The 72,089-nt window shown below is 40.4% G+C and overlaps 2 protein-coding genes across 2 annotated transcripts; both read right to left on the bottom strand.

Moving 5' to 3' along the window:
- Positions 1-2,499: 2,499 nt before the first annotated feature.
- Positions 2,500-3,698, bottom strand: LOC134223173 (uncharacterized). The gene is made up of 3 exons (XM_062702321.1): positions 3,553-3,698; positions 3,204-3,494; positions 2,500-3,145 (listed from the first exon to the last, which is right to left on the bottom strand). Exons 1-3 carry the CDS (start codon positions 3,567-3,569, stop codon positions 2,566-2,568), a joined length of 888 nt encoding a protein of 295 aa, XP_062558305.1. The 5' UTR covers positions 3,570-3,698; the 3' UTR covers positions 2,500-2,565.
- Positions 3,699-14,814: 11,116 nt separating this feature from the next.
- Positions 14,815-69,339, bottom strand: LOC134223172 (zinc finger protein sens). The gene is made up of 6 exons (XM_062702320.1): positions 68,812-69,339; positions 50,177-50,315; positions 49,959-50,111; positions 49,187-49,896; positions 38,490-38,640; positions 14,815-16,813 (listed from the first exon to the last, which is right to left on the bottom strand). Exons 2-6 carry the CDS (start codon positions 50,313-50,315, stop codon positions 16,329-16,331), a joined length of 1,638 nt encoding a protein of 545 aa, XP_062558304.1. The 5' UTR covers positions 68,812-69,339; the 3' UTR covers positions 14,815-16,328.
- Positions 69,340-72,089: the final 2,750 nt, after the last annotated feature.

The following is a 72,089-nucleotide window of genomic DNA, read 5'->3' as shown; positions in this document are numbered from 1 at the left end:
TACAGTGGAACTTTATATAGCGAACAAATGTCACTTTGAAACGATTTGTGCTATGAGATCAGAAGCAATCGCAACAGACTGTTCGACTTAAACAAGCCTCACTGTACCCATTTGCTTTTTTGGCTTGCGTTTCATATTTTTCACCTCATAATTATCCTTCTCGCTTCGAACCGATGAAATGATGACTCTCGGGAAGGCAGGTTTTTCGAACAGTTTTTCAGCTTTCAGTCCCATTCGGCTGCGTCGGTTGTCCCGCCCGTCACCCTACGCTTCGAAACCAATAGCCGAAAAAACGCTATTTTAGCGACCCGACAGCGGCCGCGGCAATCCTTTTGCAGCCGGGTGGCGGGCGGCTGGCCGTGTGCAGCATCAGGTGCATATCTGCGAGATGCAATTGCAGCCACACTCATTGCCACCACCGCGATCGATAGGACCAGCAGCGCGCGCGGCGGGAATAAAAACAGATGAAGCCTGCACACGCACTCACACATGTACTAGCGGCTCCCCAGTTTCCAATGTGAGGCCTTCGATCAAAAACAGAACAGCGTCGAGCGGTCATTCGCTTCCCGACGAGATCCCAATCAGGTCCGAAATTGATGAATTACTTCGGCTTCGGCTCGGGCGATTAGGGACGCGCCTCCAGTCAGCGCACGCAACTTGTAGGAAACGCAACTCGAACCTCTGAACTCGGTTTGGGGCTCGATGCATGGCACAAAGGCGCTGCAAGTCCGAAGTCATGAGCAAAATCATTTCAATATTAGCACATGAAGCCGGATTTGCTCAAACACATAGAAATTCCGAAGAAGGTCCAAAACATTTCTCGTGGATATTCCACAGACTTTTCCTTACAAAAAAAAAACAAATTTAACCGTGGAAGTTCTAAACTATTTGTCGTAGAAATTCCAAAGAACTTCAAGAATCAAGCTTTGGAAGAAATTCCGGATTAGGTTATTACTAGGATAGTATTGGGATACAATTAGAATACCGATAGAATATAATTAGAATAGGATAAATAACATCGTAATCCTATCCTAATCCTATTCTAATTCTATCCCAATCCTATTCTAATCCTATCCTAATCATATCCTATTCCTATCCTAATCCTATCCTAATCCTATCCTAATCCTATCCTAATCCTATCCTAATCCTATCCTAATCCTATCCTAATCCTATCCTAATCCTATCCTAATCCTATCCTAACCCTATTCTAACCCTATCCTAATCCTATCTTAATCCTATCCGAATACTATCCAAATGCTATCCATATACTATCCTAATCCTGTCTTAGTAATATCCTAATTCTATCCCAATTAGAATTAGGATAAGATTGGGATAGGATTAGGATAAGGTTATGATAGGATTAGAGTATAATTAGGATTAGGATAGAATTAGGATTTGATTAAGACTGGATTAGTATAGGAATAAGATGTCAAATTTTCACTTTACTTTGTTTTTTTAGCCACAAATACGTCGCGTTACCTCCTGTGTGCATCGTCGGCACATGTAGATGGCCAAAAAAATCTGTTTGCATTGCCCAGCCAATGAACCGAGGAAGCTCCGAGGATAATTGGTCGGCGGAAGACGGGTACTACAAAGCAAAAGTTCGAAGAACGCGAGCATTTCCACCGCGCATGTCTGCCTTTGACGGATGGGATACGCAAAAAAGGATTACAACATTTTTGGCACCAGATCGACCGAATTTCGCGAACAGCTATTGATCGCCGGCCCATCCGCCAATTTCTTTTCCACCTCCAGCGCATCCGGTGGATGGTGGGGGGAAGGAAATTAACCATCTGACTACCACCGTGGACGGCCAGATTGACGAACCTGAACGATGATGAAAGGATCCGCGACGGCTGCTGCCGTCGATCGCAATTCGGGGAGAATGTTTTAATTTTTCGATTTATGATTTTCCGATATGCACACGGTTCTGCGTTCTTAGTTTTTTTCTCTCTTGCTCGAGTAAAAGCGCGGATTGATTGAGAAACGGGTAATGAACTAGCAGCCGGCTTTTGATCGATTCCTTTGGCGGTCAATTTGCGGAAATGCTGAAAATTTCTCGATTCAATGAATGAGTCCTTTTGCGCAACAAAAAAAAAACAATCGCTTCACTTCGGGTGTCTGTAAAGGAAAAGAAAGAATCGTTACGATAGAAATTAAAATTGTTGATATCTCACTAATTAAGCTACGAAAAAGACAGCATCCGCGGCGAGTAAACGATTGAAAGGGGTCAATAAAGGAAACCGACACTAGTTTGGCGGAAGATCGTAGTTATTGAAGGGATGACAGCTGGTGAGCGGAGTAATTTTCTTTATACTTAAACACAACGATGAATTTGATTTCGATCACACTTTTTCACTTGAGTGCATAGCTCTTAGGCCATTCGAAGGAATTAATAATTCGTCTGAATTTATTCCAATTAAATAGAACTACCGTTCAAGACTCCTGCAATCTAGAAAACCCATCAAAATTCGGGTAGAGTCAAAACATGTACTGTCGTTATACTTTGTATATCATTGCTTTATTGCCATAAACACGTTAAGAGTATGAACACACTAACAATTTTCAAATTGATTTTTCCTCAAGTTCTTCTTCCAAGTCGTCAAGCACAATTACGTCCTTTAGGTTAACCCAAAATCTGAGCAAAAAATTAATCATTTTCTCAATGAGGGTTTCCGGTTCTTCCGGTTCAGGGGGTATTTGTTTCCTTAACCAATCGTATCCGTTCCAGCTGACGATCACAGTGTCATAATTTTGCACAAGGATAATTGCTAGCAACAACAAGATTATCACTACCGACATGACGTTCCAGATAGCTTGACAGGTTGACGAACCCCGCCGTTGTTCTTTCATCGGCATCGAAATATCATCCTCATGAACGTTCATAAAACTGCATCGGCTGGCGCCTTTTTCCAGGCAGCCTTCTTTGCAACAACCCGAAGAACTGAGAACGCCCTCATCACCTTCATCGTAGGTGTAGCTGAACACGCAATGTTTTTGAAGCGCTCCAAGATCGCCGCCGTCTCCTATCGAGGAATTGAGGATGTCCATTAGTTCCTGGGTGGGCGGTTTGACAAGACCGAACTTTTGCTGGATCGATCTGATAAGCTCACCCTCCTGGTCAACGATACGCTGAAAAGCTTTCCTTTAAAAAATATTAATTTGGTAAAGTTGAACAAATGAAACAGATGAAATCTACTCACTGTTCCGTAGAAATAAACGAATTCGATGGCACTTTGACTAATTCTTTGCATGGCAAAGCGGCTCCGGGCTCTGCCGATACGGCTTCTGAATCGGTTTTATGTTGGACATCTTTAGGGGGGTTAGTCTTAACTTTGCGACCATTTAGGTCGAACACAACTGGCTGGACGTCCGTCAGCGACAAATCAGTGCTGGACGGTTTGAGAATACGGGTTGGAGGCTTCAGCATCTCTTTGCTTGGACTTCGGAGCGGAATTTTGGACGGCGTCACTGAGCGCTGCAATTTTGTTGTCCTACAATAAATGGTTTAATTCGTTAAGCGACTGAACAAAAATATTGGGAAAAGCTTACTTTTTTAGACCATTCATTATTCCGTGTTTGTGAACAAATTTGTCACGCAAAAAAGAGCCAACTTTGATGCTGTGTAAAAATGTTGATCGATGGTTCAAATTAGGTTCAAACTTGGGTTCAAATGGAAGTTCAAAAACAAATCATGCATAATTTAACTCTGATCCTGGTCCAAACACCCCCACAAAGACTTATGTCACATACTTATGCCTACTACTCTGGTCTCTCTTCAAATGTCGAATACTTATGCCTACATTTTTCAAATTAGTGATATAAAAGCTACAAGATGAACGTTCCAAACTTTCTTCCAATTCAAGCAAGTTAAGGCCTTCGTTAGCTTGAACAGTAGAAGCATGAGTACCCACTAGAATGATTGTTACGTTGAGTAGTTTTTGTAAGGGCTTAAATCACTTTACCGATGTAAACTATAAATAAATATTTGCGAGTTTAAGAGTTGAAGAGTTTCTTAGTGCGAAGGATCGGAAATGCTTCTTATCAGGGTTCGTAATGCTCACTCAATCTCAGGAGCACAGGATGCTCCCTCACGAAAATTTTCGGGGAGAAATCGCTTTTCGGGGAAAACCCGGCCTGGAGGTGGAGAGTAGACTGGCCCAGGATACAAAAAGTCGTCCGATTCTACGGGGCACCCTCCAGGATTTTGCCATTGGGTAAGAAAATCATTCTCTGAAAATTTGCTGAGCTTATGCAATAACCGATCAGGCTGAAATTTTCAGATAATTATTATCTTACCTGCAGGCAAAATGCTGGAGGGTGCCCCGTAGAATCCGACGACTTTTTTTCTCCCCATACTAGGCTGGGCCACTCTAGTGGAGAGTGATAATATTTTTTCGCTCACTTTGATTGCCACCAAACGTTGGTTTGCTCTTTTTCTTTCATATTCCAGTCTTTTCGTGGCATCATAAATGCAAATGGTAGTAGCTTATGTGGAACAAATAACTTAACGCTTTTACGTTGATAGCATGGTGGTGTGGCTAGAGTAAGTGCATCCTCACAGTTATTATTGTTACTATTCTGGGTTCAAATCCCGGCGCGGCCATACAATTTTGTAATTCTCGCGCTTAGTTTCATAGGGGCGTAATTGTATAGATCAATTTCTCTTCGTCGATGTTTATGTTTTATGATGTCGATGTTTTTATTATTGTACCGAATTGCGAAATTGTGTGAAGAAGGATGATTGTATCTTGCACCAGAATCAATAAACACGTTTGTAACTTTTGAAACAGTTGAGTTATCAACAAAATATAAAATCGATTAAGAGAAACCGATCAATACAGTTACGCCCCTATGAAACGCGAAAATTATTTTGCGATAATTCTTCCGAAAATTGATTGAGAGATAAGAGTGATGAATCGAAATAGGTTTTTACTCCAATAGACAAGATTTTCGTTTATCTTCCAAGGCTATTTCTAGAGTAAAGATTGATGGGTGGAAGATAATCCTCAACAAAAACAACGAAAAAAGATCCTCCTTGGACCGAAAAACGCTTGCTATGGTCTCATTGCGTGTTGAGAATGAAGGGCAAATTCTTCAACTATAGCATCTATGCCCCAACGAACGATAAGCCTGATGACGTGAAGGATGAGTTCTATGAGAGCCTTGGTAAGGCCTACGGAGAGTGCCCAATACACGATGTAAAGATTGTCATCGGGGATGCAAATGCGCAGATCGGAAGAGAAACTTTCTTTCGCCCTGTCATTGGTACGGAAAGCCTTCATTCCGCTACAAGCCTACCAACGAAAATGGTCTGCAACTTGTAATCTTTGCTGCTGCCAGAGGTATGGCAATAAGCAGTACCTACTTCGCAGGTAAAAATATCCTCAAACATACATGGCAACATCGAGTGGAGACACTTGCTCACAGGTGGACCACGTGCTGTTCGACGGGCGACCTTTCCCGGATGTTATAGATGTAAGGTCCTTCAGAGGTCCGAACATCGACTCGGATCACTACCTTGTAGTTGCAAAAATTCGAGCGCGACTCTCCAGCGTCACGAATTCACGAAACAACAGAACGATGCGTTTTAATATCCAACGCTTGTCAATTAAAGGAGTTGCTGAACAGTACCACCAACAGCTGGACGAGCGGATAGGAGATGCCACCAGATCTGGCGACGTCAACAGATTGTGGGAACATATCTACGAAGCTATGACTACAACAGCGCATCATTAGGATTGCAGACGAAGTGTCAACCTCGTTTGTGATCTTAGACGAATTGAAACAGGGTGACCCAAGCAACCAAAAGTACGGATAAGAAGGGATGTTTTGGCTTAATCAGCTCGCATTTTAAGTAACTTTTTGTATGGTTGGAGCGCAGAAGTGAACTTTGAAGTTCCGTTAAGGGGCTTGGAACTCAATGTAAACCAAGAGTGAATCAATTGGTTCGGTTAGGAACAAATTTAAGTAAAATCTGAACTTTTGGTTGCTTGGGGATGCACTTTCGAATTTATTGTTCTACATTGCACTCGAAGGCGCTATTAGGAGATCTGGCGTGCAGAGGAACGGCACTATCATCACACGGTCGCATATGCTCCTGGGTTTTACGGACGACATCGACCTTATTGGAATAGATCACAGAGCACTAGTGGAGGCTTTTGTCCCACTGAAGAGGGCTCTGGCGAGGATAAGCTTTACCATTAACTCTACCAAAACAAAGAATATGGTGGCAGGAAGAGATAGAGGAAGATCTAGTGGTGTTGGTGCAGAGGTAGTGCTTGATGGGGATGTGCTTGAAGTTGTTGAAGAATTTGTTTATCTTGGAACGCTTGTGACAATGTGACAATGACGTTTCCCGTGAAGTGAAAAGACGTACTGCTGCTGCGAATATGACCTTTTACGGATTACGTAACCAGCTTAGGTCCCGCACCATTCAGACGGAAACGAGATTTGCTCTATACGATTCTACCAGTGGACCTCTTCATGTCCATGAAGCATGGACGTTGAAAGAGGCCGACCGGATAGCTTTCGGGGTTTTCGAGCGAAAAGTGCTGCGTAAAATGCACGAAGGGAAACTAGAAAATTGTGTGTGGCGCAGACGCATGAATCATGAGCTGTATCAAGTATACAAGTACAAAGAAGAAAATATTGTGAATCGTATAAAATACGGCTGACTTCAGTGGGTTGGTCACTTAGTGCGAATGTCGGAAGAAAAAATAACGAAAACAATATTTAGCAGAGAACCAGATAGGGGCCGACGACTTCGTGGAAGGCCACGAACACGCTGGCTGCACGCGGTGGAATCGGACCTGGAGACCCTGAACGTTCAGGGAATATGAAGCTCTACAATACGCCAGGCATAGGTGTATCGAAGCTGTAGCCAACTAGGTAGGTATGGTCTCATTTAAACGAAAAGTCAAAACCCTGTATTCTTATTAAACGTCGTTGGTGTCCAGGACACCAACATCGTTGATGAAGCAGGAACGCAAGAATATCCACAAGGCCACATGGAAATCACCTAATTAAGTAACAGAAAACCAAATCGACCACGTTCTAATCAACGGTAAATTCTTCTCCGACATCACGAACGTACCCTCTTACCGCAGTGCGAATATTGAATCCGACCACTACCTCGTTGCAGTATGTCTGCGCTCAAACTCTCGACGTTGTACAACACGCGTCGGAGGCGTCCATCGCGGCTAAATATTGGGCGGCTACAAGACGGCGTAGCCCAAGACTACGCGCAGCAGCTATAAGTGGCACTCCCAACGGAAGAGCAGCTAGGTGCAGCATCTCTTGAAGATGGCTGGAGAGATATTCAATCCGCCATTGGAAGCACCGCAACCGCTGTACTAGGCAAGGGTGCCCCCGGATCAGAGAAACGACTGGTATGACGGCGAATGAGGGCAGTTGGTTGAGGAGAAGAGTGCAGCATGGGCGAGATTGCTGCAACACCGAGGGCGACTGATGCACGATACAAACGGACGCGGAACAAACAAAACTCGATTTTTCGGAGGAAAAGCGCCAGCAGGAAGATCGAGACCGTGAAGATACGGAGCAACTGTACCGCGCTGATAACGCACAAATGTTCTATGAGAAGTTAAACCGTTCACGTAACGGCAACGTGCCACAGCCCGATATGTGTAAGGACATAAACGGGAACCTTCTTACAAACGAGCGTGAAGTGATCCAAAGGTGGCGGCAGCACCACGAAGAGCACCTGAATGGCGATGTGGCAGACAACGGTGGCGATATTGTAATAAACCTGGGAACACGCGCGCAGGACATGCGACTTCCGGCTCTGAATCTCCAGGAAATCCAGGAGGAGATCGGCCGGCTGAAAAACAACAAAGCCCCATGGAGTTGACCAACTACCAGCAGAGCTGTTTAAACACGGTGGTGAGGCACTGGCTAGAGCGCTGCACTGGGTAATCATTAAGGTTTGGGAGAAAGAGGTTCTGCCGCAGGAGTGGATGGAAGGTGTTGTGTGTCCCATCTACAAAAAGGGCGATAAGCTGGATTGTAGCAACTACCGCGCAATCACATTGCTGAACGCCGCGTACAAGGTACTCTCCCAATTTTTATGCCGCCGACTAACACTAATTGCAAGAGAGTTCATGGGGCAGTACCAGACAGGGATTTATGGGTGAACGCTCTACCACAGATCAGGTGTTCGCCGTTCATCAAGTATTGCAGAAATGCCGCAAATACAACGTGCCCACACATTATCTATTTATTGACTACAAAGCCACATATGATACAATCGATCGGGATCAACTATGGCTGCTAATGCACGAAAACGTATTTCCGGATGAACTGATACGGTTGATAGAGGCGACGATGGATCGGATAATGTGCGTAGTATGAGTTTCAGGGGCATTCTCGAGTCCCTTCGAAACGCGTAGAGGGTTACTGCAAGTGATGGTCTTTCGTGTCTGCTATTCAACATCGCTTTGGAGTGAGTAATGCGAAGGGCACGGATTGACACGAGTGGTACGATTTTCAAGAAGTCCGTCAAGTTATTTGGATTCGCCAAAGACATTAATATCATGGCACGTAACTTTGAGATGATGGAGGAAGCCTACATCAGACTGAAAAGTGAAGCTAAACGGATTAGACTAGTCATCAACACGTCGAAGACGAAGTATATTATGGGAAGAGTCTAAAGAGAGGTCAATCTAATCCACCCACCACGATTTTCTATCAGAGGTGACGAAATTGAGGAGATTGAAGAATTCGTGTACTAAGGCTTACTGGTGACCGCCGATAACGATACCAGCAGAGAAATTCGGAGACGCATAGTGGCTGTAAATCGTACGTACTTTGGACTCCGCAAGACGCTCCGATCGAATAGAGTTCGCCACCGTACCAAACTGACTATCTACAAAACGCTTATAAGACCGGTAGTTCTCTACCAACACGAGACCTGAACGATGCTCGTGGAGGACCAACGCGCACTGGGAGTTTTCGAAAGGAAAGTGTTGCGTACCATCTATGGTGGGGTGCAGATGGTGGACGGTACGTGGAGGAGGCGAATGAACCACGAGTTGCATGAGCTATTGGGAGAACCATCCATCGTTCACACCGCGAAAATCGGACGACTGCGGTGGGCCGGGCACGTAGCTAGAATGTCGGACAGTAATCCGGTGAAAATGGTTCTCGACAACGATCCGACGGGAACAAGAGGGCGAGGTGCACAGCGGGCAAGGTGGATCGATCAGGTGGAGACGACCCTCCGCAGACTGCGTGGTTGGCGACGTGCAGCCATGGACCGAGCTGAATAGAGAAGACTTTTATGTGCAGCACTGGCCACTCCGGCCTTAGTCTGGTAATAAATTAAACAAACGGACGCAACTAAGTAGCAACCATCTAACGCAGTGAATACGATTTACAGCTGCATTTGAGCTGTGTTTTACACTAAAATAATTGTTGCACCATCTCTGTACGGCCTAATTCCGCCAAACGAGCTATCCGTTGATTTGATCGCTTGTGTGTTGTCTTAACGTGTGTGCAAATTCATTCGTTGCCCACGAGAAAAAAGGCAAAGTCATGGCCTATTATTCACTAGCAAATGTTGGCAACCGTTATACTGATGATATTTGCATATCTGTCATCAATGCACGCTGAAAGTGGATTGCCCAATTTCTAATATATCTCACCTTACATTCTCCTCACTAAAAAAGAAAAAAAAATCATTGAATTGGGATTTTCAAACTCAACTCCCATAGGGAGCATCCATAAATTACGTAACGCTTAGAGGGGGAGAGGGGTTGACCGAAGTGTGACAATCCATACAAAAATTTAAAGTGATTCATACAAAAAGTATGACATAGGGGGGAGGATGGTTTGAAAATGGCAATTTTTTGCGTTACGTAATTAATGGGTCTTGTAATATTCAAAATCATCCTAACTCAAATTTGAATTCAAATATTTCAAACCGAAGTTTTAAGCCCAAACCAACATTGGAACGATTTCATAATGGAATACTAAAATCAAACATTCATATAAAATGTTAAAGTTTTTCTTCAATCTCTTCATCTTCCATGGCTCTGCATTGCAACTGGTTCATGGTTGAAAAACAAGTGAGATGAGAAATCAAGTAACTTATTTCGGCGGAGTGTCTTCGAGGTCACAACCCAAAACTGCTGGGCAAATCATTCAATCTGACGCTCAACCACAGCAGCTTCGACGTCACATATGGAAACCGATGAGAAACCAAATCATTTATGCTTCGTCTTTTCAAGTCAAAACCGTTGAGAAACAACACATTTTTTTCAAAAAAGCGCTCTTCCGAGCGCCTTCGACATCACAAACCAAAACCAATAATAACCAATCCATTATAAGTCGAAACCGATTAGCAAATCATTCAATCCAACGCTCTTCCAGAGCGTCTTCGACACTACAAGTCCAAACCGGTGACCGAATCATTCTATCCGACGCTTGTCCAGAGCGTCTCCCAAATAACAATTTCCATGCTTCTTGGATTTATCTAATTCTTGTGGCGGATTTATACAGTAATCACCATAGCTGGTTGCTCAGTTTTATTGTCAATCTTATTGCTATGAAAAAATCTCTCATAAATATGCTGAAAAAGCTTCAAACGTCAAACGCCTATTGATCTTATTAGCGTGTAATAAAGAGCTTGCTAAACCCTATTTACGTAGCTTGATAAAAGCTACAATTGTTGGTCGTAATGTGATCAAATGAATTACCCACATAAGGATATTTTGCATTGCAAAGAGCTTCTGACAATGTTTAATAAGAGCAACATTTTTCTGATCGAAATCAAATTCTGGGATATTAACGTTGCCTAAAGTTGTTCAACGGGCTGCTAATTTTCCCTTATGCTCTCTTCGGTTAGTCGAAATCAAACGTAGGGCTCTGAAAATATGTTTTCATGTGATAATGTTGGTAGTCAAAACTCACTGAGACCCTGTCGACAGATGTTCACGTTCATGTATCCTCGTCTCCAGATAATTTTGATAAGGGTTGGGAACTCAGCCATGTATTAAATGAAATCAAATGAGCACCCGATTGGCTCAACCACGTGGGAGCATCCGGACTCAGGTCATTGTTTTTTGCTGAATGCTTCCTAAAACTTGGTGTTTGCATTTAAGTCGACAACGATTATGTTCTTCTCAAGCCACTGAGTCAACTCACAAAATCGTTTCTCAATTCTGCTGCTGCTTTTTTGTCAGAATAGGTATTTTTGTACGAGAATTCAAAACATATAAAAATCTCAGATTGCATCTCCCTATGGCAACTAATGCACGAGTGGATGCCCCCACTGAGCCTCTTGAAAGGAGGCTTCCGAGCCTCTTGAAAGAAGGATGCTTCCGAGCCTCTTGAAAGAAGGCTGCTTCCGAGCCTCTTGAAACGAGTCTTCCGAGCTTCTTGAAAGATGGCTTCCGAGCCTCTTGAAAGATGGCTTCCGAGCCTCTTGAAAGAAGGCTTCCAGGCCTCTTGAAAGGAGGCTTCAAGCCTCTTGAAAGGAGGCTTCCAGGCCTCTTGAAAGGAGGCTGAGCCTCTTGAAAGGAGGCTTCTGAGGCCTCTTGAAAGGAGGCTTCTGAGCCTCTTGAAAGGAGGCTCTGAGCCTCTTGAAAGGAGGCTTCTGAGCCTCTTGAAAGGAGGCTTCCAGGCCTCTTGAAAGGAGGCTTCTGAGCCTCTTGAAAGGAGGCTTCCAGGCCTCTTGAAAGGAGGCTTCTGAGCCTCTTGAAAGGAGGCTTGAGCCTCTTGAAAGGAGGCTTCTGAGCCTCTTGAAAGGAGGCTTCTGAGCCTCTTGAAAGGAGGCTTCTGAGCCTCTTGAAAGGAGGCTTCTGAGCCTCTTGAAAGGAGGCTTGAGCCTCTTGAAAGGAGGCTTCCAGCCTCTTGAAAGGAGGCTTCTGAGCCTCTTGAAAGGAGGCTTCCTGAGCCTCTTGAAAGGAGGCTTCTGAGCCTCTTGAAAGGAGGCTTGAGCCTCTTGAAAGGAGGCTTCTGAGCCTCTTGAAAGGAGGCTTCCAGGCCTCTTGAAAGGAGGCTTCTGAGCCTCTTGAAAGGAGGCTTCCAGGCCTCTTGAAAGGAGGCTCTGAGCCTCTTGAAAGGAGGCTTCTGAGCCTCTTGAAAGGAGGCTTCCTGAGGCCTCTTGAAAGGAGGCTTCTGAGCCTCTTGAAAGGAGGCTTCTGAGCCTCTTGAAAGGAGGCTTCTGAGCCTCTTGAAAGGAGGCTCTGAGCCTCTTGAAAGGAGGCTTCTGAGCCTCTTGAAAGGAGGCCTGAGCCTCTTGAAAGAAGGCTTGAGGCCTCTTGAAAGGAGGCCTGAGCCTCTTGAAAGGAGGCCTGAGCCTCTTGAAAGGAGGCTTCTGAGCCTCTTGAAAGGAGGCCTGAGCCTCTTGAAAGGAGGCTTCTGAGCCTCTTGAAAGGAGGCTTCCGAGCCTCTTGAAAGGAGGCTTCCTGAGCCTCTTGAAAGGAGGCTTCTGAGCCTCTTGAAAGGAGGCTTCTGAGCCTCTTGAAAGGAGGCTTCTGAGCCTCTTGAAAGGAGGCTTCTGAGCCTCTTGAAAGGAGGCTTCCGAGCCTCTTGAAAGGAGGCTTCCGAGCCTCTTGAAAGGAGGCTTCCGAGCCTCTTGAAAGGAGGCTTCCGAGCCTCTTGAAAGGAGGCTTCCGAGCCTCTTGAAAGGAGGCTTCTGTTTGGCTCTTCTTCGGTGCGTGTGCACGCCACGGAGATCGGACGAGAAGAGGCCGAGTCATGGCTTGCTGCTCACCGATTGACACACTGAAGTGGTAATATATAATCACACGCTGATGGTAACTTACTCAAACCCCACATTCCCCTTATTCTCTCACAAAAAAGGAACAAAAAAATCCTTTAGCATAGGACGAATGTTTTTTTTTTCAAAGTCATTTTCGTAAGACATTTGAAAACTGAACTCCAAAATAAACTTGACTGACCCACGATTTTAAATTGCATAACAACGTTGGTATCTGGTTATTATGATGTTGATCACTCAAGGCACGTTATAGATCGCAGCAATAATCAAAATAACTTATTCTGCCCAATTAGTCCAACTATCAGACTCGTTTGTAGTAGCACCATCAAGCTGACCTACAACATGTCGATGTTAAACTTCCGAACAACCGCCTAGAAAATAATATTTATTTAATAAAGATAGCGATACCTCAATTTTAGATTTTTGGTAACTAGTACTATTATCCAACAACTCCAAACTAATAGCTTTGTGAAAGCTGGCAACGTTTTTTTTTAACTTCGTGAATTTTGGATATCTGATTCAACGGGCAATTCTGCTATGACTACTAAGTCAGTAAATCCCAAAATAAACTTCAAGATATGTAATCTATTTCGCTTTCCAAACATCTTTGTCGCATATGATAGTTCTGCATATCTCTCAGATTTCGTTAGAATAAGCTAAACACTGTCAATTATATAAATTTATGTTAACCAAAATCTATACTTCCCGGACTCACCCTGGGATTTTATAGATTGTCAATCCTTTTTTCGGCAGTCTCTCAGGCGCGCTTTACGGTTTTCCAAGCCACATTCCATTTTCCAGCGGTCTCTATAACACGCTTTGTGATTTTTCAAACCACAATCCATTTTCCAGCGGTCTCCCAATTTCGCTTTGTGATTTTCCAAAACACAATCCATTTTCCAGCGGTCTCCCAGACGCGGTTTGTGATTTTCCAAACCTCAAACCATTTTCCAACGGTCATCCCGGGGGTTTTGTGATTTTACAAACCACAATCCATTTTCCAGCGGTCTCCCAGACTCGCTTTGTGATTTTCCAAACCTCAAACCATTTTCCAGCGGTCATCCCGACGCGCTTTGTGATTTTCCAAACCACAATCCATTTTCCAGCGGTCTCTCAAACTTGCTTTGTGATTTTCCAAACCACAATCCATTTTCTAGCGGTCTCTCAAACTTGCTTTGTGATTTTCCAAACCACAATCCATTTTCCAGCGGTCATCCCGACGCGCTTTGTGATTTTCCAAACCACAATCCATTTTCCAGCGGTCTCCCAGACTCGCTTTGTGATTTTCAAACCACAATCCATTTTCCAGCGGTCATCTCGACGCGCTTTGTGATTTTACAAACCACAATCCATTTTCCAGCGGTCATTCCGACGCGCTTTGTGATTTTACAAACCACAATCCATTTTCCTGCGGTCATCCCGACGCGCTTTGTGATTTTACAAACCACAATCCACTTTCCATTTAAATACTGTATCTTTTCGCATATTAGCCACTTGAATTCAACTCACCTTTTGAAATCAGCGTCAGGATACAAAAACAACAACCTGGCAGGATCGCCAAAATGTGTGGCTCTTCTTCGCACGCCACGGAGATCGGACGAGAAGAGGCCGAGTCATGGCTTGCTGCTCACCGATTGACACACTGAGGTGGTAATATATCATCACACGCTGATGGTAACTTACTCAAACCCCACAGCTTCCGAGCCTCTTGAAAGGATGCTTCCGAGCCTCTTGAAAGGAGGCTTCCGAGCGTACAAACCACCTGGAAGGTTAATTTTTCCTAATATTTCATATTAGAGTATTACATACAAGATCACAGAAGAAGAAAGGAGAAGAAAATGACGGACCCCCTTCCCCCATAAGTGCTTACGTAATATGATATGTGTACGGTCCCTTATCTACTTACCACTTCACATAGTATGACGGAAAGGTAAAATATGTCCAATTGAAAATATGGAATTTCGGATAAAAAACAGAATATGTGGCATATTTTTCAAAAAAGTTTATTGATTTTAAGTGTATTATCCTATACACGTTTCTACATTGTATTAAAAATATACAACGACCAACTGCTTACTTTAAATTGAAAAAACTAAAATCTAACTTTCTAAGTAAAATAGTTTAAACACTAACTTGTCTCCTAATCTTGACTAATTGAACATCATCTATGGAATAAAAATGACAAAAAATGAATCCTATCAACATAAATTACTACTGGCTATTGAGCTAACAAAAATGTACAACTTAGACTACACCTATCTAAAAATACAAAAACTTATCACCTAATGTTCAATATTTGGATGATCATCGTTTCAGCTGATTTTCTCCCGCTCCCGCGTTCCCACCATTAGAATACTAAATAACAAATTTCGATTACGAACACAGATCCCGAAAAGGTTGCAAATTCAATATTTGAAACAAAACGAAATATGATTTAAGTAGAAAAGTAGTACGACTTTATAAAAAAAAAATAGAACGGGTTTGCGGTACGTTCGACAAGGGCGTAAAAGAAAAGTAAAAACAAACAGTTCTAAAAGAAAAGCAAGCATTTGACACAGTGTACAAGATTACAAAAGTGCTTTCGATTGTCGTCGGTTGTCGCGTTTACAAAATAGAGTCTTTGGTTCGGTAGCTGTTTAATGAATAAAAGTGTGCGAACTCCTCTATCCATGACTAAGTGCTGCTGTGGCGGCGGTGCAATTTGCTCCGGAAGGTTCTTCAAACGGTGTGAATTGAAGCTTACACGATTGAAATGCTGGGTGCTGTTTTTTTACAGTGTGTGGTTTGAAGTGCGAAGGACCTTCCGGTGCATTCTTCTACATCGTTTTCGGTAACAAAAGCGCCTCTCGTTTCCCCAGAGGAATCACCTTGAAAGGTGTTCCCGGATTGATTTTTGTTCTCCTATCTTTAACATATGAACAAGACTAGACATTATGTAAATATGTACGTGAAAGTTAGGTTCAGAAACTAGATTTTCCAATAAATTAAAATTATTTACAAGTTTGTAGAATTTGGTGTATGAAGCTTCGCTTTTTCAGAGTCGAGCCAAAAAAGGGTTTACTTCCCAGGATAGGAAGAGGCCGATTAGCTTTGGTTGGTCTAGATCAGAAAAATTAACTAATTACACCTAGGAATGATTAACTTAAACAGTACGTCTACAACTCGGTTGACCAGTACGAATACAATGTACAAATTAGCGTAGGTTAAGGAGATTTTCACGAAGTGATTCGTTTTCATTGTTTAAATTCGGATGCCCTTCGGTCTCGCTTCGCCGTCGCGAACAAGGTTAGGTTGGAAGAAGAAAGAACAAAGTGAAATCCGAATAAAGCCGAAACGTCATCTGACGCGTGTTCCGACGAGCGAGACGCAGTAGGCAAGGCGAAGCAGAAGCGCCCAAATTGAGCAACATCTGTTGTTGTCAGAATTTGTATCTCTTTTTTCTGCTTGTTCAAAATTTAAAAAAAAAAGTCATTAGACTCGGGGTTTGTGAAACGGACTGAGTGTGTTTCTGAAAAAAGGTAGGCTTAGGTAGGAAAATACACTAAATCGGCGTCATCGACGGGAGCCGGTCCCAGCTCGGGTAGAATCATGAACAACTGCTGCTAACTTCCATTTTAATGTCCGCGTGGTGATTGTGATTGTGATTGCGATGATGAGCTCCGACCGCGTGCTGGTGGCTTTGGTTGTGATGGAAGCCTGCTGCGGCAGCCGCCGCCACAGCCGCTGCAGCGACGGCCGCCATGGCCGCCGATTGATGACTCGTTGGCGAGCTGCGATGCAGGTCGGGACTGGAGGGACTACCGCCAGCACCCACAACGGTGATATTCGGCGATTTGTAGTCTTCGTTCGCCGGAAAAGTGGTGCTGCTGCCGTTCGGTGAGACACCGCTGCCAATGATTTCACCGTGTTGACCCTCGCGATGACGACGCAGATCCACTTTCCGCTGGAATGCTTTATCGCACAGCCCGCATGAAAAGGGCTTGTAGCCGGAGTGCTTACGCATGTGTGTGATGAGATTGGAACTTTGACTGAAGGCTTTGAGGCAGACGACACATTTGTGCGGTTTTTCACCTGGAAGAGAAGATAATGCAAGGGTGGTTTTAGTGAAATTGAAATCTAGTGATGAAGTGAATAGTTAAATCTGTCAACTGTCAATTGTCATTCTGTCATTAAATTTTAAGAAAATCCCGCTTGAAATTTTTAAATTATTGAGCTTTGATTTTGGGGTTCCAATATTACCGCTCCAACAAACTACTTCGTGTGCGGTAAACCTCGGCAGCACAAAAGACAAGCGCCAGTTCGAGTTTACAGTAAACACGATGTTCAGCCACTTGGTTCGGTCAATCCACCGTTCGTCGGCTGGAGCAAATCCAACTTGAAACGAGCGCAGCGGTAGTCCCGTTGTTTGCTTTTGTTCCCGCTAACCATTTAACAACCGATATCCTTATTTGGCACAATCGAGTCCCTTTGTATCACCGACGCGACCGACCGAACCCAACGACGACAAAACCCGCAACGATTCGATCCTGCTGACACAGATATAAATTCCGAACACTGACTGCGCCAACGACGCCAACCATTACCGCGCAGGGTTCGTTCTGATGTGGGACACCTGAAAAGCGTCACTCACTGGGGAAAGTGGCTGCAACAGGGAAGGGGTTCGGTGGAAAATTTATTAATCTGAGATAAGCTCGGCTACGAATGGGCATCGAAAGTGAAACCGAACGGGCGGTTCTTGGTCCCAATGGAGGCGGGAACCGTTTTCGGAGAAGAGTTCAGTAGAATTAAAATACAGTTCTCGACTGTTCAAATACAGTAACAAATAAGGCAAATTGGTTTCCACCGGTTTCTAATATTTTTACGTTCATTACAGTCAACCCTTTTTTTCGGTCTTATTTTTTAGCTGCCATTTAAATCTTTGGAATGGGTGAACAAATTTGAACAAATTTATTACCTCATTTCCTAATGGTCAGGAAACTCATAGCAACAACTCACTCTGGCAAACGGATGTCCACCAACCGTCCCATGGATTGAATGTTTATTCTAGATTTGCGTGTCAAGGATTCTTTTGGTTCGTCGATTATAATTGGAAAGTGTCTCATCATCCCCTTAATTTTCATTACTGTTCAACCCCAAAAATGGAATTCTAGATTGCGCCAACTGATGTGCACGTCAAGTGACAATAACAATCACATTTTTCTTCGTAAAGGACAGGGGGATGTATCTATTCCAGGCTTTGCTTCCAAACGAACAAAATTAAGCACTTAATTATTTATGATGATCGCGTTTCGTTCAAATCCGGCTTTCCAGGTGACCTACTGAGGGGTGATTCGACAGCGCGCGTTATGTCGGATTGTTCAAAGAGGTTCAAAGTAGTCGAAAATTTTGCTGGATGTGGATTTGAACAGATCGTCGTCAACGAACCATTTAACGAGGCAAAATATTTGTCTGGATTTGATCAGCCACCCGAGCAAAGGGAACAAAGGGACCGATTGTTTGCGGCTTTAGTACACGGCAAACTCGGCCTGGTAAGTACATATCGGTTATGTGTTCCTACAGCAATTGGTTCAATCACCCACTTGAGTCAACAGACTCCGAGGAGAGGGAGCGCTCGAGCAACGCCAGTCCCACGTCTATCGACTTGCTGGTAAGTCATTTCGACCGCCTCGCGACAGAGATGCGCGCAAATATTGACGCAATCCAGTGGCAATGATGCTGGAAGCATGAAATGGAAATTTTACATCGAAAATTCTTGCGTTGATCGCACCATGTATGAGTTGACAGACACACCATGTGACGCATAATAAGGCATCGCATGACAACATGCTTTGCATGTTGATCCTCGCACGCAGCTTGACGCTTGGGAATCAATCATAACACATTTTTAATACGATTATAATGTCTTGCCCGAGCAGAGAGGTGAGAGGTTTTTGACATCGGAAGGCCATCAGGCGGCAGTGATTGTGGCCGCAGCCGTGGTGGTAGGTCCTGGAATTTTTATGGTTTTGTAATTGTCCACGAAGGGAAGGATACATAAGCGCCATCGACGACGGTGGCAGAATTAGTCTGACACTTTAGAGGGTTTGCTGGATGCTGCTGGCACTGGTGGGTTCGTCGTTCTGTTCACTTATAACAGTGGCGGTTGAAGTCCTTTGATAAAGGAATTATCTCCGCAGTTATGTCGACACGCTAGCGGTGCACGCAATGGCTTTCAATTTCAGTCTCTTGGCAAATGATGCTTGTGTAGCATGTAAGTGAGTCCAGTAACAAGACAACACATTTCATAATAACGAAATCAAACTTAACTGGAATCGTTTATGTGAGGTTTGATATCGCAATGTTGTCTGCTAGTTGCTAAAATCGGTTTGATAAACCTCGCGTGGAAGAATCCTAGAACAGGACAACAATCAAACTCGTCGTTTTCTCAGACTAGCAATCTATCGCCAGTGCTCACAAAACTAACTGCAACAGCAACAGTGCATTGCAAATGTAGGTGAGGTGATTTAAGTTACTTCGTAGAAGTGTTTCAGTATGATAAATTATGCGGAGCTCATCTGAGGCTGGTGTTATGACGAGGATTTGGATTTTTACATAGGAGCTTGCGTTCACCAAGATTATGATCTCTTATGGGATAAAACAGATCTGTAATGTGCGCAAAACTAATGGACGCCTTCTTGGCTTGGCCTTTGTTATTAACAGCAGTAAGATTAAATTGTGAGAAGCGCCATCATCGACTTCACCCACCGATCGTCACCAAAAGCACATTTTGCGGGCCTGTCATAAGCGTAGATGAAAACGATTTTCGTGTAATAATGTGGAAATGAGCTTCGACGACAAAACGCATCATGATTTCGAAATTTCGAGCTCTTTGTCGACTTCTTCAAATCCGTTTACAATTCCCACTACAATCATGTAACATTGCTTTTTGCTCGTCCAACTTTCATTGTAGCAGGCATCACTGTCCAACTTTCTGTGTAGCAGACAATTTCGGATTATCAGAACGGATTTGTAATCCATTAATTATTCCAACACCACGAATCTAATGACGTACGTTAGCAATTGAGCATGCTCAGCTCTAGTTTAGGAGAAACATAGGTTGAGATTTTCTGACTGGCTTAAAAAATCGTTCCGCACTCATTTTACCTACGAGAGTGGTAAGTCATTTGGTTTAATGCCGTTTGCATGAAGGTCGATTGCCGGAACGGCTGTTTGGCATAATGTCGTTTAGTACAATAGTCATTTGGCATAATAGTTGCGTAACAAACAAACTATTCTTCATATATATTGCGCGTGTGTTTTTTTTAATTATTGTCGCTTTTACATCATAAGAGAGATGCAGTTTTTTATATCTGCATTTTCCTCTTACCATATCTTTTACTCGGAAAAAGACAAGAGATTATATGGTCCCTTCTTTCAATTCGGGCATTTACTCATTTTAAGACGAGGAAAGGTATGATTCCTTCTTTCAAGGAAAGTATTTGCCCGACTGAATACAAAAGATGATGTAATTCCTTCATTCAATTCAGGCATTTGCTCGGTTCGATGCAAGAGGAGATATGATCTCATCTTTGCGGGATTTTTTATTGTCTTTTTTAAGGAGACTTTCAGACCTAGGCTGGCTTTGAGGGATGACAGAAGGATGAGCAGAAGACAAGCCAAAATATCGGCACCAGCATTTCAAAAGGGCGAAACTGGATCATATCTTTCCTTGCCTTAAACCGAGCAAATGCTTGGATTAAAAAAAATATTCATAGCAGCACAAACATTTCAAAAGGGCGATTCTGCTTTTGTAAACAAGAGCTTCAATAAATGGCGCTGAATTGCGTGAGTGGGCACAATTGTGCCTACCAAAGACGTGAGAAGCTCTTGTTTACAAAAGCAGGCTCGCCCTTATGAAATGTTGGTCCTCTTCTCAAGAGGCTCGAAAGCCTCCTTTCAAGAGGCTAAGAAGCTTCCTTTCAAGAGGCCTGGAAGCCTCCTTTCAAGAGGCCTGGAAGCCTCCTTCAAGAGGCCTGGAAGCCTCCTTTCAAGATACCAAGAAGCCTCCTTTCAAGAGGCCCGGAAGCCTCCTTTCAAGAGGCTCAGAGCCTCCTTTCAAGAGGCTCAGGCCTCCTTTCAAGAGGCTCAGAAGCCTCCTTTCAAGAGGCTCAGGCCTCCTTTCAAGAGGCTCGGAAGCCTCCTTTCAAGAGGCTCAGAAGCCTCCTTTCAAGAGGCTCTGGAAGCCTCCTTTCAAGAGGCTCAGAAGCCTCCTTTCAAGAGGCTCAGAGCCTCCTTTCAAGAGCTCAGAGCCTCCTTTCAAGAGGCTCAGGAAGCCTCCTTTCAAGAGGCTCAGGAAGCCTCCTTTCAAGAGGCTCAGAGCCTCCTTTCAAGAGGCTCAGGAAGCCTCCTTTCAAGAGGCTCAGAGCCTCCTTTCAAGAGGCTCGAAGCCTCCTTTCAAGAGGCTCAGAAGCCTCCTTTCAAGAGGCTCAGGAAGCCTCCTTTCAAGAGGCTCAGGAAGCCTCCTTTCAAGAGGCTCAGGAAGCCTCCTTTCAAGAGGCTCAGGCCTCCTTTCAAGAGGCTCAGAGCCTCCTTTCAAGAGGCTCAGGAAGCCTCCTTTCAAGAGGCTCAGAAGCCTCCTTTCAAGAGGCTCAGGCCTCCTTTCAAGAGGCTCAGGAAGCCTCCTTTCAAGAGCTCAGGAAGCCTCCTTCAAGAGGCTCAGGCCTCCTTTCAAGAGACTCAGAGCCTCCTTCAAGAGGCTCAGGAAGCCTCCTTTCAAGAGGCTCAGGAAGCCTCCTTTCAAGAGGCTCAGAAGCCTCCTTTCAAGAGGCTCGGAAGCCTCCTTTCAAGAGGCCTGGAAGCCTCCTTCAAGAGGCCTGGAAGCCTCCTTCAAGAGGCTCAGAAGCCTCCTTCAAGAGGCTCAAGCCTCCTTCAAGAGGCTGGAAGCCTCCTTCAAGAGGCCTGGAAGCCTCCTTCAAGAGGCCCAGCCTCCTTTCAAGAGGCCTGGAAGCCTCCTTTCAAGAGGCCTGGAAGCCTCCTTCAAGAGGCCTGGAAGCCTCCTTTCAAGAGGCCTGGAAGCCTCCTTTCAAGAGGCTCGGAAGCCTCCTTTCAAGAGGCTCAGAGCCTCCTTTCAAGAGGCTCAGAAGCCTCCTTTCAAGAGGCTCAGGAAGCCTCCTTTCAAGAGGCTCAGGAAGCCTCCTTTCAAGAGGCCTCAGAAGCCTCCTTTCAAGAGGCTCGGAAGCCTCCTTTCAAGAGGCTCAGAAGCCTCCTTTCAAGAGGCTCAGGCCTCCTTTCAAGAGGCCTGGAAGCCTCCCTTTCAAGAGGCCTGGAAGCCTCCTTCAAGAGGCTCGAAGCCTCCTTTCAAGAGGCCCAAGCCTCCTTCAAGAGGCTCGAAGCCTCCTTCAAGAGGCCCGGAAGCCTCCTTCAAGAGGCTCGGAAGCCTCCTTTCAAGAGGCTCGGAAGCCTCCTTTCAAGAGGCTCAGGAAGCCTCCTTTCAAGAGGCTCAGAAGCCTCCTTTCAAGAGGCTCAGGCCTCCTTTCAAGAGGCTCAGGAAGCCTCCTTTCAAGAGGCTCAGAAGCCTCCTTTCAAGAGGCTCAGGAAGCCTCCTTTCAAGAGGCTCAGGAAGCCTCCTTCAAGAGGCTCAAGCCTCCTTTCAAGAGGCTCGGAAGCCTCCTTTCAAGAGGCCTGGAAGCCTCCTTTCAAGAGGCCTGGAAGCCTCCTTTCAAGAGGCTCAGAAGCCTCCTTTCAAGAGGCTCAGAAGCCTCCTTTCAAGAGGCTCAGAAGCCTCCTTTCAAAAGGCTTGAAGCCTCCTTTCAAGAGGCTCGGAAGCCTCCTTTCAAAAGGCTCAGAAGCCTCCCTTCAAGAGGCTCGGAAGCCTCATTTCAAGTGGCTCAGAAGCCTCCTTTCAAGAGGCTCGGAGGTATTCTTTCAAAAGGCTCGGAATCCTCTTTTCCAGAGGCTCGGAAGCCTTTTTTTTTCAAGAAGCTCGGAAGCCTTTTTTCAAGAAGCTTGGAAGCCTCCTTTAAAAAAGCTCAGAAGCCTTTTTTCAAGAAGCTCGGAAGCCTCTTTTCAAGAGGCTCGAAAACTTCCTTTGAAAAGGTTCAAAAGCCTCCTTTCAAGAGGCTCGGAAGATTCATTTCAAGAGGCTCAAAAGTCTCCTTTTAAGAGGCTCGAAGCCCTCCTTTCAAAATGCTCGAAAGCCTCCATTCAATAGGGCTCGAAAGCCTCCTTTCTAGAGGCTCGGAAGCCTCCTTCCAAGAGGCTCGGAAGCTTTCTTTTAAGAGCTCCCTTTCAAGAGGCTCGGAAGTCTCCTTTCAAGAGACTCGGAAGCCTCCTTTCAAGAGATTCGGAAGCCTCCTTTCAAGAGACTCGGAAGTCTCCTTTCAAGTGGCTCGGAAGCCTCCTTTCAAGAGGCTCGGAACCCTCCTTTGAAGAGGCTCGGAACCCTCCTTCCAAGATGCTAGAAAGCCTTCTGTCTAAGAGGCTCGGAAGCCTCCTTTCAATAAGGCTCGAAAGCCTCCTTTTAATAGGGCTCGGAAGCCTCCTTTCAAGAGGCTCGAAAGCCTCCTGTCAAGAGGCTCGGAAGCTTTCTTTTAAGAGCTCCATTTCAAGAGGCTTGGAAGTCTCTTTTCAAGAGGGTCGGAAGCCTTTTTTCAAGAGGCTCGGAAGCCTCCTTTCAAGAGGCTCGGAAGCCTCCTTTCAAGAGCCTCGGAAGCCACCTTTCAAAAGGCTCAGAAGGCCTCCTTTCAAGAGGCTTGGAAGCCTCCTTCCAAGAGGCTCGGAAGCCTCCTTTCAAGAGGCTCGGAAGCCTCCTTTCAAGAGGCTCGGAAGCCTCCTTTCAAGAGGCTCGGAAGCCTCCTTTCAAGAGGCTCGGAAGCCTCCTTTCAAGAGGCTCGGAAGCCTCCTTTCAAGAGGCTTGAAGCCTTCTTTCAAGAGAATCAGAAGACTCCTTTCAAGAGGCTCGGAAGCCTCCTTTCAAGGGGCTGGGGAGCCTCGTGTCAAGATACTAAGAAGCCTCCTTTCAAGAGGCTCCAGGAAGCCGCCTTTCAAGAGGCTCAGATCCCTCCTTTCAAGAGGCTCAGAAGCTTCCTTTCAAGAGGCTTAAAATCCTCTTTTCAAGAAGCATCGGAGGCCTTTTTCTAAGAGGCTCGGAAGCCTCCTATGAAGAGACTCGGAAGTCTTCTTTCAAGAGGCTCGGAAGCCTCCTTTCAAGAGGCTCGGGAGCCTCTTTCAAGAGGCTCAGAAGCTTCCTTTCAAGAGGCTCAGAAGCCTCCTTTCAAGAGGCTCAGGCCTCCTTTCAAGAGGCTCAGGCTTCCTTTCAAGAGGCTCGGAAGCCTCCTTTACGAAGGCTGAAAGTCCCATTTCAAGAGGCTCGGGAAGCCTCTTTCAAGAGGCTCGGAAGCCTCCTTTCAAGAGGCTCGGAAGCCTCCTTTCAAGAGGCTCGGAAGCCTCCTTTCAAGAGGCTCGGAAGCCTCCTTTCAAGAGGCTCGGAAGCCTCCTTTCAAAAGGCTCGGAAGCCTCCCTTCAAGAGGCTCGGAAGCCTCCTTTCAAGTGGCTCGGAAGCCTCCTTTCAAGAGGCTCGGAGGTCTTCTTTCAAGAGGCTCGGAATCCTCTTTTCCAGAGGCTCGGAAGCCTTCTTTCAAGAGGCTCGGAAGCCTCCTTTCAAGAGGCTCGGAAGCCTTTTTTATCAAGAAGCTCGGAAGCCTTTTTTCAAGAAGCTTGGAAGCCTCCTTTCAAAAAGATCAGAAGCCTTTTTTCAAGAAGCTCGGAAGCTTATTTTCAAGAGGCTCAAGAACTTCCTTTGAAAAGGTTCAAAAGCCTCCTTTCAAGAGACTCGGAAGATTAATTTCAAGAGGCTCGGAAGCCTCCTTTCAAGAGGCTCGAAACCCTCCTTCCAAAAGGCTCGAAAGCCTCCCTTCAATAGGGCTCGAAAGCCTCCTTTCTAGAGGCTCGGAAGCCTCCTTCCAAGAGGCTCGGAAGCTTTCTTTTAAGAGCTCCCTTTCAAGAGGCTCGGAAGTCTCCTTTCAAGAGACTCGGAAGCCTCCTTTCAACAGTTTCGGAAGTCTCCTTTCAAGTGGCTCGGAAGCCTCCTTTCAAGAGGCTCGGAACCCTCCTTTGAAGAGGCTCGGAACCCTCCTTCCAAGATGCTCGAAAGCCTTCTTTCTAAGAGGCTCGGAAGCCTCCTTTCAATAAGGCTTGAAACCCTCCTTTCAAAAGGCTCGAAAGCCTCCCTTCAATAGGGCTCGAAAGCCTCCTTTCAAGAGGCTCGGAAGCTTTCTTTTAAGAGCTCCCTTTCAAGAGGCTCGGAAGCCTCTTTTCAAGAGGGTCGGAAGCCTTTTTTCAAGAGGCTCGAAAGCCTCTTTTCAAGAGGCTCGGAAGCCTCCTTTCAAGAGCCTCGGAAGCCACCTTTCAAAAGGCCCAGAATACCTTCTTTCAAGAGGCTTGGAAGCGTCCTTCCAAGAGGCTCGGAAGCCTCCTTTCAAGAGGCTCGGAAGCCTCCTTTCAAGAGGCTCGGAAGCCTCCTTTCAAGAGGCTCAGAAGCCTCCTTTCAAGAGGCTCGGAAGCCTCCTTTCAAGAGGCTCGGAAGCCTCCTTTCAAGAGGCTCAGAAGCCTCCTTTCAAGAGGCTCGGAAGCCTCCTTTCAAGAGGCTCGGAAGCCTCCTTTCAAGAGGTTCGAAAGCCTCCTTTCAAGAGGCTCAGAAGCTTCCTTTCAAGAGACTCGGAAGCCTCCTTTCAAGAGGCTCGGAAGCCTCCTGTCAAGAGGCTAAGAAGTTTCCTTTCAAGAGGCTCGGAAGCCTCCTTTCAAGAGGCTCGGAAAGTTCCTTTCAAGAGGCTCGGAAGCCTCCTTTCATGAGGCTCGGAAGTATCCTTTCAAGAGGCTCGGAAGTATCCTTTCAAGAGGCTCGGAAGCCTCCTTTCGAAATGCTCAGAAGCCTCCTTTCAAGAGGCTCGGAAGCCTCCTTTCCAAAGGCTTGGAATTTTCCTTTAAAGTGACTCAGATCTTCAAAGAGTGTATGAGATTCCTTTAAAAAAACTTTCCTTATCGCATGACCAAATAAGAATCCTTTTACGAATACATTGACACGAAAATTAAAACTAGTGACCAATGCCAAATTTATTCAAAGCTGATTTATCTTGCTAGAAGGTGTGTCAGCACATATGCTACTATGCCAATCTACCATTATGCCAAACGACATGTTGTGCAATATGTGGAAGTTAAAATTGATCCAAATACATTTTGCTTATTGATCCATTATGAAATCATGAATGGTCTTGAAATACCAGGCAATCTGAAATGGATAAGCGGAGCTGCAGTAGAGCTAGCACTTTCTATCTCCCGGATTAAATCTGACTGACTGACAGCTTTCTTCCATAACATAAGTGCACAGCCAGCTTGTACAGTGATCGTTCGATAATTGGGGCACGACCTTACCCCAACTAGCGAATGTCGTTCGCTAATTGGGGCATTTTGACAAACGTCAATGTTGTTTACTTTTTGAATTGATCGAAGGAAAATCGAAGAAAAATTGAGAAATCGAACCTTAGATGCCTTTCGCCATACTGATTTCAGAAAGTTAACTCCTAGTGTGCCGCTGTAAGCATGCTCACAGCAGGCGATATTTTGCCGTTTGTCACTATTTGGAGCCTTCTGTACATTGTGGTTATGCAGTCCCTCCCGGTCCTTGGCACTCTGAACGAAAAACTTTAACAGATTCAACTTTTTGGCCTCCACTCTGACCGATTCCGCATTGGGATTCCGCTTAAACGCTTCCACGACATGCTTGTGATCCTGACCACTAATAGAACATCAATTCTTAACGCATTTCTCCTTCCGCTCGATGCTCAGAGTTTCGTAATAATATTTATTCGCACAGCTCACCGTTGACTGCATGATTCCGCGCTGTTTTCGATGTCTCGATGAGAGAGTTTTTCATGTGCTTACGCAAAATCAATTTTCGCCGTTGCTTTCGGATGACGCCATTTACTACAATTTTTGAAAAACTGACAGCGATGAAAATACACTCTAAGCTATTTCTACCTTAGTTTTTATGAGAAAATACCCAAAAGGTTCCATATGCCCTAGCAATCGAGACAGTTCCATTTTATTTTCAATATTGATGAAGTTATCAATGAGTTGGGAAGAACTTTAATGAGATATAGTTGAAAATATAAGCCATGCACTAAGACTTGAAATTCTTTGCAATTTCCTTAGAAAACTTTGGCAAAACATACTTTTGCATATAAACTATAAAGACGGATCCATTAAAAACTGGAAAACGATCCATAAATCACATCTGAATGTTCCTTAAAATGCTACCATAAATCCATAAAATAGTTAATGAGATTCCATAAAGAATAATTTTTCGATCCATAACTAAGCTAAAATTTAGCAATTAATTGGGAAATATGTTCCATTAACATGGTCAAGAAAAACAATACAATTCTTGCTATTTTCCCATGAAAATATGACAAATGATCCATAAATCTTTGGAAAATGATCCATAAAAACTATATTTTGATCCATAAAACTTCAAATTTGCGCATTTTTTATCGTGATGATGATCCATAATTTCAGTAATATGATCCATAATTTTAGTCATATGATCCATAATTCTGGCCATTTGATCCATAACTTTGTTCAAATGATCCATAGTTTTGGTGATATGATCCATAAATTTTGATAAATGATCCATAGATTTTATAAAATGTGTGGATCAATTAATATAGTTCCATTGGCCTTCTTTCCAAGCATTATGGATCACATTATCAAAATTATGGATCATATCACCAAAATTATGGATCATATGGCTGAAATTATGGATCATCATCAGGATATAAATTGCGCAAATTTGAAATTTTATGGATCAATATATAGTTTTTATGGATCATTTTTCAAAGTTTTATGGATCATAAAAATATTCTTTATGGAATCTTTCGAACTATTTTATGGATTTATGGTAGCGTTTTATGGAACATTTAGATGTTATTTACGGATCGTTTTTCATTTTTTTATGGATCGTTTTTCCACATTAAACGGTGCAAAGTAAGGGCTGCCTTCACAGAAAGTTTCAGTCAATTTAATCTTCAAACCTAGATCCCTAAACTCTCCTATCCACTTAATACAAATTGACCAAAACGCTAGACTCTTATCGCGGAACAATATAAAACTCATTTAGCAACCACCTCTACCTTGTCCTGAAGGGTAACTGTTCCAGTTTATTGTCCAAATGTCGAGTGGAAGTGAACCGTCTAAACAACAAATGAGTAGAAAAAAAAGTCTCCATTTTTGACATTTTTTCGAGCAGTGAGTGCTCGCTACATCAAGAACCACTGAAATTAGAGCTTCAGTTTTTTTTTCGTCTCCAGATACCACAAGTAAGATGGAAATTGGCACAGCACCCCTACCGGTCCCTACCATATCGAAAACTTTGAAAACCCATGCCACAACAGCTCCACCTCGCCATGTATGTAAACACGTTCGCGCGCGTGCAATATGTGATACATAAACAGACATCAATTAAGTTAATTAAATCAAGATACAAACCACGGCGGTCGTCGTCGCTGTATGTTGTCGTAAAGTGTTCAACCCATTATTGTGGCAGAAAGTGGGCGACGCGGCGACCAGCATGTGTATGCAAACGATCGCAAATGTGGATAAAAAACCAGCCTATTTGAATGAATATGTTGTAGTGGGAATAAAATAAATACTTTTTTCAATAAAAGGAAACAAACAAATTATTTGAAATATGTTTTTTTTCAACTATTTATAAGTAAAATCTAAAAAAATAATGAAATTATGTACAAAGCTATAGGAAAAAAATAGGTTAATCCACAAAGGGTGGACCCTGAGCAAAAAACAACATTTTTCAATAAGATAACGAGAAAGGGAAAAACAAAATTTTAAAATTTTGTTGATTTGATTTAAAAATTTGTTTATTATTTTTATTTTGTTTTAATTGGCTTTTTAGTAATTTTGGTTGATTTTGTATTGTCCAATTTCAAATTTATCATGGGAACAAATATACTCAAACCATATTTGTGTAACATTAATACGGCTATCATCGGCACCCGCTTGTTTGCTACAGCCACGTGCGTTTGACTGCATAATAACGACAACACGGTACCATTTTCAGATTTACTTCAATTCTGGCTGTCGTCGTGCCGACATGTCACATATGTGTGTTTCATACATAATAGTGATTATCGCGTCATGCCCCCCATCAGCCAATCGTTCGTTCGCCCATAGTTCAAACCCAGCAACTGTGATGGGTAATTTACCGGTACGAAATGAAACATCCTTGCTGCGGTTCACAACCAGCAGCCAGAACGGTAATTCGATTTTAATTGTTTTGGTGAAATCATAAATTTATGAAGGTTTATGGCTGCAGAACAATCTAATGGAATTGGATTTTCCTTGACGATGCAAGTAGGCTGAAGTTTTGATTGATTTTTTTTTTTGCTTTTGATTATAGTAAGTAACTTCAGTTTCTCACGGTCCATTGCTGCCAGTTTGATTTTTGAGTATATTTGTATTGTTGGCAACACTATTTCATTCTATCTTTACTGTCGAGTGATCGAATGTCCCGAAAAATATCATTATTTTGTGGCAAAACGTTGTACTGCAACCAAAACACAGAAAAAAAAACATAATCAGAACCAACAGAAGGAAGCGCCCTCTTTGTCCAATTTATTCGACAACAACGAAAAGGCAGTTGTTTTCCGGTTTGCGGTTTGCATGTTACCATGTTGTTCCTATTCATTACGACCCGGTGGAAGCCATTAATTTGCAAGCCAAATTCATTCGTTACCGAGTCGGGAGTGAGTGTTAAAACCATTTAGGTCTTTTCGAAAATTATTGCACGCTTTGTCTTTGCTCTAGCTGCTGCTGCTAGCTGGGACAACTAAAACTAATGAAGCAATTTATCCACGAAGCTCGGAAATCTGACTCACCGAAAAGCCACAGCAGCCGGGGACTTAGAATTCGAGAGCCCGCGCAGATGAATGGACTGCTCGGACCCAAACAGCAGGGGCGCCATCTGCTCTCTCTTCTATACGCTGCTGCCCCGATGTATTCTCGCTTTGTGAACAAATTTCGCCGTACCTCAAATCCACCGCCCGCACCCCCACCAAGGCGAGTCAAGGACCCAACCACGGCGGACCCCTTTGACCACCACCGATCGATGCGCTGGACGGACGATCGTCGTCTCCGCTCGGCGAAGCCTTGGGGCGCTTTACAGATTTTCTGTTTATCCTCGACCGTTTCAGGAAGCGGACAGCGACAGCGCGCGGAGAGGCGGCGGCAGCTGAAAATCCCTGCCACCAGGCACACGAACGGCAGCCGCAGAAATAAAAAAAAATGATGTTGGCTCGTGCTTTTCATTATTCATTCTTGGGTGCGCAAAAAAGGGTAGACCGCAAAAATGAGGGCTACAACACGATGAGTCTTTTCGGTTTGCTGCGGTTCCAAGCAGCACCGCCAGTTCAAGAATCTGCAAAGATGAACAGCAGTGGCAGATGCTGCTCATCTGGCCGGCGCGGTTCGGACAGTGAGTCACGAAGAGGTTGGGAACTTGGGCCTGTTGAAGCTTACTGTTCTGGGTTCTGCTGGATTGGGATTGGATTGGATTTGGATTGGCTTTAGATCTGTTGGATGACACTTTTTTTTAGTTTCTTCACCAATTTTGTCTTTTCGTCAAGAAAACTTATTTGCAATGCCTCTGAACGAATTTAAAACCATGGTAGACAGTTTTGGGCACCCCGTACAATTAAGTACTCTTGGAATTCCTGTGCAGTGTAATTTATCTAATAAATCATCTAAGAGTCCCCGCAAAAATTGCTTTAAAATATGCTTGAGAAAAATAATTTTTGTTTTTTATTTACTAGTTGTCCCAGCAGACGTTGTCTTGCATAGTTGGCGACAATACGCGTCACGATCTGTTGAAGCGAAATTTTCATTCGAATCTAAATTTAGTTTTTCAAAATTTACTCAATTTTATTTGTGATTTGCGCATGAGGAAATATCATATAGACCCGTCGGAAACTATAACGAACATTTCTGCTGAATGAATAAAGAAAATCCATTCAGTTATTTCCGAGTAATGTTCCCTAGAAAGAGCAAAAGCCTTTTCTGGAATTTCTGCGGAAGTTCATTTGGAAATACTTGCGGAACTTAATCTGAAAATTACTTCAAAAAATACTATAAGAATTTCTACGCTGATTTCTTCCAGAATTCCTCCGATCTTTGGGCATTTTTATGCAATTCCGTTGAGAATTCCTTACTCAGAAAAATCTTTCGTAAATTTCTTTTGATTTTGAATATTTTAAACTTCCAAGCATTAGAAAATGGTGTAGCGAAAAGATACAGGGCTCTCGATTTAAAGATCGTGAGTTTGATTCCCCCTCTGATATAATTGTACAATATTTAGTTTAACGGGCTTGGTGGAAATAGAGACCACACAGTTTCCATCCTTTGCTATACCACGCTATACCTTCATTCGGTTGTATACTATTTCGCCGAAAAACATCTCGCGGAATTTTTTTTCGCGGTACGACATTTCACGGAATGTATCAACTCTCCGAAACACATTTCGCGGAATGAACCTTTTTTCCGAAAGCCATTTCGCGGAATGTACCTTTTCACCGAAAATCATTCCGCGGAATGCCATTTGGCGGAATTCATGCAATTTAATGCAAAACCGAACCCAACCCCTACCCGAGAATTTTTGCATTCGTAAACCCGTACTCGACCTGAACCCATCATTATTTAATTATTTAAGCCCACACAAAAGTTTTCACCGGAAAATTCATACTAGATATTTTCTGGTTCTCTTTAAATTGAAAAAATGTAAGCCCAAACAACGAACTAGCCTCACAATTAACAAAACTGAATAAAATAATTTTCAGTATTTTATTTTTTAAACCTGTAACCGATATTGTACTAAATTTTCAAGCCCGAACTCGACCCAAACCCGAATCGAACCCAAATCGGGTTCGATTCGGGTTGCGAGTTTCAAAACCTGAAACCCCACCATATCTACTGTCCGGTATGAGGCGAAAGGAGTTACTAATGTCTTCTTTCAAAGAACACGTCTTCCCGGTATAAGGCGAAGGGAGAGGTAACGCTTTCTTTAAATGGATGCATTTGTCCGGTAAAAGGCGAATGGAGTTGATAATGTTTTCTTTCAAAGAACGCGTCTGTCCGGCATGAGGCGAAGGGAGGGGTAACGCCTTCTTTAAATGGATGCATCTGCCTGGTATAAGGCGAAGGGAGGGTTAACGCTTTCATTAAATGGATGCATCTGCCTGGTATAAGGCGAAAGGAGTTGATAATGCCTTCTGCCCGGTTTAAGGCGAAGGCAGAGGTAACGCCTTCTTTAAATGGATGCATCTGCCCTGTATAAGGCGAAGGGAGAGGTAACGCCTTCTTTAAATTGATGCATCTGCCCGCTATAAGGCGAAAGGAGTTGATAACGCTTTTTTAAATGGATGCATCTGCCTGGTATAAGGCGAAGGGAGGGGTTACGCCTTCTTTAAAAGAACGTATCTGCCCGGTATAAGCGAAAGGGAGGGGTAGCGCCTTCTATAAATTGATGCATCTGCCCAGTATAAGGCGAAATAAGTTGATAATGCCTTCTTTAAAAGAACGCGTCTGTCCGGTATAAGGCGATGGGAGGTGTAACGCCTTCTTGAAATGGATGCATCTGCCCAGTATAGGGCGAAGGCAGAGGTAACGCCTTCTTTAAATGGATGCAGCTGCCCGGTATAAGACGAAATGAGTTGATAATACCTTATTTAAATGAACGCGCCTGCCCGGTATAAGGCGAAAGGAGGGCCTGCCCGGTATAACGTCTTCTTTAAATGGGTGTATCTGCCCGGAATAAGAAGCAATTGAAATTTTGAAAACTACTTCTAAATATTCTGGGAGGCCTTCCTTAGCCGTGCGGGAAGATGCGTGGCTGCCAAGCAAGACTATGCTGAAGGAGGCTGGGTTCAACTTCTGGCCCAGTGTAGGAAATTTATCGAAAAATTTGTTTCGGCTTTTTAGGTAAAAAAGTTTAAACGTGTTAATCTCGTGTTTAACGAACGCAAAAAAAATGGTAACCAGGTTTAGAAATCTCGCAGGTAATAATTGTAGGAATGTTGAATGAACAAAGGCTATTATTATTAATATTCCGCGAAATGGTGCATTCCGCGAAATGGTACATTCCGCCAAAAGTCATTCGGCGAAAAGGTACAAACCGCCAAATGTCGTACCGCGAAAAGTTACAAACCGCCAAATGTTATTCCGCGAGATGTTCAACCGCGAAAATGAATTCCGCGAAATAGTTTTCGGTGAAATGTTATACAATCCCTTCATTCAACTATTCTAACATTCTGTTAGTATTGGAAATGGAAGGAAAGCTCGTTTCCTATAAATAATCAAATTATTCCTATCACATTGACGAATCTCTGTCATGGAACCTAACTAATTCTGCATGAACTCGTGGCAGGTGCAGAAGTATACTCGGCTTACAATAGGCGAGTCACTGCATCATCATTTCCTCCCCATCCCCGATCACTATAAGCACGTAATTGACCATTGCAAAGTTCAGAGCTATCGAATTGTGCACATTGAGGTAAGAAAGCAATTCCCATGCTCCATTGGTTCCCGATGCAATTGCGTTTGTTCTGGTCAATCACGGAGTAGCAACTACGAAATGTACGGTCGTCAAGCTCAAGCTCAATTTGAATTTTCAAATGTTCCAAACTCGAAATTGTTTCCAGTAAATCCTCATACAATTCCTGAGGAAATTCCTCTGGGAAACCGTGCTTCTAATAGCCGTAGAAATTAACTTCTTCTAGAAAAATCTCTCCAGGAAATTCTTCCACCAATTCCCAGAGAAATTTCTTCGGGAATTCTTTTAAATATTCTCTTTGTACATTCTCATACATGTTTCTTTTATCTAGGAACTGCAAATGTTGCTCCTGGAGTTTCTGCCGGAATGCATTTGTAATATCTTGCGTAAATTCGCCCAAGAAGTTTTGCAAAACAAATTTCCGGAAATTCCTTTGATTTTTTTTTTCGAAATTCTCAGAGAATTACTCCAAAAATTCCTTTATAACCTTTTGCAATAATATCTTTCTTTGACTTTGAAATTAGTTTGAAGTTTAGCGGTCCGATAACTGCCGCCAACTATCGAACTGCAGTAAAAATGTATTGCAGTAAAATGACTTGCAGTTATCGAACGTTTGTATATTGAGCAGTGTTGTAAAATGTCATCTGCATGTCATTCGACTAATTTGCTCAGAACCTTTTTTAAAATCTTAATTGATCTCATTTTTTATTAATTCATAGCCCTGGAGCGATCATATATGTTTGTCTATAGATACATCCCAAGTAACATTTTTAGTTTTATAATGCTCTTGAAGACCATTATCTTCAAGAGCATTATAAAACTAAAAATGTTACTTGGGAATGACCTAAAAACAAAATCTGAGGATAGATAATAAACTCTCTTCAAAACGTATTTTGTCATTCCGAAAAAAAAATCCAAAGATTTCGGGTTGAAATCCAAAGAATTTCTCGTTGAATCCAATTTTCGAACGGAAAAGAGTCGTTCGGCTGAAGGCTGAATACCAAAAGTTATTCGGCAAAATATGTCATTTGAACAAACAATCCTTTAGGCCAAAACCCATCTGGCTGAACATCATGTGTCCGAAATGGAAAGCATCCAGAAACGTTTTGTCAGATTCGCATTACGACGGCTGCCATGGACCAATTCCGATAACCTGCCTCCGTATGAGTTCTCTCTAAACGCCAAACGTATTTTTAGCGACTTTTTATTTTTGACATAATCCGCGACAACATTGACTGCAGTAGCGTGCTGCGGGAAATCAATTTCCACGCATCAAGCCGCCGAATACGCAATCCTCAATTGCTTTGGTGCACTGCACTGCTTACGGTTACAACAAACCTCTTGACAGATGTTGTCTTGAGATTGTTTAACGATGTATGTGATATGTTTGATTTTAATGTTAGTAAACTTGTCTTCAAAAATAGGATTAACATTCTTTAGTCTGCGTGGTTTTGAATCAAAGATGAAATAAAAATAAAAATGTCGTTTGACCGAAAAAGATGGCTGATCAAAATGATCTTGTTGGAATGCCATTTTGCTGAAATGGAAATACGGCCGCAAGTGCCGTTTGACCGAACTGGTCATCCGAATTGGTGAAATCCCCGAAAATGCCGTTTGGCCGAAATGATCCTTTTGAACGAGCAGACATTTTTGGCCATAATCGCGGTTCAGCATATGACATTTTCAACCATATGATTCGTTCGGTCAAATGGCTCTTTCTGTCAAACGTCAATTTTTGCCAAACGGTCAAACAACCTTGTCGGCCAAACGACTTTTTCAGCCAAATGATCTGCTCAATCAAATTACCTTTACGGACAAACGACCATTTCGGCTAAACAGCATTCTCTGCCAAATGATTTGTTAGGGCAAACGACTTTTTCGGCGAAATTACCAGTTCGCCCGAAGGTTTTTTTAATGAATACTGCCACAAATTTCCCGTAGCAATCTGGAACAATTTCCCATCCATGGAAACTGAAGAAACTCCTGGGTATCCTAAGAACTTTTCCGCTAAAATAAAAAAAATACCTTGATACGTTTTCAATTGGAAATTAAAAACAATTTTCCTTGGGAATTCCAAAGAGCTTCCTTTGAAAATTCTTCAGAGTTTCTCATGAAAATTCAAACAATCCTTAGTGGAAATTTCAAAGATACTTTGCTGATATCGTTAGCATGCAATCTTGCATCACAGCAGCAGCTTTTGAAAGACCTGCTTATGGGGAGTTACGAACATTGACGAGAAACGTGGAAATCCCGTACAACATGAGCTTGTGATCTTCCGTCGATTAAACATTCCAGAACATACTCCCGGAATACGATAGGATACTCGCTTGGTTCAGTTTGATTCATAGTAGCTAAGTGAACATGCATTTGGTGATACAGTTGCGGAATTTTCACTTAATCAGCATAAGTAAACACTTTTTCAATTAGTTATGATTAATAGGCCTGTCTGATGAGCAGCTTGAAGTAGCTTGAAGTTATTCCCGTCCCGATCATATACATTTGTTGACAATAAAGAACGAGCAGGACAGGAGAAACTTTGAGCGGCTTCAAGTTGCTCACTGGTCAGCACTAATCAGATCCACACTAAAACTCTCAAACGTCTATGCCACGCAAGTGAAAAATCAAATGAAAACAAATGTTTGTTTTTTTTCATTCTATGATGCCTTTCTTGTTCTGCCGTAATCTGAAAAAGTGACGTATACGCCATTTTCCAAAAATGATGTAAACGAGTGCTACTCATCGTGCTCTTTAACAGAAAAATGGAAAACATGCATGTTGTAAAATGGCTGTTACGTCACTTTTCAGATTACGGCAGTGTTGGTCCCCGGTAAAAAATTGATTTTATTTTTGAGGAAATGTTATTTCGGTTAAATTTTTCCGGATAACTGTTAAGCTAGGGAATTCATATTATGCTTAAAGTCTATTATGATTACCATACATTTCGCTAGACGTCCATTGTGTCAGATGACCGTTGAGCCTAACGCCCGTTGTATGTACTTAACGTCCGCTATGCCTAACGTTCGTTATGCCTAACGTCTGTTGTGCCTAACATCCGCTGCGCCTAACGTCCGTTGTGCTTGACGTCAGTTGTGCCTAACATCAATTGGGCCTTAAATCTGTTGTACCTAACATCAGTTGGGCCTAAATTCCGAAGTACCTGTGGTCGGTTATTCCTGACGTCCATTGTGCCTAACGTCTGTTGAGCTAAACACCCGTTGTGGCTATCATCTTTTCTCCGTTTTTTTGCGGGGAAATCATATTTCAAGGCAATTTTACTTTTGGGAAAATGTAATTTTCGGGAAATTTTTATTTCCGAGCAAATGTTGAACTACGTCTGTTGTGCCCAATGTCCGATGCTCCTAACGTCCGTTGAGATTACCGTCAGTTGTGCCTAACGTATGTTGTACTTTACATCAGTTGTACCTAACGTCCGTTGTGCCTAGCGTCAGTTGGGTCTAACGTCCGTTGTGCCGTCCCTAACGTGTGTTGTGTTTAACATCCGTTGTAACCTACGTTTATTTTACCGTGCCTAAGAGTAAAATCGGCAGTGATTCAAATCGTTCGGGGCTGTCAGTTTGTAAATGAATCTGAAACATTCCTTTTCCCAGCAGCTGTTCTAGATTCATTTTTTATACAAGTCAACTGTCAAACAAATTAAAACTTGTATAACGCTCAGTTCTATTTCCTGCAAATTTAAACCACTTTTTTTTGTTGTTTTGGTGCACGAATGCGTCATTTTATCTACTTTGCCATTCCCGATCAGGAATACATAACAAAATTATAACTCAATTCTATCAATGGTTGTTTTTTAAAACAACGTGTGTTATAATTAGATAATTCGATAAAAATGTGTCTTCGGCCAGTTTTATTTCATATCAAAATTATAACAACTTCAGTTATGTATATTTACACAAAATAATTGCCTAAATTTTTTGATATTGGAAAAAAGCGGAGGTAATCCCCTCCAGTATAACTTGAATCAATGTTCGATGTTAATAGCTAGTACAAAGTTAATTGCCTACATTATGGATGGAAATCCGGCGTTGTAGCGTACCACATTTTTATATGTGATGTAGGCAATTACCATGAAAGTTGATTTTTGTACCTCATAATCATATCAACGGTTGTTATAATGTTGAAATGAAGGTAACAACCTCTGATATAATTATGTTACGGCTAGAGGGAATTTTGATATAATTTTTGTTATTTTAACAACTAACCAGCCAATTTTATAACACATTTTGTTACATTATTTTTCTGAAATAAATAACTCCTCTTGTTATAATTTTGTTATGCATTCTTGATCGGGTTACTGCACCTTTCTTGGCAGCAACATAATGATTTCTTTTAGGTATTCGAAATTTTGAAAAACATGAATGAAATACTGCTGGGGAACCAACGAGTTTGTTCTATTTTGCTCCAGATTCAAACTAGAATAGTGGTCGAAAATTTGGAATGAAACTGGATCACTACTGATTTCACTCTAACGTGCGTTGTGCCTATCGTCCAGTTTCACCTAACATTCTTGCGGAAATTCCTCTAGAAAGGAATGGATTTCTTATGGCTAATCATTGCACAAATTTCTCTGTAATTAAAAAAAATCATATAGTACATCCTTCAGTAAAACCTCTGGATATTCCTGAGGAAAAATAACCTGGAAGTACGAAAGTTTTTCCTGGAAAAATAATCTAATAATCTAATTCTCACAAAATCCTTCGGACATTACTCCGTAATTTGCTTCAAAAAAATTTTTTTTTCTGAAATGTCTCCCAAAAGTTCTTTTGGTATTTTTGACTAAATTCTGAAATATCTCCGTAAGTTATATAGAAATTTTTTGACTGAATTCCCACTAAAATTCGTGTGATAATTCCTTCAGAAATTCCTCCCTTCATTATCCAAGAAATTCATTCGTAAGTTTTTTCGGAAACTCGAGAGAACTCTAATTCGGGAATTGTATTAAACTTCAACGATTTAATCTGAAAATGCTTAGAATTGGTTTTAGGTCGGCTTCATTTAGTTATTAAAACTATTTACGCCTGAAATTGCTCAAAAATTCATCCAAATTCGTCAACGTCAGAAAAGTCGCATCATGTCCCATGTGATCCGAATCAACCCATCCCTTATCCGCCAGAAATAAGAACAAATTACAATACTCACCGGTGTGGATGTAGGTGTGCTTCTTCATGTCGGATTTTTGGTGGAACCGCTTGCCGCAGTACTGGCACGGATAGGGTCGGGTGTCGCTGTGGATCAGCAGATGAGTCGATAGCGTGCTGGAGCGTTTGAACGTTTTACCGCATTGTTTACACTGAAAGGGAGCGAACAAAAGAGAAAGAGCCCCAATGCGGGGTGGAATAGTTAGCGTAAGGGGGCCTAAAATTAACTGATTAATTTGCATTTTTTTCTGTCTCTCTCTGCCTCGTTCAGGCAGCGATACACTGCCGGCATGGTCCTGGAATAACCGCACGATTAGCACGTACATATTTGATGTAGATAGGAATAACCGTCGAGAAACGAGCCGTTCCGATCGGGATCATTTGAATTTCGCACCATTAGCCGATAAACTGCCGAGATAAAGGAGCTGAGATATTGGGATTCGTGACGGTGGGGATGCGATTTTGTGGTCGATGGTTGGAGTCAATGTCCTTCATTTACTTGGAAAGCTTGGAAAGCTTTGTAAATAATTGGTCGTTTCCTGACATTTGATGTTTTATTTCTTTATTATCTTCGTCCTTGTCTTTGTTTAATCTAAAGCAATCGATTTTCTTCAAACTATAATACTAAATGGATAAGATATCGATACCGAACCTTATTCTATTTATCTAATGAAATAGTCCCAGTCCAATCGGTCATAAAACACAACGAGTGGAAGGATTCATATTCCCTGTCCGAAAATGAATTACGCCACTTTTGAACCCCACACTTCATGCTGATCAACTGGGCTATATGAACACTGTTGGCCGAAATGAGTAAAAAAAAACGAATAATATTTGATTTCGGCAAATGGAAAACCGTTTTCAAGGAAATCTAAATACTCAGAAATGGTCAAACTCTTTAGGAGTATGTCATACCTTTTCTTATTTAGTCCCACTGCCCAACGGTTCCATTCCAGCACGAAATGGTGATTGTAATTTACAGATAATCGCACGCGACCAGCACCGACAACGTTGTTGACCGTACCTCACTTTAATCGCGCGCTCAAATTTTAGTGCTCTCGGAAGTGCGGTGAAGAAGGCAACGAAGGCCAAAGAAAGGGGGTAAAAAGTTCTCGCTGATCACTTTTTCCATGTAAATAATTAATAATTGTTGCAAGCGCTTCCGACTCCACTCGGGTGGTGAGCGTTTCAGCGTCGTTGCTTGTCGGTCGGTGACGATTTATTGGGGACGATTGCGCGGCGGTCCTATTTCCGATGAGAGGATCACCACCACCAAGCACTGACTCGACCGAGGCGCAAACAGAAAAGGGATTGATTGCAATGACCCAGTTGATAGATTTGTTGTTGTTGGCCGGTGTGGTGTCATGAAACGCCGCGGACTTGAACTGTCCACCTCCGCACACAATGATGGTATTTATCACGCGAGAATGGAACGAAAGGGGTGTAATAAAATCAATTTTCAATCAATTTCGGTGATTAATAATTTAGGAGGAGCGCGATTGGGGGAGGAGGGGGTAAGTCGTAAAAATGTAATGACCCCCGGTTAAGATGCCGGCTAAAAGAGTGGACTAATTGGAAAAACCGATGAATGTTGATGAGAATTGGTCTACAGAACAAATTTATTGAGGTAAAGTGATCCACGCATTCGTTTGTCAAACATGCATCAATTGTACATATTTGAAGCATTGGCATATAAATCACTTAATTTTCCTCTGTAGAATTAAAATTTCAACTATTGCGAACGAGCAGCAATTCGCAAAAAAATGTAGGTGGTATTTTCAAACAACCGCAGCTGCCACTTCATACTTTTTCTCTACTGTGGTAGATCTTGCAGTAAAACTTTGACAGCTGCGGAGGAGCCTTGCGGAATCCGCAAAATGGAATATTTTGAAAAGATCCGCCATACAAGACTATTGTATGAGAGTAGCATCGCATTTATCTGTTACCACAGATATTGATTTGGGACTAATCACTATCTGGAAGCAATGTATTCTCCAATAATCGAGATCAGTGCTGGCCACGTCCTTGCGTATGCTGAGGAAGGAAAAGAATGATTAGTTGACAGCTACTTAAGAAAGATGCAGAAAAAACCACGTTTGTCGTTCACAAGAGCGGCGGGACTGCGTAGGTGATCCAGGACCAAGCGAGTCCCGGAAGGGTAATTTAAGCGCTTTGAAACCCTACAAAGTTAAAAACGAGCTTAAGTATTCGTAATGTCAATCAAAACGGTTATTAGGCGCAACAGCCTAAATTGCCGACCAATCGGCAGACCTGTGATTAGACGAAAGACAATAAAACAGTTTAAAATCCCCTCAAAAAGGTTAAATACTTGGAAAAATATCATAAATACCTTATATTTTTACCAGTACTTAATCTATAGTTGAAGAGATGTTCCAACAGTTGCAAATCCCGTATGAAAACAATAGCATTGGCAACTATTTAAAAACATTTCAAACCAAATCGAACCTATTGGAACATTAAATCAATAATTGGATTAGGATCACTTATAATTTCTTCAACACTAACTTTAGGTTCAACTTCAAATAGAATTGATGAGTTTTTTTTATAGGTTATTGATATGAAGTGAAATGCAGCATAGGCTTGAAATAACTGAACGTGAACTGTAGGCCCTTGATTGGTTTCTCAACTATTGATGATGATGATACTACCATGTATTGTAGCAAGGCACCTGTCGATAGCACTGGCCATACCTGACAAACGATTTGATCATGATTATATTATTGTTTGTATTTCATCAAACACCTGTATGAAAGGCCAAAAATGGGTGAGGTGGTTCCATAAGCAGAGACACTTATGCGAATCCACGGGATGAATAGAGAATCTCCTTCCAGAAGAAAGTTAGTACATACAATAATATAACCTAGCCCTCGTTTCCCAAATTGACCAAATAGATGGGAAGAAGAGCTTGCCCTTTATCCACAAGATGTTAACAACAGGAAGTTGGCGATTTCACTCTTCCTATCCAAATCGCTTCAATCGGGTTCCCTGATGGTCATTTAATATTTTTTACGTTTCATACAGTTTTTAATGTAAATTAATAGTATATATTGGAATTGGCTCACCAAATTTCCGTTCTGGAGCAGTTGAAAGGCAGTACTAGTGGATCATAAAGGCATTATCAGCTTCAGGGACTTCGGGAAATTGTTGACAATCGTCACAACACACAAGCGACTTAATTGTGAGTTTGAATCACAGCGTTTCTATCCTGTGCCTGTAGTGCGCACCAACACGAACAGAAATTTTGATCATGACGAGATACGGGATAGGTATGCTGCTACTAAACATTACATTAAACGGTTGTGGACTTGGTGCGGGGTGTAGAAGAGTCCGTCTAATTCTGCAAGGTGGTATTGATTCCTCGCCAGAAACGTTTGAAAACGGATTCAACTTTTTTTTGCCGGAGTGCTTAAGATTTGTGGCTCAAGGGAGCACATGGTTTCTCAACTATTGGGCCTTTTACCATACGTACCGTTATTTTACGATTTTTTTTTAACATTTCAATAAAACATTTTTTTAATTTTTCACGAAGCGCTACCGAAAGCTAAAACATTGCCACAGAAGATTGTACAGAAAAGCCTTATTGCTTTACGCTTGGTTTCCATACTGAAAAGGGCTAATCCATAATTTTAAAAGGCAATCAATTTTGCATTGACTTTCCCAATTAAATAAGATTTGTTATTTAGATCGAAGAAAAAAACAATTTGGAATTCAGCTAAAAAAACTTGTGTCAGTATGAAGGTTCCCCAAACAAACGCGACTATGATTCTGTCGTCGCTGGTATGGAAGCGTAAATGGAATATTGCCTTGTCGCCATCCGCTGCGATAAAATCGCTTAGGTCTGGGGGAGCCTTAATAGTCGTTTTATTTTTATGAATTATTAATTTTCAACAATTAAATATTTTTAAGGCAACTCAAGTTATTCGATTCTAAATGGAAAATTTAGTTGTAGTTATATCTGTTATTAGTTAATTTAAAGAAATAATTTGATAACTGCGACAACTGCAGACTTCAAGCACATGAGTATCGAAACGATGGAGGCGAATACAGCAGAAGTGAATTTCCCCACTTTTTACTGTCGTTTTGTACTATTCTTCGCTTTTTTTGTTGGTATGGTGGCAATATTATATTGCATTTGCATGCCGAAAATCTTTAAAGATTTTCGCAGAATTTTATTTGTTTAAATTTATAGAAATATAAAAATATCTCTATTTTTTCAAAAACTTATGCAGAAGCTACTAAGATTTTTTTCGGGATTTCCTCAGCAAAGTTTCCTTAATTTCTTCGAAAAATAGTTCGCAATTCCCCCGAGAAATTTTACACATTTTCCTCGACAAGTTCTTCAGTATTTGCCTGGCAAATTCTTCGAAATTTTCCAAGAAAATTCTAGAAAAATATTAGGAGGTTTGATTTGATTTGATGCTAAAAATCAGGATTTACGGCATTCAGTCACATGAAAATATTGGTTTTGAAATAATTTCCAACTTTTGACTTCCGGATCAAAATGTTGGCAATGATTTAAAATTATTACATGACAAGTGACTGAAAGCCAAAAATCCCGATTCTTCGTTCCATTAACATTTTGTAATTTTTTGACAAAAAAAATCTTTCCTCGAAGAGAATTTCCTCGAGCTATTATTCGGAAGCTTCCTGGTGAATTCTTCGGAATTTCCCCGAGAAATTCTTTGATATATCTTCAGCAAGTCTTCAAAATTTCATAATTCGTAATTTCTTTGTCAAATTATTTGAAAACTCTTTGGTGAAGTCTTCGAAACATTCTCGAGAAACTCTTTTCAATTTCTTCAACAAATTGTTCAAAAATTTGGGATTTTCTCTTAAAATTTTACTGATTTTTAATTTTCTTTAAAATTGCCCTAGGAAATTCTATGGATTTCACTTACAGATGCCTGAATTTCATTCGTCCGAAAAGACCAAACGTCCTAAAAGGTCATTTTAGGGTAAATAGGGTTAACCAATGATCTGAATGCAAAATTTGCTTATAATAAATTTTGAAGAAAAGTAATTTCCCATTTGAAATGAGGTTGGCATAACAGAATAATGAAGGATAGCTTCTTCAAATTTTGCATTTTAGCGGATTAACGCCTCAAAGTATATGACGCCTTCTTTTGTGCGGGAAAAATTGTGCTTAAGAAGAATCAATTTGCTGTACATTGATCCAGGCAATTTGTGGCTTAGAAAGGGTAAACCAAACCCCAGTAACATTTTGGTTTTATAATGGTTTTGAAGCATACTTGTAGAGTGGAAAATGGTCTTCAAAAGCTTTATAAAACTAAAATTGTTACTTGGGAAGTAATTACTGTACTACTGGATCTGTGAAAAAGCCATTGTCGAAAGTCATTTGGCCGAAGACCACTAGAAGGAAAGTTGATTGGCCGATTATATCATTTGGTCCATTTGACGGAGAAAGTCGTTGAACCGAATAGGTCATTAGACGATTAGGTCATTTAGCCGAAAATGTCGTTTGGCAGAAAGGACCATTTGGACGAAAATGTCATTTAACCAAACGAGTCGTGCGACTATAAATGTCGTTTGCTAATCGGATCAAATGGCCAAAAAGTTTCTCACTCATGAGAAGTGAGAAACAAGAAGTGAAAAGTGATTAATAAGAAATGAGAACTGAGATGCCTCACTTACCACTTTCCTTTCCTCATTTATCACTTCTCACTGTGAAAAGTGAGATATTCGATGTGAGAAATGAGAAGTGAGAAATAAGGAGTGAGTAGTAAGATGTTAGACGTCAAATAAGAAGTGATAAATGCGGAATAAAATGTGAGAAGTGAGTAGTGAGACGTCTCATTTCTTACTCATTTCTCATTTCACACTCATATTTCTAACTTCAAATAGTAAGAAATGAGAATTAGAAGTAAAAGTGAGAAGCAAGAAGTGAAAAATGTGATGTTAGTAGCGAGACGTGTTAGGAAAACTGGGAATGTGAAGTAAAAAGTAAGATGTCTGGTGTTTGAAAAGTAAGACGCGATTAGACAACCCATTTGATGAAGAAAGTCGTCGAGCCGAATAGGTCATTTAGCCGAAAATGTCGTTTGACAGAAAGCGCCATTTGGCCGAAAATGTAATTTAACCAAAGGGGCCGTACACATATTACGTAAGCACTTATGGGGGAAGGGGGGGTCGGTCAATATCTTACGCTCCATATAAATAAAAAATCATTTGTATGAAAAAAATCTTACATGGGGGGAGGGGGGTCGAAAAACCCAGAAAAATTGCTTACGTAATAAGTGTACGACCCAAAACAAGTCGTAGGGCTATAAATGTCGTTTGCTGAACAGGTCAAATGGTCGAAAAGTGAGAAATGAGAAGTGAAAAATGAGGAATAAGAAGTGAGAACTGATATGTCTCACTTCCCACTTTTCCATTCCTCATTTCTCACTTCTCATTGTAAAAAGTGAGAACTGCGATGTGAGAAATAAGAAGTGAGTAGTAAGATGTTGGACGTCACGTGAGAAGTGATAATTGAGAAGTAAAATGTAAGAAATGAGAAGTGAGACATCTCACATCTCATTTCTCACTTCACAAACATATTTCTAACTTCAAACAGTGAGAAGTGAGAATGAGATGAAAAAGTTAGATGCAAGAAGTGAGAAATGTGATGTGAGTAGCGAGACTTTTTAGGAAAACTGGGAGTGAAAAGTGAAAAGAAAGATGTCAGGTGTCTCACGTCTTATCCGGGTTTCGACTTTTCGTCTTAATAAGACTAAAGCAGGCGTTTTCCGGGTCAAGGGAGACTCTTTTTTCGTTGTTTATATTAAAGACCATCTTTCACCCATTAATCTTTTCTCCAGAATTAGCCTTAGAAGATAAACGAAAATCTTGTCTATTAGATAAAAATCCTTTCTCTTTTCATCACTTCTACTTCTCACTCATTTTTCGCGAGAATAATCCCAGAACAATTACAAAATTGTATGCCCGCGCCGGGATTCGAGCCCAGAATAGTAACGTTATCACATTTTCCGGATATCAAAAATACCAAGGAATGAGCTGTATTATCATTGTCTTATTTCGGACAAAAGCGAACTAAGATGGAATAGGTATTCATTACCTTTCTGCATTATGCCAATCGAAGAAAAAATAAACTTGAATAAACAATGGATCCAGCGTAACAGTAAGCATAAATGCATTAGGCACAATGAACATCATAAAACGTGCCATAAATACGCCTAGGATGTGAAGTAGGGTGAATTATGCCTAACGCCTATTATGCCCAACGTCTATTATGCCTAACGTATTTATACCATCCATTTTCGTTTTGTTTCCGCTCATTTTGTGTTCCGGTCCGGACGGCTATGTAGAATAAGTTGAAATTAATGCATCATCAAAACCAGTGGAGCAGGCGTTTGGAGTTTTTATAAAAGAAATTTATCATGAGGTAGGTAGGTATAGACTCCCGAATCAGTTTTTTATCATGATAGCTTGCGAAAAAAGTCTCTCGCGGTATTGTATACAGAGACGGTAAGCGAGAGACTTTGTAACTCTCTTTTGGATTCAAATCCTGACGATGCGTTTGGAAAAGCTCGGAGAGTTCGAGAAGTCGTTTTGTCATAAATCTCCGGACTTCGATGCAAAGACAGGTTCACTGGCGTACTGGTGTGCCGGAAGACGGACACCGGCCAGTTTGCGGTTGTTGCACCAACGGCCATTAAAGGCAAAACGGCCATTATGCAAAATGACTTTATGGCAAACGACTTCATGCCGAACACGGGGTACAATCATCAGGAAAGCGTGACATTTGGCATAATGGTAAACAGCGTCAAAAGTTAGGGTAATTTGACATAACATTTAGCATAATTTGATTTTTTTTCTTTCACATAAAATTAGTTATTTGACTTGAAGTGGAAGTGGAAGGAATAAGGGATATTATGGAAAGAACGCAACCCTTCCGTAGAATGCATGCATTAGCCGGGTCGAAAATAAAGATAATTGTTATCTCTTCATTAGAATCATGGTTGGCCCAGTGAAATGCTTTTCTTTTTCAATAATATTGCATCTATCCGCATTAAGGAAATTGAAGAAGTTATTCCTTCTTTAAAAGTAAAAGTTCACCCAAAATAAGGCAATGATGAATGTGATCTTTTCTTCTAGGAATTTTCCCATGCACACACATACAGACATCACTGCAATTTTTCCAGCTCAGTTATACTTATCGTCTTTTTTTTTCAAAATTTCGAGTTTCAGCGATCCTACAGCCCATAAGTATAGGTTCTTGACATGCAAAACGTTTCATTTCATTTCAGTGTAAATTTTTATTGAAGATATGTTGACCAATTTGTTTTTTAGTTTTTAATTTGAATAAATTTCAGCTTCATCCGTTTTTCTTGCATTAAAATCATGGTATTAAAGTGATATGCACGATTTACCCTACCAGCGCATTGCATTAGAAAAATAAACAGACTTTTTTTTGCAGATGGTCCATTTAAAATGCGATAAGTCATCAACTACTAATAATTACGAGAGATGATGACCGAATTCCGTTCATGATGAAAATGATGTCGAGGGAAGCTTAGGTAAAGAAAAAAATCTAATATTGACTCACCTTCATTTTTTTTCAATCTGAATTTTAAAATGTGAGACCAAAAATTCTTGATTTTGATATGCAACTGGCCATTTTCTGGTGTGGATGAACCTGCGCGATCTTGCCCGGGTTGTTTATTTTCGACCTGTCAATCACTAATTTGATTTGCATCGACGAACTCTAGATAGATTTCATTTCGAGCTTGATGGTAAAAACGTAGTATTTTTATATTTGTTCACCTTTCCAGAAATGTTTTGATTGGTCTTGACCAATCGATTAGTGAGAAAATTTTGCAAATCGGTCCATTCGTTCGTCAATTATATTGCCTCAAAAGAAGTGTTAAATAACTTTTATATACATAAAGATAAAGAAAAAAGCAAAACTGTAGAGAATGAAACTACTCGAAAGTTCTGTCTTTAACTTTGGTCATAGATTTTACTTTAGATACCATTGCGTTGGGTTTTAAATCGCAACAAAATCTTTTTTGAACTTCGTACACACGAATCCTTTACACTTCATACAAAACTATCCAAAGTATTTTTGAGAGTTCCATGTAGGGTCGAAATTGTGAAAAATAATATCATACGTACGGTTGTTTAAAAAAAAACTGGATTTATCCATCTTGAGGTAATGTGCCTTTCTCGTGCGTTATATAAAATAGGTATATTCTAGGTATAACGTTAGTTCCGTCCGGTCAAGATCGCAGCAATCGTTGCGCGCGGATGTTTGCTTTTGAATTTGCTGTCACGTTTTTGTTCGTTCCCATAAGGTAATAGATTTGGCTGATGTTTATATTTTGCATATGTACTAGAAGAAAAAAGTTGAAATGATCTAAATTTTGAAACTTACGCTTTTAAAAAATCGTTTTTGGAGCGAATATATGCCATTTCCCTACATCTTGGTGTACGATAAAGGCAAAACCGATCGACAATCTGTTTTATTTTTACACAGTATCATAAAAATAAGCAATCAACGATACTGATGTAATCTAAATGATTTTTAGAAGCAAGAATTTAAGAAGACTCAAATATATATATATTTTTTAAATGCTTCAAGCATAATATAAAACATCAATTAATCAATCCCTAACCCAAGGTTGAGACCCGAAGTCATAAATCACTTCTGCTTTCACTGAAATGCCTGTCCAACCAACGCTATCACAACAACAATCCCGTCCATCATATTCCCAAGGAACCTAATTGAATTAGACGCGACCGACCATAACACCGAAAGTGCTACATCGCAATAAAACAAATTGCCCACAATCACATCGCATTAAGCATTAACCCGTTCTATACCACCCCAGGGCAATGATGCAATGATTCGCGCATAACTAATTCATGAGTGGGCTCCCCAACTTACGCTTTCGGTGAACTAGAGCGAGAACAAATTGTAAATCAATACCACCGCCGCTGTTAGGGGGGCTGCGCTGGGATTCACAAAACCCGCGTGACGACGATCACGATGGCTCATCCTCATCCAATATTCATGAGTCCACTCAAAGTACTGTTCGACCGGCTACCGTCCACTTCCTGTTCCAGTTACGGGCACCTTCCCGCACTGCTGTTTCGGGCCCCCAAAAAATGAGAAGAAAAACGAAACACGTTGAAGATCTCGCTAACAAGAACGTGATTCTTTCTACACAACGCGTAACATTAGCATAATACAACTCGTAACATGTATGTGGGTAGGATGTTGAGTGAAACTTTTTTTCTTTTCGGTGAAAAAAAATGCGGGTTCGTCGCTTGATTCTGCGCCATTGAAACCGGGGTGACACACTTGAGCAAACAGCCCAGAGAAGAAGTCATTGTATTCTCGGCTCGGAACTAACCCAAACGACCGTTCGTCCCCTGGTGGTTGTGGATGATGATGATGACGGTAAACACCTCATTAACTGATTCGAGTCGGATTGTTTTCAGTTCATTTGTCAGAGCGGAAAATGTGTGTGCCGTACGTAGCACGTAGCAAAAGAATCGACTGCATTCAGGTCGTTGTCAGAGTCTTCGTGGACGGATTTGTCATGTCGGTCAGGCCACTTGTGCAAATATTGGGTCGTACAATCGGAGCTTGGCAAGTTAACGAATCAGTTTGAAATCTAATGGTTGCGATCGTTAGAAACGAAGGAAACATACCTGGTACAGTCGAGCGGGTTTTTTCTCTTCCGAGTGACCGGGTTCCCGTTTGAACACGAATCCGTCACTGTGCCCGGTCGAGTCCGGCCGCGCAATTTCATTCTTCACCCGAATTTCACCCCCGTCTTCACCGAATGCACTCACATTGTTGTTTTTAACTCCCTCCCGGTTGTTGTTAATATTACTGACACCATTGTCGTTGTTCACCACAAACACATCCGTGCGGTTCTGCCGCAGGATTTCCAAATTTTTCTGTTGCTGTTGCAGATGCGTGAAGTACCCTTTGCTGATTTTGCTATAGTTGTAGTAGTTGCGATCGCCCTTCCCACTGATCCCATTGGCAACCGCTGCGGCGGCGCCACTATTCAGAAGCAGATTGTTGTACTCCGTCAGTATCCGCGCCTTATGATTTTCCATGTACTGCTGGTGTTGTTGCTGCTGGCTCTGCCGCAGCTCTCTCGATTCGTCGATCTGCAACTCCCCACAGGAGGAGTCCTCGTCGCCATCGTCGTTCTCGATGTCGATATTGCTTTGGCTGTCGTCTATTGTTTCTTTCTCGCACATGCTCGCCGGAGACCAGATGTGGATGGAGTGCGCCAGGGAGGCGGCTGCAGCGGCGGCGGCCGTTGCGACCGTCGTTGCCGAGGTCCGGGAGTTTGGCGTAGATGAAGTTGTCGGCTTCATCGAGAGGTTGAGCGGCATGTCTTCGTCTGGGGAAATGGAAGGGGCTGATGAGTTTGAGGATCGACGGTTTGTTGTAGGATCGACTTACCAATGACTTCCTCTTTTTCTGGAGTTAGGGTGTAGTCGCGCAAATTGGTCAAGTTTGGCGAGATTGGGGTGATGGGTTGCTGAGGTAGCAGGAACTGTGGCCATAGGAAAGCGGCCCCCGAGTAGAAGAAAGGGTTGTACAGTAGCGGCAAATCTATGGGTGGATAAAATGTTGAGCAAAATTCCTCGAGAGGCATAGAAACAACAGCAGAAACATACCTCTGGCGTTCCACTTTTGTCCCAGCACAGAACTGAAAGCGGATGCCCGTTGCATGAGATTCGTCGTAGAGGTGGAGTTCAACTCCGGTGTTTGGCTGCTAAGAGCCGGTGGTGACGGAGGAGGCGACAAATGCGCCATCTGTAATCATAGAAGGGAAACAAAACAAGACATGTTGAAACTCGGAATTCAAATCAATCTCATCAATAATGGAAAGGTGCGACGTAGTCAGTTTAACGTCAACTGTCACAGTCGTCGTGGAAATGAGAATTTGAAATCAACACATGGCCATGCAGCACTGCTGTATCCGCATGCATCCATCTGTACAAACTATGAATAATTTAAAAGATGGGTTCGAAATCATTTGAACTAAACTGGGTAACATACACTCATGCAAACACTGCGGAATGATATTGGCTCGCCTTCAAAGAGCAGCACAATCCACGTATTCCACCCGAGTAGATAATTACTATTTTCCTAGCACAAATCAAATAAAGCACAGTTTGATAGCCACACAATGTCTTATATTGCACCGTTTCAGGTTTGATTTCAAACGATACCACTATTGTGCAGAACAATTTGCCATCGCTTTAATTGTTTATACGAATACTAGGGCTGGTGAAATATTTTATAAATTCACATTATAAAATATAAATTAGATTTTTCAACCCTGATGCTTGATTTTCGAATTTGTACAAAATGTGCTTACTTTTATTGTTTTTATATTATATTTATGGACTCTCAACACAATACGACATTTCCCAGTGCAAGTAAATCTTCCTTCAATCAGTAAGCAGACGTAAGTGCCTACATAATGGATCCTCCGATTGGAATCAATTGTCAGTCCGTACTTTCAATATTGATTTTCCTCATTCCCAACGAAATAGCATTTAAATGCCACATGATAATTATAGCTTCCAATTTGTTACTGAATCCCGCCACGGTTCGTGGTTACGTATGATATTGGCCTTTTTTCTATTGCAAACAAAGTTCTTTGTTCGAATTGAATCCTTTGAAAATATAGTGCACTTGTTGATTCCGCCGTTATCGCTTCGTAATGGATCAATGCCGTAATCAAATCACTTAGAATTCATTGCCAGGCTGATTACCTTAATGTGAACAAACATCCGGTACTCCGATTTTGTACCGACAGGAACGACCAAATTTTCCCATCTCTGCCATAACAAGTTCCAACTGCGAACAAAGCAACGATTTCATCGTTCAAAAAATCAAATCTTCACCAAACACCCACCCATTCCCATAATCACTTCCTAGCACGCACGCTACCCGGTTTACGTGCCGAACCACTTCCAGGCTTGCAGGGCCGTCCTCCACTTCCGATGAGGTGAGAGGAACAAACAATTCAATTTCAACCCACTGCACACCATTTTCCCTTCTCCCTCTTGAACGTTAATGGGTGGATCGGGGTACAAATGTATTACCGGCTGGACATGACGAGTGAAGTGTGTGAACAGCAAACATACAACACATATGCCCCCTCCCAATGGTTCCGCGCCATACCACCATACCACCGACCGTCGCCCTGTCCGGGCACCGCGAAGTTCATAATTGATAACCATTAACAAATTAGACGATAGTATCAGTCCGGTTGGAGAATGTGAAACTTTTCCTGATGGGTGAGAAGCGGAAATGGCCCTCTTTTATAATATTTGCATTATTTGAGTGATACGGTATGCGGAAGAATAGATTTTGGAATTCGAAAAGAAGAATAGGAGCTTAGGAAACTCGTGAAAGCTTTCTCGAAGAAATTTGGAAACAAAAAATCTCCACGGAAATCGGGGGAATTTTCCGTGAAAGTGTGAAGAACATTCCAGAGAAAATTAGAGAGAATTTCGCAAGGAAATTCGAAAAAGTTTCATAACGAAATTTAGATTAATTTTTCGAAGAAATTTAGAGAAATTTCTAATTAAAATTCGGAAATTTTTTCATAAAAAGTCGAAAGAAATTTCCCGAGGAAATACGGAAACATTTTCCGAGACAAATCGGAGGAATTTCTTCGAAAAGTATTCACCAAGGAAATTTGAAGGAATTTTCCGAGTAAATTAGACAACAATTCCAATGGAAATTCGAAGCAATTTCCAGAAGAAATTGACAGGAATTTCCAATAGAAATTGGACAAAAATTCCAGAAAAAAATCGGTGAAAATTTCCAAGGAAATTTGGAAAAACTTCCCTAGGAAATTCCGATGAATTTTCCAAGGGAAATTGGATGAATTTCCCAAGGAAATTCGGATGAATTTCCCAAGGAAATTCGGATGAATTTCCCAAGGAAATTCGGATGAATTTCCCAAGAAAATTCGGATGAATTTCCCAAAAAAAATTTGAATGAATTTCCAGAGGAAATTCGGATGAATTTCTCAAAGAAATTCGGGTGAACTTCCCAAGGAAATTCTGACGAATTTCCCAAGTAAATGAACCTCCCTGGGAAATTCGGATGAATTTCCCAAGTAAATTCGGATGAATTTCCCAAGAAAATTAAGATGAATTTCCTAAGGAAATTCGAATGAATTTCCCAAGGAAATTCGAATGAATTTCCCAAGGAAATTCGAATGAATTTCCCAAGGAAATTCGAATGAATTTTCCAAGGAAATTCGAATGAATTTCCCAAGGAAATTCGAATGAATTTCCCAAGGAAATTGGAATGAATTTTCCAAGGAAATTCGAATGAATTTCCCAAGGAAATTCGAATGAATTTCCCAAGGAAATTCGGATGAATTTCCCAAGGAAATTCAGATGAATTTCCCAAGGAAATTCAGATGAATTTCCCAAGGAATTCTGGATGAATTGCCCAAGGAAATACGGATGAATTTTCCAAGGAAATTGGAATGAATTTCCCAAGGAAATTTTGGTGAGTTTCCCAAGGAAATTAGGATAAACTTCCCAAGGAAATTCGGATGAATTTCTTATGGACATTCGGATGTATTTCCCAAGGAAATTCGGATGAATTCCCCAAGAAAATTCGGATGAATTTCCCAAGAAAATTAAGATGAATTTCCTAAGAAAATTCGAATGAATTTCCCATGGAAAATCGGATGAATTTCCCAAGGAAATTCGGATGATTTTCGAAAGGAAAATCGGATGAATTTTCCAAGAAAATTTGGATAAATTTTCCAAGGAAATTCGAATGCATTTCCCAAGAAAATTCGAATGAGTTTCCCAAGGAAATTCGAATGAATTTCCCAAGGAAATTCGAATGAGTTTCCCAAGGAAATTCGAATGAATTTCCCAAGGAAATTCGAATGAATTTCCCAATGAAATTCGAATGAATTTCCCAAGGAAATTCGAATGAATTTCCCAAGGAAATTCGAATGAATTTCCCAAGGAAATTCGAATGAATTTCCCAAGGAAATTCGAATGAATTTCCCAAGGAAATTCGAATGAATTTCCCAAGGAAATTCGAATGAATCCAAATCCCAAGGAAATTTGGATGAATTGCCCAAGGAAATTCGGATGAATTTCCCATGGACATTCGGATGAATTTCCCAAGGAAATTCGGATGAATTTCCCAAGGAAGTTCGGATGTATTTCCCAAGAAAATTCGGATGAATTTCCTAAGGAAATTCGGTGAAATTTCTCAAAAAAATCGGACGAAATTCCCAAAAAATGATTTTTTTCGAAAAAAATTATTAAAAAAATCTTATCGAAAATCTGGGGAATTTTCCGACGAAATTTAAAATTTCACCAAGGAAATCCGAAAAAAAAATCGATGGTATTCACCAAGGAAATTTGAAGGAATTTTCCGAGCAAATTCGACAACAATTCCAATGGAAATTCGAAGCAATTTTTGGAAGAAATTGAAAGGAATTTCCAATAGAAATTAGAAAGAATTCCTTAAGAAATTAAAAGGAACTTTCCGGAAAAGAATTTGCCAAGGTAATTCAAAAAAAATTTCCGAGGAAATTTGAAAGAATTCTCAGAGAAAATTCGAAAGAATTTCACAACTAAACTTGGTGAAATTTCCTAAAAAAAATTCGGACGAAATTCCAATTATTTTTCCAAGGAAATTCGGATGATTTTCCCAATGAAATTGGGAAGTATTTCCCAAGGAAATTCGGAAAGATATCTCAAAGAAATTCGGAATAATTTTCCAACGAAATTCAATAAAAATTTCCAAGGAAATTCAGAACACTTTCCAAGCAAATTGTGAAAAAAAATCATGGAACTTCGGAAGGTTTTTTCAAGAAAATTCAGAATAATGTCCCATCTGTAATATTTTTTTAATGAAATTTGGAAGAATTTCCCAAGGATATAAATAGAAAGGAGTTAGAATTGAAAAGAAGTCAAATGGGAGTTAGAATCAAATGGGAGCCACAATCGAAAAGAGTTAGAAATGGAAAAGAAAGGAAGTTGCAAATGAAATTATAGAAGCGAAAGGAGGTTTGAATCAAAAAGGGAGTTAGGATCAAAATGGAATTCGAAAAGTCAGAAGTCAGAATTGAAAGGAATCAAGAATTGAAAGGATGTCGATTCGAAACTGAGTGACGGAATTGGACTTTAAAGGAAGTAAGTGTCGAAAGAAAGTTAGAATCGAATTAGAATAGGAATCGAAAAGGAGTTAGAAACGGAAGAATGTTAGCACCGAAAGGCAGTTAGAATCGAAAGGGTGTTAATTTAGTTACCGTTCTCGTGGTGACTCGAGATTAGATTTACAGTTTTTTAGTATAGATTAGGATTTGGGACCCACAAAAAAACACTTTGATAAAGTGAACAAAACTGAAGGTATCTGAATGGAAAGAGAGGAATTGGAAGGAAGTCAAACGGAGTTAGTATCGAAAGGGAGTTAAAATCGAAAGAGAGATAGAATCGAAAGGGAAGTAGAATCGACAGGATGTTTGAATCGGAAAAAAAATCCAAACGAGCTTAAAATCGAAAGGAAGTTAGATTCGGAAGAAAGTTTAAAATGAATGTGAGATTCAATGGAATTAGAATCAAAAGGGAGTTAAAGTCGGGAGAAAATAAGAACCGAAAGGAAGTTAGAATTGACAGTGAGTTGGAAACAAAAGGGAGATAAAATCGAATGAAAGACAGAATTGAGAAGGAATTAGGATTGAAAGGGAGTAGGAATCGAAAAGAAATCGAATCAAAAGGGAGTTAGAATTAGAATTGAATTCGAAAAGGAGTCAGAATTGAAAGGAATCAAGAATCGAAAGGAAGTCGATTCGAAACGGAGTGACAATCAAATAAAAGTTGGACTTGAAATGCAGTACGAGTCGTGAGAGAGAATCAAAAAGAAATTAGAATCGAAGGGAAGCTAGAATTGGAGGGGAACTAGAATCGAAGAGGTTTAAAGTACATCAAAAGGGAATTAGAATCGAAAGGGAGTTAGAATCGGTAATGAGTAAGAGTCAAAAAGAAGTTAGAAACGGAAGAATGTTAGTATCGAAAGGCAGTAAAAATCGAAAGGGAGTTAGAATCCAAAGGGAGTTAGAATAAAAAGAATTACAGAATCAAAAGGGGTTTGCTAAAGTAATGAAGTTATACATGCATTAAAAAAAAACCTCAATAGGACCGTACAGTTTTTCTAACAAAAATTTTTTTCATGTCCATATTGAGTGAAAATTTATCAGCGTGTTTTATGCCTACAGCGCCAAATATAGGTTCAGCAGCCTATCATAAACCAACGACACATTTTGGACGTTTAAAAATTTGTTTAGGAAGCAATTTCTATAACATTAATGTGGACCAACATTTGAAAAGGGCGTATATTTTCCTAGATTTCTTATATCAATGTTACACACAAATTTACAAAATTGTGATGTTTGATGGACTATTGTAAATTTGTCTGAACTGTAAAATCTGAAACATAAAAGAGCGTTTCGTTCACCGAGAAAATAAATCAATGAATGTAAAGATTAAAATTGGTTTAGCAAAAAAAAACTCAATAATTTGTAAATTTACTCGAACAATTTGAAGACATTTGGGTCTTCATCTGAATTGAAACATTTTTAACCAGGAATTTATTATGAGCGATTGGTATAAAATAATGAAACTTTTGTGTGCCAGTTATAGTTTTTGCTTTTTTGAATAGTTAATCAAACTCTTCTGCCATTGTTGAGTATTGCTCATTCGAGATATAACAGAAATGTAATTTATAGAGATATTTTTGTCTGATTGTGTAACTGCCCATTCGTACAACTCCCGAGAGTCTTAATAGTTTTTACATAATCTTTGGCAAGACTTGTTCGTTTTGCCATTCATTTGAGAGAGCCACCAATAGCTTCGCAAGGGCCTTTTCCGTGCGATGTTGCAAAAAAGTGCCATTCTGCTTCTAAGCCATGTTTTGAATTGAAATTACACGTTAATTTCGTAACGCAAAAATTGACCATTTTCAACCCTCTCCTCCAACCCTCCTTCAAACTTTTTATATCAATCATTTTAAAATTGTGTATTGATTGTCACACTTATGTAATTCATGGATGTTCATTTAGGTAAGCATAGTTTAGATTTAGTTAACAACTTCAGCAAAACCAAATTGTTAGTAGTGACCACGGCGTCCCCTTCTAGCTTTCAGAGGAAATCTCCCAAATTATCTTTAAATTTTTAACACCCAGATAACTTAAAATTTTTAATATTATTTTTTTAGATGGCTCGGAGATCCATAGTATTACATACCGACCGTCTATGATCGGCGAATTGAGGTGATGTCTGTGTTTTTGAGTGCACAAAATCTAATCCATTTTGCGGTACTTATCCTTATTTGCTTCCAACTGGTTGCATTTAGTGGGAAATCCTGTTTCCTATTGAAGCATATTGTTTTGTATTGATAATTTCATTTATCGGACAATGGACTCAAAAGAAATAAAGGCAAACATACTATTTTTTGTATAAAAAATTTAAATAGTCTAGCTATTTTATTGGCACCTATTCTCAACCATCAAGTTGCAATGCATCAAGACTGAATCGGACTATAGACTCAAAAGTTTTGGCAAAAATACTATTTTTCCATATTACACCAGAAAGTCACCGATACCGCTAGGTGGATTAATCAATGTTTTTCTCCAATAAATGCTGACTACACCACTGCAAATAAAATAAAACATAAGTTTTTTGTTATTTAATTGCAAATTTGATTTTTTTTGTGGTGATTCGATTATCCGGAGTGAAAATAAAATCGATACTCCGGATAATCGAGTCCGACCTGTATTACAATTAAATATCACTTCAATTTCGTTTCGGCAACATTTGCCCGTTTTCAAAGCAATTATTTGTTTTTTTTTTGTAAACTCAATTGTTTTTAAGTTACTTCGATACAAAAAGTAAAAAAAAATATAAACCCTTTTCAAATGTTGGTCCACAAATATGTTAGATTATGCTAAATTGCTCCCTAAACAAATTTTTATACGTCCAAAATGTGTCATTGGTTTATGATAGGCTGCTGAACCTATATTTGGCGCTGTAGGCATAAAACACGCTGATAAATTTTCACTCAATATGGACATGGAAAAAGTTTTTGTTAGAAAAACTTTTTTTCCTTAAATATGTCACAGGAACATTATTCCCAGAAAAGTTAGATAATTGAAATACCTATCTGCAGAAAAAAATCATTGATTTCTGAGATGAGGTTTTCTGTAATATCAATTTTAATTTTTAAAACTATTTTTTTTCAGTGTAGAAATCGGTTTTTATTTTTTGGATATTTTTCCAAAAAACTTCAGGGAATTTCACGACAGTCCGCCATACAACACTTTTTTGCAGGTCTTGTCATTTTAGAGTTACATCGATTTTTTAAAAATCAATGAAAAAAATTAGGCCCTTATCAAATGTTAGTCTTGACAATTTTTGAAAAACTGAGTATACAGAGTGGCTTAGAAATACCATATATTTATGCCAACCAAGTTTCATTCGATTCTGATATGGTGCTGCCAACGCCATAGAAGAGTTGGCGCGAAATTCGTCTATAAATTCCTTTATGCCCAGGAAAGTCGAGACAATTTCCAATCCAAAATTGCCTAGACCGGCACCGGGAATCGAACCCAGCCACCCTCAGCATGGTCTTGCTTTGTCGCCGCGCATCCTAACGCACGGCTAAGGAGGGCCCTGATATTACAATGATATTACAATGCATATTTTTAACGTTGTCATCTGATTTTTTTTATCTTCATATCAATCAAGTTCATAATATTATCTCATTTGTAAATTTGCTATTATTGAGATACTTTCTTCTGCTTGGGTAGCTGGGGATGGAGCTCCTTGGTTCACAAAGAACGACTAAGAATGAAAATGCACCGCCGTTCATTGTGTTTGATGAGTGCGGCTACAGCGTCATGCGAGATCTTCCGGCAGACGATGACAGTATTGAAACACGAAAACATTTTCTAGTAGTTCGGCTAGAAAATCGCTGAGCTTTTTGGCCATTATGGAGTAGCTCATGATGTTTTCAAATTTCATTAGGATGTTCTTCCGAAATTCATAAATAAAGTTCCTTCAAATTTGATCAAGAAATTCTTCGGAAAATTCCTCGGAATTTGTTTGGGAAATTCCTCCTAATTTTATCGAAAAACTCCTCCGAATTAACGCAATAAATACTCCAGAATTTTTTTTAAATATATTTTTATAGCTCTTTCGCCCATTAGGCATCACTGAGCTGATCATATCTTTCACTACTGTTCTAATTCGATTAGAACAGCGTCATTTTTATTTCCATTATTTACATTCGTACATTTCATACACTTACACATGTTGGTGCTGTCATCGCGCTGATTGATTCACTTTTACTTTATCGGCATCATAGAAATCGCTGTCGCAGTCCGGTTGTCCATCAAGAGTAGTTCGTTTATGTTAAGCCATTGTTCGGTTCTTTTAGATGAATATACATCTGAGGAGGGTCATATGTCGCAGTTACTGGTTGACGGTCTACTAAACACGTTTTCCAGTGACTGGATGAAGGTTGGTGAGGGGGCTGGGAATCGAACCCATGACCGTCCGCTTATAAGGCGAACGTGTAGCCAACTACCTACACCAAAAATATCTCGAATTTTCCTCAGAAAATCCTCCAATGTCTATATTATCCACGGCACAGATTGAATGGATCTGTTGAAAATCGTTTGCACTCTGTCTCCCTTTCGATACTAATTTCTTTTTTTTCTATCTTCTTTCGAATCTAACTCCCTTTCAGCTCTAACTGCATTTCAATTCCAAGTCCTTTTCGATTAGCTTTCAATTCTGTCTTTCATTCGATTTTAACTCCCTTTTGATTCTAGTTCCCTTTCAAATATAACTTCCTTTCGGTTTTAACTCTCCCGATTCTAACTCACTTTTGATGCTAATTCCATTGATCTAACTCTCTTTCGATTAAAACTCCTACTAAATTCTAACTCTCTTCCAATTCTAATTCCCTTCCGATTCTAACTTCCTTCCTTTCGAATCTTCTTCCCTTTCGATTCTATCTCTCTTCCAATTTTAACTCCCTTCCGTTACTAACTCCGTTACTATTCGACTTCCTTCCGATTCCTAATCCCTTTCGATTCAGACACTTTCTTTTGCTTTATTTATTTTGTTAAACTGATTTTTTAGGTCCCGAATTCTTAGTCCCGTCCATTCTTAAAAACTGTAAGTCTTCTCGAGCACGTTGGCTTCTATCCCTAAATTAATAGTAAGATGATATTGATTGTACATATCACGTGGCTCCGTAAAGCCTGAGCCTATCAAATAAACGAATTCGGAATGGGGGCGTACACTAATTACGTAAGTATTTATTCTGGGTTTTTCAACCCCCCTCACCCCATGTAAGATTTTTCGCATGCAAATCATTTTTTATTTTTATGGAACGTAAAAAAATGGCCCCCTCCCCCCATAAGTGCTTACGTAATTAGTGTACGCCCCCATTCCGAATTCGTTTATTTGATAGGCTTAGGCGTGTATAACATTTTACAGAGCCACGTGATATGTACAATCAATATCATCTTACTATTAATTTAATAAGCGAGGGATAGAAGCCAACGTGCTCGAGAAGACTTACAGTCTTTAAGGATGGACGGGACTAAGAATTTGGGACCTAAAAAAATCACTTTAATAAAATAAATAAAGCAAAAGAAGGTGTTTGAATCGAAAAGGATTAGGAAGTATGTCGAATAGTAACGGAGTTAGTATCGGAAGGGAGTTAAAATCGGAAGAGAGATTGAATCGAAAGAGAAGAAGATTCGAAAGAAAGTTTGAATTGAAAAATTGGAAGAGATTTAGATTCGAAGAGAGTTAGAATTTAGTAGAAGTTTTAATCGAAAGGAAGTTAGATCAATGGAATAAGCATCAAAAGGAAGTTAGAATCGGGAGAAAGTTAAACCCGAAAGGAAGTTAGAATTGAAAGGGAGCTAGAATCAAAAGGAAGTTAAAATCGATTGGAATTGAAATGCAGTTAGAGCTGAAGGGGAGTAAGAATCGAAAGTAAGTTAGATTCGAAAGAAGGAATAAAAAAAGGAATTAGTATCGAAAGGGAGACAGAATGAAAACGATTTTCAACAGATCCATTCAGTGTGTGCCGTGGATAATATAGACATTGGAGGATTTTCTGAGGAAAATTCGAGATATTTTTGGTGTAGGTAGTTGGCTACACGTTCGCCTTATAAGCGGACGGTCATGGGTCTGATTCCCAGCCCCTCACCAACCTTCATCCAGTCACTGGAAAACGTGTTTAGTAGACCGTCAACCAGTAACTGCGGTATTTGACCCTCCTCAGATGTATATTCATCAAAAAAAAATGAATTGAACAATAGCTTTACACAAACGAACTACTCTTGATGGACAACCGGACTGCGACAGCGATTTCTATGATGCCGATAAAGTAAAAGTGAATCAATCAGCGCGATGACAGCACCTACATGTGTAAGTGTATGAAATGTACGAATGTAAATAATGGAAATAAAAGTGACACTGTTCTAATCGAATTAGAACAGTAGTAAAAGATATGATCAGCTCAGTGATGCCTAATGGGCGAAAGAGCTATAAAAAATATATTTAAAAAAAAAATTCTGGAGTATTTATTGCGTTAATTCGGAGGATTTTCTCGATATTATTGAGAGGAATTTCCCAAGCAAATTCCGAGGAATTTTTGGAACAAACTCCGAAGAATTTCTTGAGGAAATTTGAAGGAACTTTTTTTTATGAATTTCGGAAGAACATCTCAAGGAAATTTGAAAAACATCATTAGCTACTTCATAATGGCCAAAAAGCGATTTTCTAGCCGAACGACATCAGCCTCATCGACAGTATGTTTTCGTGTTCCAATACCGTCATCGTCTGCCGGAAGATCTCGCATGACGCTTTAGTCGCACTCATCAAACACAATGAACGGCGGTGCATTTTCGTTCTTAGTCGTTCTTTGTGAACCAAAGAGCTCCATCCCCAACTACCCGAGCAGAAGAAAGTATATCATTAATAGCAAATGGTGATTTGATTGCAAAATGAGATAATATTATGGACTTGATTGATATGAAGATAAAAAAAAATCAGATGACAACGTTAAAAATATGCATTGTAATATCATTGTAATATCAGGGGCCCTCCTTAGCCGTGCGTTAGGATGCGCGGCCACGAAGCAAGACCATGCTAAAGGTGGCTGGGTTCGATTCCCGGTGCCGGTCTAGGCAATTTTTGGATTGGAAATTGTCTCGACTTTCCTGGGCATAAAGGAATTTATAGACGAATTTCGCGCCAACTCTTCTATGGCGTTGGCAGCACCATATCAGAATCGAACGAAACTTGGTAGGCATAAAGATATGGTATTTTTAAGCCACTCTGCATACTTAGTTTTTCAAAATTGTCAAGACTAACATTTGATAAGGGCCTAATTTTTTTCATTGATTTTTAAAAAATCGATGTAACTCTAAAATGACAAGACCTCCAAAAAAGTGTTGTATGGCGGAATGTCGTGAAATTCCCAGAAGTTTTTTGGAAAAATATCCAAAAAAAGAAAACCGATTTCTACACTGAAAAAAAATAGTTTAAAAAATTAAAATCGATATTACAAAAAACCTCATCTCAGAAATCGATGAAATTTTTTCTGCAGATAGGTATTTCAATTATCTAACTTTTCTGGGAATAATGTTCCTGTGACATATTTAAGGAAAAAAAGTTTTTCTAACAAAAACTTTTTCCATGTCCATATTGAGTGAAAATTTATCAGCGTGTTTTATGCCTACAGCGCCAAATATAGGTTCAGCAGCCTATCATAAACCAACGACACATTTTGGACGTATAAAAATTTGTTTAGGGAGCAATTTAGCATAATCTAACATATTTGTGGACCAACATTTGAAAAGGGTTTATATTTTTTTTCTTTTGTATCGAAGTAACTTAAAAACAATTGAGTTTACGAAAAAAACAAATAATTGCTTTGAAAACGGGCAAATGTTACCGAAACGAAATTGTGATATTTGATTGTAATACAGGTCGGACTCGATTATCCCGAGTATCGATTTTATTTTCCCCCGGATAATCGAATCACCACAAAGAAATCAAATTTGCAATTAAATAACAAAAACTTATGTTTTATTTTATTTGCAGTGGTGTGGTCATAATTTATTGGAGAAAAACATTGATTAATCCACCTAGCGGTATCGGTGACTTTCTGGTGTAATATGGAAAAATAGTATTTTTTCCAAAACTTTTGAGTCTATAGCCCGATTCAATCTTGATGCATTGCAACTTGATGGTTGAGAATAGGTGCCAATAAAATAGCTAGACTATTTTAGTTTTTTGTGCAAAAATAGTATGTTTGCCTTTATTTCTTTTGAGTCCATTGTCCGATAAATGAAATGATCAATACAAAACAATATGCTTCAATAGGAAACAGGATTTCCCACTGAATGCAATCAGTTGGAAGCAAATAAGGATAAGTACTGCAAAATGGGTTAGATGTTGTGCACTCAAAACACAGACATCACCTCAATTCGCCGATCATAGACGGTCGGTATGTAATACTATGGATCTCCGAGCCATCTAAAAAATAATATTAAAAATTTTAAGTTATCTGGGTGTTAAAAATTTAAAGATAATTTGGGAGATTTCCTCTGAAAGCTAGAAGGGACGCCGTGGTCACTACTAACAATTTGGTTTTGCTGAAGTTGTTAACTAAATCTAAACTATGCTTATCTAAATGAACATCTGTGAATTACATAAGTGTGACAATCAATACACAATTTTAAAATGATTAAAATGATTGAAGGAGGGTTGGAGGAGAGGGTTGAAAATGGTCAATTTTTGCGTTACGAAATTAACGTGTAATTTCAATTCAAAACATGGCTTAGAAGCAGAATGGCACTTTTTGCAACATCGCACGGAAAAGGCCCTTGCGAAGCTATTGGTGGTTCTTTCAAACGAATGGCAAAACGAACAAGTCTTGCCAAAGATTATGTAAATACTATTAAGACTCTCGGAGTTGTACGAATGGGCAGTTACACAATCAGACAAAAATATCTCTATAAAATACATTTCTGTTATATCTCGAATGAGCAATACTCAACAATGGCAGAAGAGTTTGGTGAACTATTCAAAAAGCAAAACTATAACTGGCACACAAAAGTTTCGTTATTTTATACCAATCGCTCATAATAAAATCCTGGTTAAAAATGTTTCAACTCAGATGAAGACCCAAATGTCTTCAAATTGTTCGAGTAAATTTACAAATTATTGAGTTTTTTTTGCTAAACCAATTTTAATCTTTACATTCATTGATTTATTTTCTCGGTGAACGAAACGCTCTTTTATGTTTCAGATTTTACAGTTCAGACAAATTTACAATAGTCCATCAAACATCACAATTTTGTAAATTTGTGTGTAACATTGATATAAGAAATCTAGGAAAATATACGCCCTTTTCAAATGTTGGTCCACATTAATGTTATAGAAATTGCTTCCTAAACAAATTTTTGAACGTCCAAAATGTGTCGTTGGTTTATGATAGGCTGCTGAACCTATATTTGGCGCTGTAGGCATAAAACACGCTGATAAATTTTCAACCAATATGGACATGAAAAAAAGTTTTTGTTAGAAAAACTTTTTTTCCTTAAATATGTCACAGGAACATTATTCCCAGAAAAGTTAAATAATTTAAATACCTATCTGCAGAAAAAATTTCATCGATTTCTGAGATGAGGTCTTTTTTGTAATATCGATTTTAATTTTTAGAACTAATTTTTTTCAGTGTAGAAATCGGTTTTTTATTTTTTGGATATTTTTCCAAAAGCTTCAAGGAATTTCACGACAGTCCGCGATACAACACTTTTTTGTAGGTCTTGTCATTTTAGAGTAACATCGATTTTTTAAAAATCAATGAAAAAAAAATTAGGCCCTCATCAAATGTTACTCTTGACAATTTTTGAAAAACTAAGTATGCAGAGTGGCTTAGAAATACCATATATTTATGCCTACCAAGTTTTATTCGATTCTGAGATGGTGCTGCCAACCGCTGGTCGAGTTGGCGCGAAATTCGTCTATAGTAAAGTATTGAATCTGTCCTTTTCCAAAACATCTTGCGAAAAATGTCTCTTACGGTATGCTACATATCGTGAGTAGGTACACATACAGAATTTCCTCTCTGTGAGATTTTTTCACATTGCTTTGGATTCAATCCCTAATCAAGTTCATAATATCATATTTTGTTGTTCTGTTCACGGCTTCTGTCTTGGTATGCGTTCCTTGATGATGGCTCATATTTAAGCCTAGTAGATCTGGAACTAGCAGACCATTACGGCCAATCAGCCAAGATTATCCAACTGACTGGTTGTGAAAACCGTCACATCAAGCTCTAAAAGCTGAGGATTTCAAACATCGATATCCGCTTCTCAACGGACTTCCCATCGACTCCTTTTATGATGCTCATCTACCGATACTTATTGGCTAGTTACTAGTCAGCTCTAGATATTATGAAACCAGAAACCCTTATTCTTTCGGCCGCTGATCAGCAAGCACATACTCTTTTGAAGCAAATAACCACCTAAGACGGGAAACAAAACACGCCGGCATTTCTGTGGGGTCACGACCACCGAGTAATTCGCAGAAAAAATCCTGAGAGCACTTATGGAGAAAGGCCTAGATTTGTCACCAGAAATAACACCAAGAAAATTTTGGGCATGTGGTGTTGTACTGCGTCTGAAGGTGGCAGGGATGGAATGAGCCGACCAAGGGCCGAAAATCTCGGTAATAAAGACAAGAAAATATAAAAGGTAACACGGTCACAAAATGGCAGCAACGGTTGAAGTTTTCGCCTCTTATCAAGCAACTGCAGGTCCCAAGATGCTAACGGATAGTCACCCAAATAAAGAGGCTTTTGATACAAATTTCTTTTGGAGATTTGCTACTACACAATCATAACGATAACAATATATTGACTCAATAACCATCGGCAACCCCTACTTTGTACACTAAAATAATCTATTACCTTTTTTTCGCTAACTATCGATCCATCATAAGTGAAGCCCCCTCGGAAGATGATTATGATCCATGCAAGAAGGCGCCGTGTACCAAATAAAAATCATACAATTGAAGATGCATTGATAATTGATGGATCGTTGAAATAAACAGAATGGGCTTCAAACCCACCGAGTTCAATCCATTTGAGTATATGGAATGGTTGATCTAAAGATAAAAGATGATCCATAAAGTAGGGCACTCAAAAAAATATATTGAAGACTCCATCACCGCTTCCACTTAGAAGCTTGAAGTACTTTGTGGATGGTCCCTAAGTGCCTACACAATACCGTAGAAATCACTGAAACGACGAGATACATTTAACAGCATCGTCTGAAATACCTGTATTAGAACATGTGACCAAGTTGAATAAAAACTTTGAAAATTTCACGTAACGATTGAAGAAACGAATTATGGAAAAAAAATCGCAACGTTTGAACGAATTATTTTAAAGTGCAACAAACTTCAAAAGACATAATTTCTGAAGAAAAAACGCCATAGAAGCATAATTGACAGGTCTTCGACGAAATCGATCTCTCACGTCAATTTCAAAATTTGCATTGGATGTTCTTTTTAAAAAGATTTTGTAAACTCTGCAACAATATTTGCTTTCATAGTTTTAGAAATAATTGAGTGCTATGAAACATCGGTTTTTTGAATAACTTTGCTCATAATTCGAAGGGTTCCAAGAAACCAAAAAAAAAGTTGGATATTTCCAATGGAGTCAAAGCATAGATTTGAGGATATTGGAGAGAACTTCGAGATCTTTTTATCAATATTTAAAAAAAAAAGTCGTAAGAAACTTCTTACGGAACTAAAAAAGATTATTTGAGGAACTAGAAAAAGTTCTTGGGATTAATTCCAGGAGAATTACTCAGAAAGTCCTATAGATTCCTGAGTTTTCAAATAAAAACACTGATGGAATGAACCGAACTACGTCTTTAGAAAACCATTTTACTTGAAGAATTTGTGTTTGAACAAAAAAGAATAAAAAACAAATTTTGAAAATTTGTTCAGAGGAAGCCACATAGGCATTGGCTATCGAGATTTTTTTCATTATTAGATAATAATCCCTCACATAGAGGTTCCTGGAAAATATATAAGAACATTATTTGTGGTGGAGCTTAACCATTTTTACATATTATTTAAAAAAAAACGTAAAAAAAGTTCCTAGAAAGGCATGGAAGCCTTTTTTACTACAGTTCTGAGTTTTCTGCAAAAAATACAAAAAAATGAAATCCTGTAAGAATTTCTAAAATGACTTTAGAATTGGATCTTGAAAAAAAAAATCAAATAAATATTCTGTAACACTTCTTGGCAAAAGTTATTGAAAAAAATATGTTTTGAATAATTTCCATATACAGTCAAACCTCCATGAGTCGATGTTCTATGACTCGATATCGACTCATGGAAGCAAATTATCCTATATTAAAAAATATTTTCTGGGTTACTGTGATGGTCCCTTCAAACAGATTTCCAAAGATTTCCTATTCCACATGTCGATATTTCCATGAGTCGATGGTCCCTTCAATATCGACTCATGGAGGTTTGACTTTAACATTGAAATGTGTTACGAAATTCTGAAAGGGGTTTATGAAATTCAAAAGCAACTGATAAGCCAGAGTAAATTGAAGAAGAATCTCCAGTAAGATATGCGAAAAACACTCCCAGTCGAACACAAAATCGTATATGATGCAACATAAAATGCTAAAGTGGAGGCGATATACGTACAAGTTGTATGGGGAAGTACCTATATCGCCTCCACTATAGCATCTTATATGACATCATATACGATTTTGTGTTGACTGGGACTGTGCAATTCCAAAAGTAATATCCCAAATGTGTCTAATAAAAATACTGAAGGAACTTTGTGAGCACACATCTATCAAAAATAACGTGAAACTACACAATAATTTCTTCAACTATTTCCAAGAGATTATACTCTTCATACCGGACCAATTTTTCTGATATTGATATTGCGGCTTGACAGATTGTTTTATGGCGCAATTCAGGCCTTTGAAAGCAAACACCTTGAGCTGGAGACACCATTTTATTAGAATAATTAAATCTAAACATTTATTTTAATATTTTAATAGATTAATACATTCTCCTTACAATTGCTTTGCATCATGCTCAAAACAGACTATTTTTTGCGGTTCCACACATAGTTCTTATTATTCATTATGCAGTGCATATAGAGCAGAGTTATTTCCACATATTCATCGTTTTCTTCAGATTTCGAAATTCCTCCACATCCAACCAATCGATCAATTTCCATATCAACAGCAAGCACTGCGAAACCCTCATCCGCATCATGAACTAAATCAACCGTACCTGTCCCCAGCAAACATATCTCAAATCCCGACAGGACCTCTCACCACACAAATCTTATCGCTCGTGATGAATCAATCGCACGAAAAGGAGCAGGAAAAAATCTCAACTTTCAGTCCCACAGCCCTTTGCATCAGGGCATCAGTCCCCACAGGTGACAAGTTAACACGACACCGACCGCAAAACCGGAGCTCCATTCAGCAAATATTCCCTCCACACGCACACCGCCGCCTTCCAACCCATTGAACCTTTCACTGCCCTCCCAAGTCAAAATCCAATCACTTCACTCAATTAGCCCGCTATGCTTCCACGCGACTGACTGCCGAGCTGCTGCTTCTGCCGACCAACCGAAGTCGTTCCGGTTAACTCGATCTCAATTTATAGGCACCGTGTGTACAGCGCGAAACGAACGACCTGATCGATCGATCCCTGGTCGTCGTTTGCATCAAAAACGAAAGAAAAAAAAAACACGAAAGAAAGCAATCCCAAAATATAAACCAAAACTGGTACAAGGAAAAAAAATGTTCCGAAAATCAAGCCACAGCAGACGCCAGGCCAGACCCGGCGTTGCATCTTTTTTTTATTCCGACTTTTGGATTGCCTCTGAAACGAGCAAGATATCGTCGCCGTCGACTTCAGTGACGAGAGCGAGAGGTATTTTTATGCTAAACAGGGCAGGTGCTTTTCGATGCGGCGCGTTTTTCCTCAGCCAGCCAGGTGACTCGATCAACGGTCGATCAGCCGATTGCTGTTTTTTTATATAATTTCATAGCTCCAGCCGAAAACTCATCAACATTAAGGAAGCAATTCCTGAGGTACCGGCATAATGTTGCACGTCTACGAAGTGGCGACCTCTCACCCCTACAGAAAACCTTGATCCTCACCTTGCACTGAACGATGCTGGTGACGTCCGGTCCTTTCGATTCCGTTTCTGGACGAAACCGTTGAAGGTGGTCAAGGCTCGTCGCGATTTCTGCGGGTGTCCTTTCTGCTTTTTTTCACTGATATAAATCTTCCCCGTTGTAATCCTTGTTCAAATGATCACTTCTAGCATCTGATCACGCCCCATACACTATCACTTCTCCAGAATCGTTCTGACAACAGTTTGAAAGCCACGATCCAGAACCGTCAGGATATCGCTTCCAAATCCAACTTAAACTCACGTTGCACCAAATTGAATCGAATCGGCACAATCGCCCTCACTGAACACCTGTCGCGATTGCTCTTCTTCGTCGATTATCAAATTTCTTCGAATCCTAACCAACAATCCCGATCATCATCATCTTCCTTCTTTCCACGCAGGATCAAGTCTTCAGAACAGAAAATGTAGAAGAAAAAACGCGGCACACACGAAAACAGCTACAGCAGATTTTTTCGATCACCGATCCGAAGAATTGGGAAAAGAACGTCCGCTCGATTGGGTGCTTCGCACCTGACTGATCCCAACGGTGGTGTCGATCGTCGCCAGCAAGGGTTTTCCTTTTGCGGTGTGTGCGCCCGCGTGCGCGCCCCCAATCACACCGTCACCACAGTATAGGTACCACATGGCCCAGGTAAAGGACCAGATACATAAGAGGTGATTCGGATTTCCCTGAACATGCTGGGCATGAAGTCGCGAGATTCATTCTGACGATGAGAGCGGCGGGAAACAATGAGCGAGAGAGATAAAGAGAGGGAGCGCGCGAAGGAAGGCGCGCGATTTTAATACACTACTAGAAATCCACACATATTTATTGGCAAAAATCCATAGATTTAACTTATGATGTATATCAGCGCACACATAACCATTCTCCACGCGAACTACTAATAAAATATATATCCAGATATACTTTATGTGTGGTCTCGAATTAGCAATTATTTAATTTATGTATGGTTCTATATCGATTATATTAGGGTGGAGCTATTGCAAAAATTTATAACGGCGACACATATATCTTATACAGATATTTTTGGCAGTGTATGAATGGGCAATGCTTTTCTTCTATGTTCAGAAATTGAGCGCTGCTCGAACGATGGAAAGGTGAAAATCGTGAATCGTTGAGAGTGAACCCTTCTTCAGTTCCCAGGTTGATGTGAGACAAACATGAGCATGAAAAGGAACAAAAAAATAAATAATGGAGATGGACTGCGGGTTGCTTTTGGGTAGAAGTATCGCGGGGAGGATGCATTACCTATGCATATGCTATTTATTGGTGATGTCTAGCCAATAATGGAATAAGGTGTCAGTTGGAATTAGCTTCATTTACAATCAAGCTGCACGTACGATATGAAAGTCCACATGTTTATGAGCAGGCTTGTTTTTTTTGTTTTTTTAAGAAGACACTAGAATCATTACAAAAGAAATAAAAGGAGATATGAAAATGAAATGTTGCATTAAGTCGCTACCACTAATCAGAATAAATAATAAAAATCCTGATAATTCAAAAAAAAAATACAAAAAAATATGAGTGGGTGTTTTTAGTGCGTTATGGGCATAATAAATAGTATTTGGGCTATAACAACTAAGCCAATAGTTGATATGCGAGTGATTCGGCTAATGCTAAGTTCCAAATATTTTGTCTACAAAATTGTGTACACATACACAAATACTTTATTTATTTGGCGTCAATCAAGCTTGTAGATCAAGTTTGTTACAATGATATGGAAATGCTAATATCATCTTCCAAACTTAGACGTACATGTTCATGATAGAACTAGAGGCGAAAGTATAGAATTGATAGTTCCCCGTCAGGATACGGCAGGCATGAAGAATGTTTTTATAGATGTCGATTTGAAAGCGAGCGGAGGGAAATATTTGTGATGGCACATATCGAACGACCTTCCTTCTGTCAAACTCTCGTCGATAGAAAATCCTACCGCACGCGATGGCATATGAGCAAATCAAACCACCTTCCTTCTGCCAGTAGAGATATATCAGCATCCACTTCCCCCCATAGTGGAAAGATTGAACGGGTACTGAAATGAATTCCCTTAAACATGTGCACAAGAGTGATTCCAATTTTGACTTTTTCGCTCATCTATGCATAAACGATGACATTTACTGTTTTATTAATCCTCCCAAATTTTTATCTAATTTGGATGTAACTAGACTGAGCACGCGCAGTGTGAAGTTTGTATGAAAATTACTTTGAAATCAGTCACTTTTGTGGAAGGAGCGGTTTCCCAACGTTGCAACGTTGCTCATTAAGCTCTAAAAATATATGAGTACGACGGCAAAATAGAAAATTTAGCATTGAAACTGATCGTCTAGATATAATGATGCTTTTCTAAAACCCAGTGTTCTGTACCAAACTCCATATTTCAATGCTTTTATAAAACCACACTCAGCTAAATCTAATACTGTGATTTCGGCAAAATAAAAATTTTCAGCAAAATATAAAACAAATATGCTGATCACTTTAGAAATACTGTTGATGTGAGGATTCTTCAAAATACTAAGTCAGCATATTTTCTAAATCTGTGGACTTCATGCGAATTCTAGAAAGTTCTTGGAAATCATGAGATATTCATTGAATTTTAACCTTCCGGGACTCGCTTTGTCCTGAATCAAGTATCGCCTTCGTTGTGTGCGACAAGTCTGCTATTTTCGCTGTCAGGTTCATTCATTTTCATTCATTTATTTAGTCTACATCTAAACAGATAACACTGAATCAACAATTTGACGCCACAATACACGGTTCGAGGCCGCATCTCTCCATCCTCGAATACGCCCCACGCTCGCCAAGTCGTTCTGCACCTGGTCTGCCCATCTCGCTCGCTGCGCTCCACGTCGTCTCGTACCTGCCGGATCGGAAGCGAACACCATCTTTGCAGGGTTGCTGTCCGGCATTCTTGCAACATGCCCTACCCATCGTACCCTTCCGGCTTTAGCTACCTTCTGGATACTGGGTTCGCCGTAGAGCTGGGCGAGCTCATGGTTCATTCTTCGCCGCCACACACCGTCTTCTTGCACACCGCCAAAGATGGTCCTAAGCACCCGTCTCTCGAATACTCCGAGTGCTTGCAAGTCCTCCTCGAGCATTGTCCATGTTTCATGTCCGTAGAGGACTACCGGTCTTATTAACGTCTTGTACATGACACATTTGTCGCTGTCAGGTTACAGTTTGTTATTTTTTGATCTATTAAAACCTTAAAATGTTGTATGTTGTGTTTTGTCGTGTTT

The sequence above is a fragment of the Armigeres subalbatus genome, chromosome 3, assembly GCF_024139115.2.
Source record: "Armigeres subalbatus isolate Guangzhou_Male chromosome 3, GZ_Asu_2, whole genome shotgun sequence".
Taxonomy (NCBI): Eukaryota; Metazoa; Arthropoda; class Insecta; order Diptera; family Culicidae; genus Armigeres; species Armigeres subalbatus.
This window is presented reverse-complemented; position numbering and strand designations above follow the sequence as displayed.

Excerpts from the sequence above, each read along its gene's own strand:
- LOC134223173 (XM_062702321.1), bottom strand. Across the intron at positions 3,146-3,203 it reads TCGTTTATTTCTACGGAACA|GAAAGCTTTTCAGCGTATCG; the intron begins GTGAGTAGATTT and ends TATTTTTTAAAG.
- LOC134223172 (XM_062702320.1), bottom strand. The coding sequence starts at position 50,315 with ATGGCGCATTTGTCGCCTCCTCCGTCACCACCGGCTCTTAGCAGCCAA. Across the intron at positions 49,897-49,958 it reads AGAAAAAGAGGAAGTCATTG|ACGAAGACATGCCGCTCAAC; the intron begins GTAAGTCGATCC and ends CCATTTCCCCAG. Across the intron at positions 16,814-38,489 it reads GCACACCTACATCCACACCG|GTGAAAAACCGCACAAATGT; the intron begins GTGAGTATTGTA and ends CTTCTCTTCCAG.